General features: G+C 39.4%; 1 protein-coding gene across 1 annotated transcript; it reads right to left on the bottom strand.

Annotated features, from left to right (window-relative positions):
* Positions 1-40254: 40254 nt before the first annotated feature.
* Positions 40255-69733, bottom strand: GUCA1C (guanylate cyclase activator 1C). The gene is made up of 4 exons (XM_059388134.1): positions 69530-69733; positions 54556-54705; positions 49282-49369; positions 40255-40424 (listed from the first exon to the last, which is right to left on the bottom strand). The coding sequence occupies exons 1-4, from the start codon at positions 69731-69733 to the stop codon at positions 40255-40257; spliced, it is 612 nt and encodes a 203-aa protein (XP_059244117.1).
* Between the last annotated feature and the right edge of the window lie 2356 nt (positions 69734-72089).

Raw genomic sequence — 72089 nt, 5'->3', positions numbered from 1 at the left:
ATCAAAATCCTTGAGGAGAACACAGGCAGCAACCTCTTCGACCTCAGTCGCAGCAACATCTTCCTAGGAACAACGCCAAAGGAAAGGGAAGCAAGGGCAAAAATGAACTATTGGGATTTCATCAAGATCAAAAGCTTTTGCACAGCAAAGGAAACAGTTAACAAAATCAAAAGACTACTGACAGAATGGGAGAAGATATTTGCAAACGACATATCAGATAAAGGACTAGTGTCCAGAATCTATAAAGAACTTAGCAAACTCAACACCCAAAGAACAAATAATCCAATCAAGAAATGGGCAGAGGACATGAACAGACATTTCTGCAAAGAAGACATCCAGATGACCAACAGACACATGAAAAAGTGCTCCATATCACTCGGCATCAGGGAAATACAAATCAAAACCACAATGAGATATCACCTCACACCAGTCAGAATGGCTAAAATTAACCAGTCAGGAAATGACAGATGCTGGCGAGGATGCGGAGAAAGGGGAACCCTCCTACACTGTTGGTGAGAATGCAAGCTGGTGCAACCTCTCTGGAAAACAGCATGGAGGTTCCTCAAAATGTTGAAAATAGAACTGCCCTATGACCCAGCAATTGCACTATTGGGTATTTACCCTAAAGATACAAACGTAGTGATCCAAAGGGGCACGTGCACCCGAATGTTTAGAGCAGCAATGTCCACAATAGCCAAACTATGGAAAGAACCTAGATGTCCATCAACAGATGAATGGATCAAGAAGATGTGGTATATATACACAATGGAATACTATGCAGCCATCAAAAGAAATGAAATCTTGCCATTTGCGACAACATGGATGGAACTAGAGCGTATCATGCTTAGTGAAATAAGTCAAGCGGAGAAAGACAATTATCATATGATCTCCCTGATATGAGGAAGTGGTGATGCAACATGGGTGCTTAAGTGGGTAGGAGAAGAATAAATGAAACAAGATGGGATTGGGAAGGAGACAAACCATAAGTGACTCTTAATCTCACCAAACAAACTGAGGGTTGCTGTGGGGAGGGGTTTTGGGAGAAGGGGGTGGGGTTATGGACATTGGGGAGGGTATGTGCTTTGGTGAGTGCTGTGAAGTGTGTAAACCTGGTGATTCACAGACATGTGCCCCTGGGGATAAAAATATATGTTTATAAAAAATAAGAAATTAAAAAAAAAACACCTTTAACTTATCACAGTCTATATTCAAGTGATGTACTACTACTTTGGTATAGTAAAAGAACCTTAAAATGGTGCAATTCTATTCCGACTTTTGTGCTCTGGGTTTTCTTTATTTTACACATTGTTATTATTTTTCTCTTAATAAGGAATTATCCATGTTATTTCCTTTAATAAGGCCAATTCTCTTTTTTAAAGATTTAAATAAAAATAAATATTGTCCTGTTTATCCCTGTATTTAACATTTCCAGAACTCTTCAATCCTTTGTGTAGATCCAAGCTCCTATCTAGCTAGTATCATTATTCTTCAGCTTAAGGGACTTTCTTAAACATTTTTTTAGAACAAGTCTGCTGGTGATTAATTCCTCCAGGTCTTACATATCTGAAAAAGCCTCTACTTTCCTTCATTTGTGAAAGATATTTTCTCTGGGTAAAAAAAATTATGATTGAGTTGACTATATATTTCTTTCAGTATTTTAAAGATATGGCTTTACTGTTTTCTCAGTTACATTTTTCTGAAGAAAAACTCTAGTGTCATATTTGTCTTTGTCCCTCTGTTATTTATTTTCTCTGATTGTTTTAAGATTTTCCTCCTCACTGATTTTAAACAATATGCCTTGGAGTAGTTTTTGTTCATTTGTTTTTATGTCTTGTGTTAGGAGATTGTCGAGCATCTTGAATCTGTGTATTTATAGTTTTCATCAAATATGGAGAAAATTAACCAATATTTCTTTAAATATTTTTCCTGTTCCCCACCCACAACTCATTTTCAAGATCTTCAATCACTTGCAAATCTCCTGCATTCCACTGATACGTTTATTTCAATCTTTTCTCTGTGTTCCATATTGGGTAGTTTCTTTTGCTATGTCTTCAAGGTCACTAGTGTTTGCTTCTAAAATGTTTATCTGCCAGTAATCCAAGATGGATACTTTTTAATCTCAGATAATTTGTTTTTACCTCTATAAATTCAGCTCGAGTAATTTTTTCTTCATTTTTCACATCTCTATCATACATGTCTAACCTTTCTTCTTCTTGAACATATTGCGTGTAGTTTTAACAACTGTTATAATGTTTTTATTTGTTAATTCTATCATCTCTGTCATTCTTTTTTTTTTTAAGATTTTATTTATTTATTTGACAGACAGAGATCCCAAGTAGGCAGAGAGGCAGGCAGAGAGAGAGGGAGGAAGCAGGCTCCCCGCCAAGCAGAGAGCCTCATGAGATCATGAACTGATCTGAAGGCAGAGGCTTTAACCCACTGAGCCACCCAGACGCCCCCATCTCTGTCATTCTGAGTTTCAACCCAAAGACTTCCCTCATTATGGGTTATATTTTCTTACATTTTAAAATTCCTACTATTTTTTTTAAAATGGGGTACTTTATTATGTAACTTAAAAGTCTGTGTAAAAGCTACAAACAATATATCAATTGATATTATACATTTATATATGTACAATACAGAATATATATCCAATATTAAGGTAAAAATTCCTAGGCTTACAGGGCCTCCTGTGTGGCTCAGTTTGTTAAGCCACTGCCTTCAGATTCAGGTCATGATCCTAGAGTCCCAGGATCAAGTCCCACATCAGGCTCCCCACTAAGCAGGGAGTCTACTTCTCCCTCTGACCCTCTCCCTTCTCATATTCTCTCTCTCAAATAAATAAATAAAATATTCTTAAAAAAATTCCTAGGCCTACAGAAACACTTAATAAAGAGTTATAGTTGGACATTTTAATGTACTGTTTGAAAAACTTCTTGGGTCAAGTAAGCAAATAATGATCTTATAATGCAGAGGATTAAGTAATAAAATCAGCATGCTCAGTTGAATAGGTATTTTTAGAATTTTTAACATCAGAAACAAAGAACATACAACCTTTTCATATGTCTCTGGGAAGTTTACCAAATTAGTCACAGTGGAAAGTCATAAATTATAAAGAGCAGAGATTTCGCAAAAAAGATGCTCACTATAGGCCACTGAAACTAGAAATCAGTAAGATTGATCCCCAAACTCCCTCAACTATATGAAAATTATAGAACACTTACTTTTTTTTATTTAAAGATTTTAGTTATTTATGTGACACAGAGAGAGAGAGAGAGAGCACAAATAGGGGGAGTGGCAGAGGGAGAGGGAGAAGCAGGCTCCCCAATGAGCAGGGAGTCCAATATGGGGCCTGATCCCAGGACCCTGGGATCACCATCTGAGCCAAAGGCAGACAGTTAACCAACTGACTTACTCAGGCTCCCCCATTATTTTCTAACATAACTTCTAGATCAATGAGAAAATTGTAATTAGAATAACAGATTTTCTAGAAAAAAATGAAGTAAAGAATATATCTAAAAACCTATGCAGTATGGTAAAGATTTACTCAAAGGAAACATTATGACCTCAATTCTTTTTTGTTAAATATTATTATTTTTTTAAAGATTGTATTTACTTGACAGAGAGACAGGAGAGAAGGCACACAAGCAGTGGGGGTGGGAGAGGGAGAAGCAGGCTTTCCACTGAACAGAGAGCCCTACACAGGAGTCAATTCCAGAACCCCGGGATCATGACCTGAGTTGAAGGCAGAAGCTTAATGGGAGCCACCCTGGTGCCCCTAAATATTATTTTTAATTATTAAATTCAATTACTTAACATATAGTATATTATTAGTTTCAGAGGTAGAGCTCAGTGTTTTGTCAGTTTTATATCTATTTTTTATATCTTTTTTTTTTTAGGACTTATTTATTAATTAGAGAGAGAGAGCGAACTCTGGAGAGTGCGTGTGAGCAAAGAGAGTGGCAAAGGGATGGGGAGAGAACATCTCAAGCCGACTGTGCTCAGCGTGGAGCCTGACTCAGGACTTGATCTCAAGACCCTGAGATCATAACTTGAGCTGAAATCAAGAGTTGAATGCTTAACTGACTGAGCCACCCCTGTAGAATCTTGTTTTTAAACTTTGTTAGACAGATCCAGAGGAAGGGCTTGCCTCAGCAATAGGCTAAATTTAACTTAGTTTGAAAGCAGCTCTGGCCCTCATGAATTATGAGGTGTTCTACTCTGGCTGTGGAAAACAGGTACTCTGCCCAGTCTTGGGTGAGCCATGGACATTGTCTTCTCTTTTAAGGCTGGTCTTTCCCCCAAGCTTTTGGTAGCTTTCTTACATGCATGCGCTGATCAGTATTCAGCTAAATACTCGAGGGGGACTCTTTGCACATCTTCAGAGTTCTGGGCATAGTTCTCTCCCCTCCAGGACCCTACCATCTTGGCTTGACATGAAGCTTCATCTTCTCGGTTCTGGCAATCAGTGGACAATACTACAACCCCTCTACCTGCTCCAGGGTCTGAAAACTTCCTCTAGACAACAAGATATGGCAGTCGAGTTCACCTTATTTCCATTCCCATCTTTCAGAGATCATTGTCCTTCTTTGCCTGATGTTCAATGTTTTGAGTGCCATTGTCTCATATATTTTGTCTGGATTGTAGCTGTTTAAGGTGGGAGGGTATATGTATCCAAGTGAGAAGGTAAATCCAACATGTAATTTCACATCGAACAGAAGCAAAACTCCAAGTACCTCATAGCCCTTTAGAGTAATTCTACAATATATTTTTAGTATAATTTAGTGTAATTCTGTAACCAAACCTGTAGTCCTTTAAATGTTAATTAGTAAGCTATGAATTACTGATCATTATGCAACTATTAAGGGAATATATATACTTTACCTGTGGCAGTTCTCAGGGCTTATGTCCCAGAGGAGTCTCATTATAAGCTTTCACAGTTCAACTAAGAAAAAAATGTACAGACAGGAATAAAGAGAAAATCTGCGACTAGAAAACAGATGAATTCCAGACTCTCGAGATTTTCACTGAGAATGTTAAAGTTCCAAAAAGTTCAACTCAAATCTGAAGAATAAGAGCAATAACTCATTTCCCTTTGGTATTAAAGGGCTTATTTCTGGCAAAGTAGAAGTATGGTGATTAGTTTTAAAATATTCTTTAAATCTCTCTTTGAGGTTTTTCCTTCACTTGATTAACAGAATAGACAATTTATATTAAGATGCTAAAAAGAGGAAATGTCAAAATTTAGAGAAGGGAACAAGAAAGAATACATATGCAGTAGAGGTGCTCCCTTAATGCAGCTTGTCATTCCTCCAACCTGCTCTGTAGGAAAACACCCTACCCACTCACAGTTTACTACCTAAGAAGTCATGGCTGCCTGGATCAGAGGTGGACACTGGAATCATGACCGTTGTTAATTCATCTACTGAACCAATCTGTACACAGGAGATTGAACAGTCATTACTGAAGACAGAGTCCTAAGGATACCAGAAGGCAGAAATGGGGCCTTGGGAAGCAAAGCAGGATTACAAAGGACAGAAACTAAGAGTAAACACAAGATAATAGAGAGTGGGGTTCAAGATTCCATAACTAATCACTAATCAGATAACCACCATAAAAACAACAACTATTATTAAAAACCTGCTAAGTGTAAGACACTAGTCTAAGAGCTTACTTGCATACTTAATTTAAATACATAAAACCCTAAAAGATGGATGCTACTAAATCTTAATGTTACAGATGAGAAAAACAAGAGTGATGAAGATTAACTTGCCTAATATTGTACAAATAAATTGTAGGTTCAATATTTGAGCACACAGTCTAAGTCCAGAGCTGGCTCTGTAGAGCAGTGATCTTTTAGTGATCTCTCTAGTTGGTTTCAAGTGCTTTGAGTCCTATTTTTTGGATTGTCCTATGCCCTGCCTATTTGACCATAGTTAATCTCTACTTCCAATAGATTGGATTTCTGTTATTTAAATAATAAAACTTTATTTATATTTTTATATTTAATTATATTGTTTATTTTTATATTTTATATTTATATTATATAAATATAATATTTATATTTATTTATATTATTTATTTTTAATAAAAATAAGACTTTAAATAATAGAAATTTAAATAATAGTTATTTAATATTTAAATAATAGTTATTATTACTTAATAATAACTTAAATATACATTTATATTTAATATATAAATATATAACTATAATATAAATATAAAATATATATAAATATATAAATATACATTTATTTATATATTACAATCAACTTAAAAATATATTTCTTTAAAATGTTGAAAAATAATGCCTGTTTATGTTAGCTTTCACACACTAAGAGCCTCTGCAGTTTAAGTCAGATCCAAATATAAGTTCACTGACATGACAGTCTATAGCTCTCAATAAACACTAAGTCATCTACCATAAAATGTTCATATCAAAGTGCTTTTTTAGGTAAGCATTTTATCAATGCCACTTACTTTTAAATACCTTGAAAGACAGAAGTCATCATTTTGGTGATTTTGGATACAAAAGTCATGCTCATGTCCCATAACAGAGAAAACTTAAAACTAACTTACACACACACACACACACACACACACACATTTCAACACTAAAGCTAAAACCTTATTTTATGCTCAATTTTGTCCAACTTTATCTTGGGGGCAGGTTAAAGTTATTTCACTTAGAATTAGAAAAATCTTTGCTATTTAAACCAAAATGAAAAAAGAGTAAGCATTTCAATCAGTAGTGTTGTTGGCCACCTCTGATGCAATGGACAACTCTCTTTGTCATAAAACTGGACAATTAGTAGAACTTTTATTTTGTTCTGTTTTCATCCCAGTTGATTGAAGGAGTAGTTGGTAGATTATTAAAATTAAGCACTGAATAATAAAAAGTACCATAAACATTTTAACCACAAATGCATAAGTTTATCTTTATTAACCTTTAGAAATAGGACCAAGACATTTTCCTGATAACATCTATGATGGGATTTCCATGTCATATTTTTTTCTATAAATCTCACTGCCTGTAAAATACTGTTGATAGCCCCAGTCTTAGTTTCTTTAAAGTGGAATAAAACTTTAAAACATTTGTGATGAAATCTAAGTGCAGGATCTCTCCAGACTTTTGGCCTTTTTTGGTAAGACTTTTGTAAGTATTTTATAAGTATTTCTACCGTCTGAATTGGCAGCAATTTTTAAGCAAGTCGTGTTTATTGATTCTTTGCAAAGCACCAAACTGAATTATCAAAGAAAATGCTCCATCCTCACCCATATTTCATTAGGAAACATAACAATTAATTATCTTATGTAACTACACTAACAAGTATAGCTAGGACAATCAACTTCAGAAAGGAACACCACTGACTCATGGAAAGCATACCATGCTGGGACTGGAGAAAATTCAGCAGGTTATAAGAGAATATCTAGTGGTCTGAGTGTTTTTCATGCTGTGGCCAAAAGTCAGTCTGTTTATAGAAGGAAAAGAGAGTAGCTCACATACGTGGAGATCACTTAGCAAATGTCCTACTTCTCAAGTCCAAGTCAGCTTTACAGAATGAATTTTTAGAACACTGGTAGGGTCCCCCACATCCACAAAATCTTTAACACACAAGTTATAGGAGTACCTGAAAATCTACCAATAAAATTAATTACTGAATTAAACATTATTGCATTTTGTAATTTTTCTTCAAGTAACTGAGGAAAAAAGTATAAGGCAACTGGGGCAAATTGCCAGTTGTCCTCCAATTTCCATTCTCCCATTCTTTCTTAGTACAGAATCCTGATTTTTAACTGGGGGGCCATAATATTCTCCTCAGCTTGACAAACCTTAGACAGATTTCTTCCTGACTATAGGCCCCTGACCTCACTTTTCCTAGAGTATTTCCTTTAAAACAATGTAGTTGCAAATTATTCCTCTGCCTCCTTTGAAATACAAATTGCTTAAAAGCCTCTTGGCGGTTTAATGACCCTGGTACCTAGCAACCATCTGTTTTGCAATGTGAACATCAAAAGAAGATGGTGCCACTATTTCCCAGTGTCCATGGGAGGGTAGAAGCTTAACTTCAGTGGGCATTATTCTCAAAGTTGTAAAACTGTCCCCTGCCACAAAGATAGAAAAAAGTTGGGTTTTCCTTTGGGTAAGTCCAATTAGTAAACACAGGTGACCTAAGGTCACCTCCACCCAGCTTTTAAAATCTCTCCAGTTTTTTGGTTCAGCAGACTGGAGTTCAGGTTCCCTCGTTTACTGCAATAGTCTTGAATAAAGTCTTCATTGTCTGTTTAACTTTGTTCAGTGCAATGGATGCTGAATGCATCGCTGCAGGAAAAACCCTCCCCCTATAGCTGGTGCGGTCTTCTTTGGCCCTCATCTCCTCTAGCTGGGAGAAAGATATGGCGACTGAATTTAAGCAACCATATTAGATCAGAGGAAAGAAGCCATAGGCTGGGGATGGCAGAGAAACAAGATAAGAAAAGCCCAACTTCCTCCCATGTAGAACATCACACCTGCCTTGGACAAACTATCACTAGCTTTTCAATGTGAGAGAGAAGATTCTGTTTTATTTAAGCCATTGTTATTTGAGTTTTCTGTTATTTGTGGGTGGACCTAATCTAGCTAATATATCCACAAATATCTTGGTTTCAGTTTTTAGTTAATTTTTCCCCTAAAGGTAAGAAGGCTTGCTAACATGACATCATGTGGGCTGCGATGTGGGTGGCAAAATGGGGTCTACAGTGGCTTTCTTCAAGACTGAATCTACTCCACACCACTCAGAATATTCTCAGAGATGCTTAAAAACCCATCTTCAGGAAGATGAATATTAAAATTCCTCACAATTAAAATTTAGAATACTTTAGGAGTCCCTGGGTGGCTCAGTCGTTAAACATCTGAGTTAAGCATCAAGTCATGAAGTCATGATGCCAGGATCCTGGGATGGAGTCCCACATCAGGTTCCCTGCTTGGTGGGAAGCCTGCTTCTCCCACTTCCACTCTCTCTGCTTGTGTTCCCTCTCCCACTGTGTCTTCTCTGTCACTTAAATAAATAAATAAATCTTTCCAGTAAAATAAAAAAGAATAAAATTTAGAATACTTTATATATGACAATGGAAACTAAATTTGTGTAGTTATTATGTTCACTAATTCAGAGGATGTATAATCGAAAGAATAAAATTTTGCCTAAAAGAGATCCCTTAAAAGAAAATACTTGGCAAGACATTTATTTATTTTATTTATTTCATTTCATTTATTTATTTGTTTGTTTAATTTTTTAAAGATTTTATTTATTTATTTATTTGACAGACAGAGATCACAAGTAGGCAGAGAGGCAGGCAGACAGAGAGGGGGAAGCAGGTTCCCTGCTGAGCAGAGAGCCCAATGCAGGGCTCCATCCCAGAACCCTGGGATCATGACCTGAGCCGAAGGCAGAGGCTTTAACCCAGTGAGCTACTCACGCGTACCCTTTACAGGTACTTTTAATAAATATGAAACAAACTACTTTTAGAAACCAAGAATTAATCCCTTTGTTATTTATACTTCATTCGCTCTCTAAATCTTGCTATCAAATTGTTAAGGACAGTATCACTTGCTGTAGTTTCAACTATCCAGCTGATATTAGTCCGACCTAATTCAGTCAACGTAGCAGGACCTGAAAGATATGTTTCCAGCCAAGATATAAATCGAGTGGCCTGCAGAGTTCAATTCCGATCCAGGTGAGAGGAAAGGTATGGAGAAGTGGGATAGTCAGATCCCAGCCAGGAGGCAGGTCTGCAACTCCTTGCTGTAGGTCACTTGGGTGAACAAAGAAATGAGACCCTCTCACCAAGACTGCTGCAGCGTCCCCTGCTCTGTAAATTTTAAACCTTGGATTATCTTAAGAGGAAAATACCTCTGCCTGTCAATTTCATCATTCTTGTAGTCATTGCAATCAATGAGAAACAACCCATTCCTCATTTACAAAATCAGAACACGCAAGGTTACTGATAGAAGCACCTTCTTTCACTGTTAATAAGTAAAATCCTGTTCATCTTTTACTCCACCTCTGCAAATAAAAATGAGATCTTAGACCTGGTTTTGACTTCCTGGGCTAAGTAATGAAGTTAGCAGAGCCTTGCCTAAAGAAAAGTATTAGTCTTCACAATTAACAAAAAGAGTCTAAAAGAGATGAAGAGATATCCCCAATCTCCTGAAGTTACAGAGAGGGAGAGCTTTCTGCATCATAAAACACATTCAAGGAGTCTGATCTGATAAGGTATTAAATTGAGAACGTTCACAAGAATATCAATCTTATTTCCTCTATAACAAGGGGAAGACTTGTGTGAATATTCATAACAGCTACAGACTTGTACCGTTCTTCCTCTTCATATAAATTTGTCCTTGGAAGTATCAGAAAAGATTCTTCTAACACTTTGAAGACTTTAGAGACTGTTGTCATGCCTTGTAACAATACCAGAAGAAACTTACAATTCTGACTGGCTATCTTACTTGACCTGGTAATATTATCATAATTGGTGTCTCAGTGCATTTAAACAACATAAATACTTGGAAGATTCACAGATTATATCAGAAAAGAATCGCTGGCATGATGGAAAAAGTTAAAGCCTATGACAGCAACCTTCTTGTTTTAATAAGAGACACGTCTACCAACTTATCAGGGACAATATTTCACAAATATTGTTAAAATGGGGGAATTAGTCCAATTACCCACTACCTACTGGTAGTAGGTATGATACAAAATATGATGATACAAAAGTTGAAAATAAAAGGATGAAAAAATATAATAAGCAAATAACATAAAGGAAAGTTGATATAGTTACATTAATGTTAGGCAAATGGACATGAAAACAGAAAGCAATACTAGAGATAAAAGGGTTGCTGCAATTAAAGACATTAACATTAAATAGGAACATTTAAGAATTTGAATTTGCATGTATATAATACCATCTATAAAGCCAAAATTTATAGAACTACAGAGAGAAAGTATAAAATTAATAGACTTCAACACAACTTGGTCTGTAGTTAATAGATTAATACACAAAAGAATTAGTAAGGCTTTGAAAGATTTGGAAAACATAGTCAATATTGACCTAATGCAAAACTGGTAAGATGTGGTGCTCTGGCAAACCGTCATACTGTGAAAGGACTACAAGACAAACCAGACTTCACTGCCTCTGTTCTAGAGGGAGCTGACAGCGGGCTGCCCATCTACATCCTTTCAGATCTGTCTCATCCAACCCCACAACCAACCTCATCCATTTACCCCAGTGAGAAATAATCAGAAAATGTTTGTGAGGAACGGGGATAAAGGGCTTGTATAGAAGACTATATTTAGCAACTGGACATGACTTTCAAGAACACATGGAAACTTTATGAAAAGTATTGACTACTTCCTAAGCCATAAATAAGTCTCAATATGCACCAAAACATCAGAATTACACAGACGTGTTCCTTGACAATGAAACTAAGTTAGAAATCCATTTTCAATAAGTTTAAAATAAGTTTAAAAATAAGTTTAAAAGTTTAAAAAATAAAAAATATTAAAAAGTAAGAATAAGTTTAAATAAGTTTAAAATAAGTTTAAAAATAAGAATACATTTAAAAATCCATAAATTTGGAAATTATAAAAATATATCTTTAAGTAAACTGTAGATAAAAGAGGAAATAATTAAAATCAAAACTGAAAACTAAAACTGAACTATAATTCCACTTCTTGTTGTAAATGGAGAGCCTTGAGTGCTTCTGTTAGGAAAAAAAAGTAGGGTGAAAACTGAAGGGTAAAATATTAATCATAAAAATTTTGAAAGTAAACATCAGTCTAAACGGAAAAAAAAAACATACAAAGGTAAGAAGAGCCACAAAAAGGAAAAAACAATTAACAAAACCGAAGTTCATTCTGCAAGAAGGCCAGTACTGCCAATCTTCTAGGTCAATGGTCATCCACTAAGAGCAGTTTTACTCCCCCTCCCCAAACTTTCTTCCTCAGGGATCATTTGGCAAAGTGTGCAGACATTCTGTAATTGGAAATACAACCTGGGGTGGAGGGACCCTACGGGCATGGACTGAGATGCCACCAACCATCCTACAGGGCACAGGACAACCCCAAAACAGAAAGTCATCGGACCCAACATGCCAAGGTTGAGAAGCCCGTGTAGCCCGGTGAATTAAGAATAGAGAGAAGCCATGAGTAAACAATGCCAGGAACGCAAAGGACATTCTCACGTCTGCAAATACAGGACAAGATTTAATAGGATAATAAGAACAAACATATGCAAACATGGGTAGCCATTTAGACAAAAATGCAGACATTCACAGAAAAATACAAATGATCAGAAGTAACTCAAGAAAAAAAAAAAAAAAAAAAAAACAGAAAAGTAAAAGATTTTGTATCCCTGTGGAAGAAATTGACTGACTAGTTTTCCATGCCCCAGCAGACAGCCAGCACTCTCCTACAGCGTTACAGAAGAGTGTGGGGGAGGACGCGCTGGGGGACACGGGGACCACACTCACAAGAATTACAAGTGCATTTGCTCTTTGACACAGGACCCCAATTTTTAAGAATTGATTCTGTGGCTACGTTGGTATGTACATGGTGATATTTCCACCCGGCATCCACTGAGGCATTATGTGCAGTAGTGAACGTTTGGAAACAATAGGCATCTTGTTCAGGGAACCCTGGGACCGCCACCAAACGGAACACCATAAGGGCTGTAATGAGGGCTAAGGACATGCTCTGCACATTGATGTGGAAATGTTAACATTTTTAAAAAAGCATGGTGTCTAAGAGTGCATAAAGTAGGAAAAGTCCAGGTGAAGAAATAAGAATACGCATATATTTGCATTTCCTTGTATTTGCGTGAGGATGACTAATGAAAGACTCCCTCTAGGGAGGTAGAGGGGCCTCCCAACATACTCAGAATTGCATTTCATACAAAGGCATGAATCCAGAGTTAATTTGCTTTATCCAAATAAAGCAATCTACCTTTTCTTGTCCCAAAGTGTTGTAGAACAAATTCATACCTTCTCTAATGTTTTCAATAATTGGTTGATTTTGCATCATTTTATTTGAACACCAGCCCTCCTTTAGAGTATACAAAGGAAAACCTTGTGAGTGAAAGAGGTTCATATTTCATCCAAGATCATGTAGTTATTACCACCGCCTACAAAGACCCCCAGTTAGATCATCTGATCTACTCAGAAACATCAGCCCTAATGAATAGGGTTTCTCACAGAAGTGCATCACACCATGTACTTACAACTGCCCTACTTTCCAGCAGTCCAGTTCTATACTAGAGAGCTGACATAAAGTAAACCTTTCTTGATGGAGGAAAGGTGTCAAAATAGAAGACTGAGTGTTATAATATAGAATAAGAAATAGAGTTCATTCCTACAGGTATTCACTTTCGTCAACACTGAATTGTTTGCCTACAATGTGACAGGCACCATCCTAGGCACTGGGTTTATGAAGAGGTATGAATCATGCATTCTCTGCCTTCGAGAAGCTCCGTGCAACACCGTACTATCCACTCTGCATTGCAGAATTACATTGAAGCCTCGATGCTTAGTTAGCAGAAGGGGGCAGAGTTGCATTCTTTTCTCATTTGTCTACCAGGCGACTTGGTGTTTCATTTCTCAGGATTTTATAGCCTCAAGGTATTATTAGAGCCAGAGGGAAGAGGAAAAGGCAAAAATATGGAGCATGACCTCTTTCAAGGCTTTTGTTTAACGATTGCCCCAGATTCACTATCCCTCAGATGGCTCTGCCAGTCCGTGTGCTAAATATTAACAAAGCAACATAATAAAACTTTCTAAATGTTGACATTGTTGTGTCCTGATTATTTTATTTGGCTGCTGTTTATCAATATAAGCTGTACTAAAATGATACAAATTTGTCTTGAAAATTTTATTGGCCTCATTTTCTAGCAAGGATAATTAAACAAGTAAAGATAATTGGACAAATAAAGATGAGAAAAGCGTGGCAATCGCTTGTCATTCTATTCTCATCAGCAGATAATTCATCTAGCTCAGACATGCTGCTATTTAATCTCTCTCCTTTCAATTTGGGTAATGTTGCACTCTAATCAGGGGAATTAAAAACACACTCAATTATAAAAGAATGTTCCATAAGGTAGAACAGAAAAAGCTGAGCTATCTGTACGTGATTTTGGCTTAATGGCACCTGCTTATGTTTGGCAAAAGGCAAAGGGGCTCGATGAAAAGCGAATAAATGTTTAATAATCAATACCTTGTGCTCAATAAGAAAGAGGGAAAGATTCTAAAGAAAAGTGAAAACAAAAGCTTCTACTGAAATTTGAAATTAGTCCCATTTCTCCAAAATTAAATATACTCATATTAAAACATTCCACTGGTTTCCTGGGCTTTAGTAATTTTATCACAGTTTATCCATAATAGCTTTTTCCTCTCATCTCTAGATATGGGGGGAAACCCCCCCAAACCACATAATAACAAACAGCTGTTGGATGTGATAGGAATTTTCTAGGGAAGAAAATATGCTTAATATTTTTTTATCTTTTTTTTGTGTATGTTTTGAAAGCTGTTTGTCACAGAACAGTTTGTTTATAATGTGTTTATCATGTGATATGAAAAGCGCAAGATTATACAATGAGTCCATTTATGCCCTGTATGTTGGAATCAGTTTTCCCCTAAGTTGGGCCAGAAAACAGTTCCTACGAAAAATCCAAAATCCACACTGATTCCAAACTGCTGTCCCTTACCGGTCACACTAGGCAGGAGTTGGTTCTGATGTTTCTCTTTGTTTTTGCACTTTTCTAGAGAGCTCAGAAAAGCACCATAGTAAAGCCGTAATAAGTGAGATGTAGCACCCAAGAACTTGCAAGGGTTTTGGGGGGGCCCCTCCAAGATACACAGGAAAAGCGAAGGGTTTTCTCTCTTTTCTGACTCTTCATATACCTAAGAGGAAAGCTTTTCTGTTCATCTGGATTGAAAGTCAAATTCATTTCAAAAATAAAAGTTGAGTTCAATGAAGCTATTTGCTATTTCTTGCATAGATTCTTATGTTCTTCAAAGAGCTCAGTCCTCTCCTGGACAGAAAGTCAAAAAGGTCAGAGATCCCTTTGGTAAATGGTGGGTCATGATTTTGTTGCACTTTTCTAAGTTGTAGGCTGAGTAGCTCATCTACAGATATAATAGTTTAAAAAAAAAAAAGGAGGATTTTATACTTAAATCTATAAAAAATTTTTGCGAATCTGCAGAGTTGCCTAGCCTATTAGAGAAGAATATACTCCTGTCTGGGTCTCTGCCTCACCTACTTGCTGCCCTTGGGAAAACTGCCAGAGGTGATTGACCAGAAGAGGGGCCATGTGCTATATGCCTTGACCCACGGCTGACCCAAGGGTATTCTATACCTGCTGATCTACAATGTGTTCTGTTATGAGGATTTTGTCAAGGCATGAGGACAACTCACTAGACCAGTTAGATTTGATCTTGTCATGTTATTTTTTTAGAAATAGAGAAAACCATACAACTGGTAGTGAGTCTAGAATGGGAGAGGCAGAAAGATGAAGAGGGAAAAAAATATCAAAGAAATAGAGTTCATTTTTGCTTTTGTTTCCTTTGCCTTTGGAGACATATCTTGAAAGAAGTTGCTGTGGCTGATATCGAAGAGATTACTGCCTATGTTCTCCTCTAGGATTCTGATGGATTCCTGTCTCACATTGAGGTCTTTTATCCATTTTGAGTTTATCTTTGTGTACGGTGTAAAAATATGGTCCCAGTTTCATTCTTCTACATATAGCTGCCCAGTTATCCCAGCACCATTTATTGAAGAGACTGTCTTTTTTCCACTGTATATTTTTTCCTGTTTTGTTGAAGATTATTTGACCATAGAGTTGAGGATCCATATCTGGGCTATCTACTCTGTTCCACTGGTCTATGTGTCTGTTTTTATGCCAGTACCATGCTGTCTTGGTGATCACAGCTTTGGGACTTCATCAAAATCAAAAGCTTCTGCACAGCAAAGAAAACAGTCAAGAAAACAAAGAGGCAACCCATGGAATGGGAGAAGATATTTGCAAATGACAGTACAGACAAAAGGTTGATATCCAGGATCTATAAAGAACTCCTCAAACTCAACACACACCAAACAGACAATCATATCAAAAAATGGGCAGAAGATATGAACAGATACTTCTCCAATGAAGACATACAAATGGCTATTAGACACATGAAAAAATGTTCATCATCACTAGCCATCAGGGAGATTCAAATTAAAACCACATTGAGATATCACCTTATACCAGTTAGAATGGCCAAAATTAGCAAGACAGGAAACAACATGTGTTGGAGGGGATGTGGAGAAAGGGGAACCCTCCTACACTGTTGGTGGGAATGCAAGTCGGTGCAGCCTCTTTGGAGAACAGTGTGGAGATTCCTCAAGAAATTAAAAACAGAACTTCCCTATGACCCTGCAATTGCACTACTGGGTATTTACCCCAAAGTTACAGATGTAGTGAAAAGAAGGGCCATCTATACCCCAATGTTTATAGCAGCAATGGCCACGGTCGCCAAACTGTGGAAAGAACCAAGATGTCCTTCAATGGACGAATGGATAGAGAAAATGTGGTCCATATACACTATGGAGTATTATGCCTCCATCAGAAAGGATGAATATCCAACTTTTGTAGCAACATGGACGGGACTGGAAGAGATTATGCTGAGTGAAATAAGTCAAGCAGAGAGAGAGTCAATTATCATATGGTTTCACTTATTTGTGGAGCATAACAAATAGCATGGAGGACAAGGGGAGTTAGAGAGGAGAAGGGAGTTGGGAGAAATTGGAAGGGGAGGTGAACCATGAGACTATGGACTCTGAAAAACAATCTGAGGGTTTTGAAGGGGTGGGGGGGTGGGAGGTTGGGGGAACCAGGTGGTGGGTATTATAGAGGGCATGGATTGCATGGAGCACTGGGTGTGGTGCAAAAATAATGAATACTGTTATGCTGAAAATAAATAAAAAATAAATTAAAAAAAATAGAGTGACACAACACTAGAAAAGAGATCTGTGTATAAATGCATCTAAAAGAACGTCTACTAGAATTTACCTTGTGTCACCAGAGCTACAGTCGGTCAGACCATCAGAGCCATTGCTGGTCATGAAGCTGTTTCTGCCTCAATAAAGCCTGGATATGCAGGTAATTTCTTCATTCAACAGATATTCATTGAGCGGTTAGTACATGCCAGGCAGTGTTCATGATGTAGAAAACAGCAGTGGAAGCACGAAACGTGACACCATGTCCCTTGTGGGGTCTACATTTCAATAAAGAGAAACAGAACATAAACAAAATAAATAACTAAATTATATGGCAGAACAGAAGGGAAATTGCTATGGAGAAAATAAAGCAAGGGAGGAGGACATGTGGGGTGGAGGAAGTGATGGACAGCTGCAGTTTCATTCTCTTTCTTGAGTATAGATAACATGCAATGTTACGTTAATTTTTTAGGTGTGAAGCTTAGTGATTTGACAAGTTTACACAATAGGCTATGTTCACAAGTGCAGCTGCCATCTATCCCATTACATCACTACTATCCTGTCATTCACTGTATTCCTTATGTAGTGACTTTTATTCCCATGACTTATTAACTGCATAATTAGAAGTCTGTACCTTCTACTCACCTTGAGCCATTTTGCCCCTCCCCAACCTCTCCCATCTGACAACCCTCTGTTTGCTCTCTGTATTTATAGGTCTGATTCTGCTTTTTGTTTGTTAATACATCTGGTTTTTCATTGTTGTTGTTGAAGATTCCATTTATGAATGGGATCATATGATAGTTGACTTTCACCATCTGACTTATTTCACTTAGCATAATACCCTCTAGTTCCAACCATGTTGTCTCATCTGGCACAATCTCGTCTTTTTTATGGCTGTATGATATTTGATATACACACAGCACATCTTCCTTATCTCGACCATTATAAATAATGCTGCAATAAACATAGAAGTACATATATCCATTTGAGTAAGTGTTTTCATCTTCTTTGGGTAAACAGTCTATAGGGGAATTATTGGATCATATGGCATTTCTATTTTTTAATTTTTTGAGGAACCTCCATCTGTTCTCCACCATGGTTGCACAAATTTACATTCCCACCAGCAGTGCACAAAGGCTTCTTTTTTCTCAGCATCCTCACCAACACTTGTTATTTCTTGGCATTTTGATTTTAGCCATTCTAACTGATGTAAGGTGATCTTTCATTGTGGTTTTGATTTCCATTTCCTTGTTGATAAGTGATGTTGAGCATCTTTTCATGTGCCTATGGGACACCTGGATGTCTTCTTTGGAAAAATGGCTACTTGGGCCCTTGACCCATTTTTTAATTAGATATTTTTTGGTATTGAGTTGTGTAAGTTCTTTATATATTTTAGATATTAACTCTTTATTGGATATGTCATTTCCAAATATTTCCCCCCATTCAGTAGGTTGCCTTTCTGTTTTGTTGATGGATTCCCCTGCTGTACAAAAGGTTTTTATTTTGATGTAGCCCCAATAGATTACTTTTGCTTTTGTTCCCTTTGCCTCAGGAGCCATATCTAGAGAAGTGTTGCTATGGTCGATGTCAGAAAAGTTACTGCCTTTGCTCTCTTCCAGGATTTTTATGATTTCAGGTCTCACATTTAGGTCTTTAATCCATTTTGAGTTTATTTTTGCATATGGTGTTAGGAAGTGGTCCAGTTTCATTCTTTTACAGTTTTCCTGGCACCGTTTATTAAAGAAACTGTCTTTTCCCCATAGTTGCAGTTTTAAACATGGTAGTCAGGGAAGACCTGAGGAGGTAACATTTGTGAAAAGATTTACAGAAGGTGTAAAGCTATCCATGAAGATATCTGGGGCAAGAATGTTCCAGATGAAGTAAATAGCAACAACATGTGAGAACAGCACAGAGGCCACCATGGCTGCATCAGAGTGAGGGGAGAATAGGAGGAAATGAGTCAAAAGAGGTAAAGGAGGTGCAGAATGTGTAGGGCTTGAGAGGGCCAGGCTATGGATTTTGGCTCTAGTGATACAGAGCCTTTGGGAGATTTTAAGCAGAGTGATCAAACTACAGTTTAATAGAGCCTCTCTAGCTACTTAGTGAATATAAAAAAATAGGGACCAAGGGACGAAACAATCATAAGATTACTGCAATAATTCATATGGGAGACATTGAGTCATTGGTAGCAGTGATGAAGATGAAAAGTATTTGGATTCTGGGTATATATTTTGAGCATGCCCATGTTCTTTTCTGAGTTATTTAGACTCTTATTTACTGAAATCAAGAAGAGAGAATTTGAATAAAAATACATTAATCAAAAAAATTTATTGATTTCTGCTTCTAGGAAGATGGAATAGACATACTTTTCCCTGTTTCTCCACTAAGTACAGGTAACCTCTAGGCATTATACATAAGACAAACATAAGAAGATCTGAAAGGTGGAGAGAAGGAACAGGCCAGCTAGGGATCGAGGGTCCCAAGAAACAACCAAGTAGTAAGTTCCCTGGGTTTCCTTTTTACCTCATATATCCCATACTTGGAACAGAAGAAGCCGGCAACCTGTAAATGCCAGCAAACACAAATGAATGAATGAATGAATGAATGAGGAAGGAAGGAAGTAAAGTCTACTTTCTTTAGCCAAAAGACCAGGGAAGGGTCACCCTTGGGGCACAGAAAACTTAGACAATAACTGCTCAAGTCCAATCTAATTCCATAAAGAAAACTGTGGCCCATCTTCAATCATGCAGTCAAAAGCTGAGTGAGAAGTCTAGATTTCTGTACTCATGAGAACTCAAAACAGTGTCAATAAAAGCCAAGTAAAGAGCTAAGATTTTGTCTCCCTACCACCCCAGCTGGTGATGTGGTCCATATCCCTGTGCCATGGTGTCAGTGAAGATCACATGGGGAACCTGGACTTCCACCTCTTACCCGGCCCTAATCAGGCATTCCTACCCCTCACCACTTGGGAGAAGGTAGGTGTCTGAGGAGGCCTGACAGAGACTCAAGACATTTAGCATCATCCAGCAGTAATGAAACCAAACTCACCCTAGTATCAGTGGAGACCCCAAGGGGAGCCAGAACTCTCACCTAACCCAGCAGTGACAAGGTCTCTCCACCCACCCTAAGGTGTCAATGGAGGCGAAGTAGAGAACCTAGACTTCTACCTCCACCTAGTGGTAACCAGACAATGCACCCCTCCCCCAACACTTGCCCTAGCAGAGAAAGAGAAAACCAATTAAACAGAAGGTTGAAATAAGATCCAGAGTTTCATACCATGATACAAAAATATCCAGGTTTCATTAAAAATTCATCATACCAAGAGCAAGGATAATTTCAATTGAATGAAGTAAGACAAGCAATAGATGTCATCGCTGAGATCACAGTTTCTGAAGAACTTGCAATACTGTTTTCTAAAGTAGTTATACCAGGTTACAGCTCAATGAATCTCTAGAGGATTTTGCTGAGTTTAAAAAGCCAGTCCAAAGAGTTACATGTTGTATGATTCAATTTATATAACATTCTTATAACAGCAAAATTATGGGAATGGAGAACAGGTTAGTGGTTGTCAAGGGTTAAGGAAATGTAGCAGTAGGTGAGTGAGCAGAGCTATAATCGGGCAAGATGTGAGATCCTATGGTAGCGTAAGCATTCTGTAGCATGACTGTATCAATGTTAGTGTCCTGGCTGTGATATTGGATTACAGTTTTGCAAGATGTTGTCATTGCGGAAACCCACTAAAGGGTTTCCTTTATATATATATAACACCTTTCCTTTATATATATATATACATATATATATATAAAGAAAACATAATTTCCTTTATATATATATATAACACTAAAGGGTTTCCTTTAAATTTTCCTTATAATTTCTTCCAACTCCATGTGAATCTACCATGATCTCAAAATAAAACTGTTTAATAAAAAACAAGTACTATGTGAATATCAATATGAAAAGAGAAATGAAGTGACGGATGGTACTCAATGTGATTCCAAGTTTTGAGAAGTTACATTGTGCCTGACATAAGTAAATATAATCAATTAAATATTAAAATTCAAATATTTTCTTTCCCCCAATTTTTATTTTACTCCAGACAGTAGCAAATTTATATAGTTCCACTTCCTTGTGTTTTGTACCAATTCAATCTCACAGCCTTCACAGAAACAAGGACAGTGACATATACCCTTTCCAAGATCTCAAAATATATGCTGAAAGTGGCCCATATTCTCCATGGGCACCAAGCAAGTAATGGAATTACCATTGTATAAAATCCTGAGCTGAGCTGACCTTCCTCTCTTTCACTTCTTTGTTGGAAGTCGCAATTTTATACTCATAATATAATTTATTTGGTCAACAGTAGGCTTGTAATCCCCAAGAGGGCATGCTCTCTCTCTCTCTTACTAACTTTGCCTCTTTAGTGTCTATCTCAGAGTCTGACAGATAATAGGTCTACCACTGATACTTAATGAATTAAAAAATAAATTAATGAATGAGCCTGCGTCTGCCCACTTCACCAATTCTCTTTTTCTAATAGCGCAGAGCCTCATGGACTCACCTGTCCTCCTAGAGCATTCCCTGGGCAGTAGTCTCCATGCAGGCTATGGTTAGAGAGAGCTCACTTCTTTTCAGTTCAGTTAAATGTAAGGGGTATCAGGCCACCCCTGGGGTGACAGATGCTGCCACTGCCTCCTATTCTAGTTATTAGTGGTTTTTAAAAAAATGAAACAAAGGGGAAAAAATTTAACATCTACTCAGTGGGAAATACTGCAATTGTGCAAAATAACTCCGTGCCCCAGTTTATGTGATTTCAATTTGGTCAGAGATTTCCTTTTCTTTGAGGCTGCAAGGCCGTTAGTCTGGTTTTCCTGAGGACTTCTTTAGTCAAAAGGTCAGCCTAACAAATCACAGAGAAAATAATTGATCTTCTACTCTAGTACCTGCATCTTAATGACTCGTGATCCCAAACAAGTCACACATTCCATTTTTCTCACTTGATAGGGCCTTAGCACTTTAAATTGCTATTCAGTCAGGGTACAAGGTACTCTAGCTATGACCACACTTAGCTTTGTTGAAACGTATTTCTGCCTTAAAAAAATGTAGCTGGAAATACTAAATAATTTTCAAAAATAGAAGTCAAGCAGAGAGTGTGTGTTTTAATGGGCAATCTTGACCTATCTAGAAAAAATGATACATTTCCTAACTTTATTCAGAACAGGGGGCGATGTACAGAGATACCTAATGTCATTTATATACACACCAATTATTTTACAAAGAGGTCATTGAACTATCCAAAATATGTTAATTATGTTGGGCATTCACTGCTAAGGCACAAATTTCACATTTTTTTAAAGATCTAATTTATTTATTTGACAGAGAGAGAGATCACAAGTAGGCAGAGAGGCAGACAGAGAGAGAGAGGGGGAAGCAGTCTCCCTGCTGAGCAGAGAGCCCGATTTGGGGCTCGATCCCAGGACCCTGAGACCATGAACTGAGCCAAAGGCAGAGAATTAACCCATTGAGCCACTGAGGTGCCCCTCACACTGTTTTTTTTTTTTTTTTCCCCAAAACAGGGAATGCGGGAGCAAACAACAGGGAGAAACTACAATTTCATTTTTAATGTAGGAATTACATTTCTTACTCAACTACCTTGATTGTCATTGTCCTCTCCCATCTTTCCACTGTCCCCACCTCCAAAAGCCCACTCTCCTATTTCTGGTCTTCACCTTGATCATCTGTTCTAACTCACCTCATAATGAAATGGAGGACAGATTTTTTTTTTTTTTTTTAAGGGACGCAGTTCATTTTGGCCCTCAGAATTCATGATTAGATCACAAACTACCTTCACAGATTACTTCAAGAGAAACCCAAGTAATAGGAACAATATTTCAAAGTCAAACTGTTTTGCTTTCAACAGTATCCTTCTCAGATCAGCACCTAACAAAATCACTGAGCAAATTGCCATTGCTTCTCTCTGTTTCTTCCTTCCTTCCTTTCTTTATTTTTGCTTAACAAAAATAGAAACCTTCAAACTGGACTTTCCTTTGAATAAACAGTATTGGAAAAAGATTAAAGTATTTAACCAACCCTTCAGATGGTGATTTTATGCCTTTTCAATTTGTTTTGTGCAATTGAATTATTTTCAGTGTTCCATTCCCGTACTTGTATGTGGATTCTTATTCACATAAATTGTGTTATCATAAAATGCTTGTACCGTAAATCTCTGCCTCATTTATTCTTTTGTTCGGTTTCAAATAAACTTGTTTTTAAAACTTGAAGTCATCTTCCTATAAATGTTTCTTACTTCTTACCTTTACCATATTTAATTATAGCAAACTGTTCATATCCAAATTGCCATCATTTTTCAAGCTTAAATTTGTTTTCTTTTGTTTCACTTTTCTTTGACCAATATAACAAGATTAGCATTTAAAATTGTGCCAAGTGGATGTCTAATCATACCTTCCTAAAGAGGCAACTGATCAGAATAAATATTTCCTGAATATTAGTTCTTGGTAAGGTTTCTAAATGTGTTGGGGGAAAAAATTATACTGGAAAAATACCACCACTTATAAAAATATAATCAAGAACTGGTTTAAGCCTGCCTTCGATGTTCAAATTGCCATATCTGATTTCCATGAAAAATAAAGATATATTTCAGCAATGTTTTATGTAACTTCGTGGGGCACATCTGAAGGGAAGTTGTAAATTATGGGATCTGTAACATCTAATATGAAATATGCTACATTTTAGATAGAGAATATGAACAAGAACAGAGTTAGTTATGATAAACTTCTAAAAAAAATTTATTTATTTGAGAGAAAGAGCATGAGAGTGAGAGCACAAAGAGGCAGTGGAAAGAGGGGCAGAGGGAGAGAAAGAAGCAGGCTCCCCACTAAGCAAGGAGCCCAACATGGGGCTCAATCACAGGACCCCAGGATCATGACCTGAGCATAAGACAGAAGTTTAACCTACTGAGCCACACAGGCACCCTTGTTATTATAAACTTTTTGAGAACATTTTCTCCATTAATTGGTGGAATGAATGACAAGATATATTATAAATATTATAAAACAATATAAATGAATTTTGGGAAAAAATTGTCACTGGATTTCTTTCATTCCCACCCCACCCATGTTTTTTTCTGCAACCCCTCTGCGGCACTCACTCACTCGAACACTGGGAAATAGTATTTCCCTGCAGATTCCCGTTGCTTATTACACAAGGTCTGGCTGACTCCATGGAATAATCATGACCACAGCCTGTAATTGGCTTAACAGATTTAACCATGTATTTGATTCTGTTGCTTGCTAGAAGCAGGCACTGCAATTAAAGAGGAAAAGGAAACATGTGGAGATTAAAAAGAGGCGGAAGAGAGGAGAGAAAGACCTGCTAAATAAGTGGATCCGTACATATAGGTATGGACTTTTCATTCATTCATTCAGAAACTGTGTGTGCCTGAAACACATAATATACTGAATGTTAACTAAATTGAATTTAAATAAAAAATTGTAAACAACGATTTGCGCAGTGCCTACCATATGCCAGCTGGATGACAAACCATAAGGAAAGAATATGGGAAATTAATAATCATACAAAGAAGTGTAAATCAGTGACCTTAAAATTAAAAACAAAAAACAAGGGTTTTCATTAAGGAACTTGGGAAAGCTTCCCAAGGATAGATTATCTGAGCTAAAATCTGAAGGAGGGTAATACCGGGTAAAGAGGAGAAGAAAAATCTTTTCTTGGAGTGGGTACAGCGGTGCAAAGGCCTAGGTCACAAGGAAGCCTGGTAAGTGAAGAGAAATCAAAAATATAAAGTGTCCAGGATGGTGAAAGCACAGGGAGAACGCAGCGTGAATGAGGCTTGAGCTGCAGACAAAGCTGGACCAGGTCTGGCTCACAGAGCCCCATGTTAATGACCTGTGGAGAGTTTCCAATTCCAATGACCAACGTATTACCTCTTGCCAACCTGTGCCACTGGGCTTGGAATCCTTTTACGGGCAGACAAAGCATACTGATCAAAAGCTGGTTGCCCAGACTGCTAATCAGGAATTTCAGCAGGAATTTGGATGGCAGAAGAGCTACAGAAAATACTGTGGTTCTCAAGAGTCAACTTCTATGTACCACACGGTCCCACCTTCAGGTGACTGAGGGGGTGAACAAAACAGACTATCTGGAGTGCTAACACAGGAGTAACTGGTTGTTTTCTTTCCTCTTCATCTTAATATTCTCAGGAAAGTTATACAGAGACAGATTTCAGACCATTATAGCAAAGAATTTCCTTAGAGTGTGGCCCAAAGCTGGTGGGCTCTCGAGAAGGAAAACTGTCCTGTACTTGAGATGTCCGTGTATAGACCTGACAGAACACAAGCAGGGCTGGGGGGTGTGTGTGGCAGGCAGAGGGAGAGAGAGAAGCAGGCTCCCACTGTGGGGCTCAATCACAGGACCCTGAGATTATGACTTGTGAAGGCAGATGCCCAATGGGCTGAGCCACTCGGGCGCCCTAAACCCAACTTAAACTTTGATAAAAAAGGGAAAATAAAGAGCTGTGTAGCCCTCTGAAATCAATTCCCCTCCCTCATCCAGTTCTTGAGTAGAACCTAGGATGATGCAAGGCCCATAATTTCCCCCATGTGCTCAGGAGCAATAGAGAAGGCATAGTTTCCATAGCCCAAAGTGGGATGAAAGTAATATATTTAATGCTCCTGGGATGCACTTGGATGTGGCACAGAAACTTGAAGAGGCTTTTCTATGGGGACAAAAGGCCGTAGCTGTAGTTTGGATAAAACAACAGTTGAAGACCAGAAGGGCAAGGTCATTGGTATGTGCTGCTCACTTGTAATAATTAACTACTGTATTATTTTGAATCCTTGTGTCTGTACCATTTTTATTTTTAGATATTTTTAATATATTTTGATGATTATCCCTGATCACTACAGAAGTCCACTTGATATGTGACAATACACACCTGATTCCATTCTCCTATACCTTGGCACTCAATAAGTTTTCTAGACACGTGAAAGAGAGAATGGAATAGAGCTCATAAATTGAGTTTGCATTTCCATTACCAGAAGAATGGCCAACCCAAATGGAATTTAAGTTCAGTTACAGAAAAATAATGTTGTACTCCCTACACTCTTCATGGTGTGGACTGAGTCATTATATGCATGAATATCTTATATACATGTGTATACACACACACACACACACACACACACACTCCCAGCAGTCTGTACAACATGTAGTAATGGCCGTCCCTGTGGATTTACTTCTTGTGACACCTGTCAATATGGGACAGGAAGTGCTAAATCAGAACTTTCTCATCTAAAACAACAATCTCTTTCCCTTTGGAGAGGAAGTATTACTTAACTGAAAGCAAAATAAATTCAAAAAATAGAGAGAAGTGACAACAAAAAAACATGAGGCCAATCAATTTAAGAATTCTCCTGATAAATATCTTCTAGGTGTCAGGATCAACAAGGATGCTGTTGGTTTTATACAATGTTTCCATCAAGTCACAGCCCAATTCTCACAGGCATCTCAAGCCTAATGAACTGCTCACTAGAGCAGAACAGCCTAAATGCAATCCTTTAAAAAAATCCACTGGAGTCCCTTCAAGTCACTGAACGTTGGCAAGTTGTGTCCTGCCTCAGAGCCTAGCTGTCAGAACTGTTTCAAATAAAACACATCACCAAAGCAGGTACCCACATGCCCTTGTCCACATCTGATTGGCCTCTGATGCATACTTCTACTGTATTTCATATTTATTCTCTTACAGTTAAGTGCTAGGGAAAGAAGTGGGAGAAGCTGTGAAAATTAAAACAGGAGGCCATTTGGTAAAGTTGGTATTTCAGGAGTACGGGGCTGGTAGGTAGTAAGGGGCCACAGAAAGTTGCATTCATCACTCTTGCTAATTTCATATTCCTTATTGACTTTGCCCCTTGAGGCCACATTGTAGGGGGCAGGACTAGGAATAAAACCCAAGTCTTTTTACTTCAAATGAGGGTAATTGCAACCGCACGAAAATGCCTTTTATCACATTGTGCAATGTGGGATGCTGGAGCTATTTTGGGAAGCCAAATAAAATGGAACCCTCACTCTGGTACACCGTTTTTCAGCAAATGAACTGAGAACACAGGACAGTAAGATTAACTCAGTGGATGGCAGATCAATAAAATTACAAATTAACTAAATGGACAGAGAAGAGCAATTCTAATTATAGAGATTAGCGTCCAAGAGGGGCAGGAACTTGAAAAAAAATCATGTTAGAAGTATCATTCCAAGTTTGGACTAAAGTATCATTTATTCTTATACTTCGTTTCCCTTTTCCTCAGTATCCTTCCTTCATATAGATACATTTTAAAATTCAGTGAATTTTTTTTTTCTTTTTAGAGAGAGAGAGAGAGAGAGATCACAAGCAGGCAGAGAGGCAGGCAGAGAGAAGGGGAAGCAGGCTCACTGCTGAGCAGAGAGCCCGATGCGGGGCTCGATCCCAGGACCCCGAGATCATGACCTAAGCCGAAGGCAGAGGCTTAACCACTGAGCCACCCAAGTGCCCCAATTCAGTGAATTTTTGATCAAGCTGGAGAAAACATCAGATTCCACAGGTTAAGGGCTCAGTCCTACAAGGCCATCCTCACCCCCATTCAGATCCCAGTTGCAAACCCCAAGCTGTTACCTGACTGCCTCCACATGGGCGATTTCAACAGCCATTCCTTAGGTTCAGTTAATTTGCTAGAGCAGCTTCCAGAACTCAGGAAATATTTGCTTACAATTATCAGTTTCAACTGCCAGATGAAGAGAGGCCTAGAGCAAGTATTCCACAAAGGTGTTCTGTCCTCATGCAGCTTGGGGCCCGGCTTGGTGGTGCTCAGGAGTGTTCTGGTTCCTCAAGCATGAGGCTCTCCATAAAAGGCCAGGAACATTGTATTCTTCGGTTCTTATGGAGGGTCTGTAAAATTGTCATGATTGAGTCACTGGCCATTGGCTGATTCAATCTCCAGCCCCCACTCCCCCCTGCCAGATTTGAGCATAGGTGGGGAGGACTGAAAGTTCCAACAGTTTCCTCATGTAGTTAGTCCTCCTGGCAACCAGCACCCTGTCCCCCTTGGGTGGGAACCAAAACTTGCCTCTGTTAATAAATAGCAAGACATCTGTTTCACCTTTGTGGCTCTGAAGCATTTTCAGGAACTGTGAATGAAGACCACATATGTCTGTGAAATATATTTGAGTCATCCGCATGGTCAAATATATATTTATAAATCATTCTACTGCAAATCATAATAAAACCTTTTTCACTTAGCTTCTATGATGATCAAGTAGATGACAAGTGAAAAGGTTCTTTTTTTAATTGGAATGTCCTATACAAATGCTGTTACTTGTTGCTGAATTAAATTGAATCAATTCCCTTTCAATGTATTTTTGCCTTCATGGAGAAGAGAAGCACTGAGATCAATGTGTGCCCCTTTTGTGGCCCTTTGACAGTCACGGGAAGTCTTGTTAAAGGTGTAAGATACATCTTTATCTGTGAGTATATATGCATCAACATATCTCTATAGCTATATGGAACCTAGGATCTCTATGACCTATTCCGACAGTCACTCAAGTAATATTTTCATGCAGGGGAAAAGGTTAGGATAATAAATACCTTGTCAACTTGTTAACAAGTTATTAACGCCTTTTTATTGCAAGGCCTTTATCCCAATGGGGCACCCAATTTTAATGAATTAAGCTATCTGATATAACTTATTTTTTCCCATGTTATAAGGAGGCTTAGCACCTAGAAGTGGTTGTAAATTCAAATGCCCAGAAAGGCTAGGCAGATGGTTTTGATTAGTGAAACTGTCTGCACTTATTAAGAAAGTGGTGAAAACCAGGAAAAACCAAAAAGCACATTCTTGTAGAGCACATCTGCTACTCAACAGTGGCTGATTGATTTCTGCTCAATATTTACCCAATCTTCCAACTTTTCAGGAGAAGATACAAATCTGGGTTTTTAGGATTTTTTTTTTTTTAATTTTTAAAATACACCATGAATACCGTAAGTAATTCAGTCTAGCCCATGAACTTCTTTGGGATTCATGGCCTACTACCAACTCAGGCAGAGTTCTCTTATCTATTTTCTGTAAAGACATAATTAGATCTTAGTTCTTTGTGTTTTAAGACACCATGGGGAAGAAAGTCCTGTTTAGAAGGAGTCAACATGTGGGCTGTCCATCTACTAAATCAGTGGTACCAATCTTATCTACCTTTTGGAATCACCTGAAGCCTGAGTCCCAATCCCAGAGATTTGAATTCAGGTTACAATTCAGGGCATGGGAATTTTAAACAGCTTCCCAGGAGATTCTAATATGTAGCCTGGTTGTGGTCACCAAAGTGATGAAGGGAAATTGAGGATTTGCCTAATGCCCAGAGCAGTGGTTTTCTGTCACCTGCTAGGAGTACATTCTTCAGTCTGCAGCGGGAAAGTGCTGATGTCTTATGGGAATCACATCAGCAATGGAAATAGTCCTGAGCACTCACAGGTTAAAATCCTAAATAGAAAAGGATTTCTACAGTGTTTTTAGACTATAAATTTGTCTTATTTTTCAGACAGGGCTTGAGATTTGCACAGATTCTGCAAACTTTTGTTTCTATAATTCTTAATAAAAGGTGTTTTACCTTACCTTGTCATACACTTAGCTCTCTAAAGGAGAGGCCATTGGACACTGCCACATGTGTATGAAGTAAGACCCAGTACTCTTGTAACTTCAGGGACATATGCTATTCTCAGCTACCCAGCTTTTCTTCCCTTCTGTAAACAGAGCTATTGTCTGCTGAAGAGAACCCACTCTCTCTCTTTTCTTTAATTCCAGAACAATTAACATAGGGTTATATTAGTTTCAGGTGTACAATATAGTGATTTAACCGTTCCATACAGTACTCAGTGCTCATCATGATAAGTGCACTCTTAATCCCTTTCACCTATGCACCCCTCCCCCACTTGCCTCCTCTCTGGGAACCATCTGCTTGTTCTCTATAGTTAAAATCTGTTTCCTGGTTTGTCTCTCTCTCTCTCTTTTTTTACTTTGTTCATTTATTTTGTTTCTTAAATTCCACATATGAGTGAAATCACATAGTATTTGTCTTTCTGTCACTGACTTATTTTGCTTAGCATTATACTCTCTAGATCCTTCCATGTTATCCTGCAAATGGTAATATTTCGTTCTTTTTTATGGCTGAATAATAACCCATTGTACATATCCACCATATCTTCTTTAGCTATCATCTATCAATGGACACTTGGGGTGCTTCCGTAATTCGTCTTTTGTAAATAATCTTGCAATAAACATAGATGTGCATATATCCCTTCAAATTAGTGTTTTCATATTCTTTGAGTAAATACTCCATCAATAGACATATGAAAAGATGTTCAACATCACTCATCATCAGGGAAATGCAAACCAAAACTACAATGAGATATTCCCTTATACCTGTCAAAATGGCTAAAAGCGACAACTCAAGAAACAAGTGTTAGTGAGAATCTGGAGGAAAAGGAACCCTTGTGCAGTGTTGGTGGGAATGCAAACTGGTGCAGCCACTGCGGAACATGGAATAAAGGTTCCTTATAAAATTGAAAATAGAATTATCCTACAATCCAGCAACCACACTGTAGGGAACCATTCTTAAGATTCAGATGAGGCTGGTGATGGTCCCTCTCCCAACCTCACACTACCTGCCCTACATACCAATTCAGAAAGTGTTAGTCAAGTCCTCCATCTCCCTGTCCACAGTGACTGAGGCAGGAAATGGCCCAAGCAGGAAAGTCAGTCTTCCCGCAGATTTGATATATGGGTGCTTAAGGGAGAAGGGAGGGAGATAAAGAAAGGAGAGAGAGAGAGAGAGAGAGAGAGAGACCGACCCTCTTCCTCTGGAATGGAGAATTACAAGAATAATTTAGGTTAGATTCATTCATGACCAGCCTCTAGGAAATACACGGAATGTACAGAGACGTGCAGAGGGAAGAGATCCAGAATGCTGATAACATCCTTTGTATTTAGCCGCCTGCATTTCTGTGAGGAGTAAATTCCCTTTTTGACTTCAGCTATTTTGAGCTAAGTTTCTGCTGTTGATACTACATTGGAATTAATCCTCATCCTCCATTCCTAAACTGGTATAAGCAGAGTCATCAATTTAAACCATGATACGCACACAAGCTAAAATAGAACTTGGTTTAGAAGACAGAAAGACAAGCTTTATTTGCCACACTGGATTAAAATTTTATCAGAAGAGAATACTCCAAGTGGAAAAATAGGTTGTACACCCATCAGACAAGACAGTAAATCTGGAGGGATCCAAGCTCTGGTCAGGCCCAGCTTTACCTGATATACAGGACCTGAGAAAGGAGCTCAGGGAGCCAAAACAGAGGCAGATATACACACAATACGTTGGTACAGCCCCGACCTTGTACGGTTAATTCTCCCCATACTGACCTATAATGGAATATAGGATCAAAAATTAAAGGCAAATGATAAGTTGAGTTTATTTGTACAAGTGTGACAAAGATCTAAAATCTAAAAGTTCAGACGAATTTATAAGAAAAACACCCAGACTCCAAAGATGGGGAAGTTACCGGGATCCCAACAGTGATTTTTGCAGAAATTTGCAAGCGGTTGTTACATTTGTATGGGAATACAAGGGTCAAGCATAGTGAGACAACTACGAAGAAGGCAGATACCAGATATCAAGACTATCTCGATACTATAGTAATTAAGGAGAATGGAATCAATGTGGGACTAGAGCAATGAAACACAACAGAGCATCCATTTTTATTGTTGTAGTTCTTTTTGAACTAATTTGAAATGTACAGGAAACTTACAAAAATAAAAGAATTCTTTTGTATCTGTTATCCCATTTCTCCTACTATTACCATCTTATGATTGAGGTTTTTTTTTTAAGATTTTATTTCTTTATTTGACAGACAGAGGTCACAAGTAAGCAGAGAGGCAGGCAGAGAGAGAGAGGGGTGTGGGAGGCCGCGATAAGGCTTGAGACGAGGACCAAACCAGGCCCTGCCTTGTGCCTCCTTTAAAGTCCAAATAACCTAACAAAAGGTTTAGGACGGGAAAAGTCGAGTAGCACTGAGAAAGGGTCTGTGCTATGTATTGTGTGCTCACCTACGTGACTTCCCACACGTTTGCTAAGCAAATGAGAACAATTTGGTTGGGGTCAAAAGTTCGTGGCTGGTCCTTGCTGCCCTAGTACAGTCCATAGACTACTTTCAGGTTTGCTGTATTTGTACTGGCATCAGCCATTTGGCGTCACGAGGAACTCGTGGTTGTTTAACTAGACACAGATGTAATATCACTATATATATGGCCTTAATGCTTTGAATAAACTTAGCACTGTTGGACATCCTCCTCAGTGCTCCTCCTGCCCCCATCTCTTTGTCTCTTAGTTTCTTTTCACCATCCTCTTACCCTCACGTTTCTGATCGATTTGTCATGCTGGCCGCGACAGAGGGGGAAGCAGGCTCCCTGCTGAGCAGAGAGCCCAATGCGGGGCTCAATCCCAGGACCCTGAGATCATGAGCTGAGCTGAAGGCAGAGGCTTTAATCCACTGAGTCACCCAGGCGCCTCTATGATTGAGTTTTAAAAGAAAATTTAAATTTGATATAATATGTGGAACTGTTTCTAAGTTTTGTTTTAATTTGTGGTGGGGCTTTTTCCCCCCAGTTAGTTGTGACTTTGGAAACTCTTTTCTGTGTTTGTTGTAGTAATCTGTTGTACTTGTGTCTTTGCAAATTTTCTATGCCGATAACTTCCCTATCTTTGGAGTCTGGGTGTTTTTCTTATAAATTCGTCTGAAATTTTATATTTTAGATCTTTGTCACACTTGTACAAATAAACTCAACTTATCATTTACCTTTAAGTTTTGATCCAATAGGTTAGGTGGTTTGTTTTTTTGTTTGTTTAGATTTTTAGGCATTTAAGAATCTATTCATATTTTAAGAAGCATTTTGCTCTCAGTGATGGCATATCATTCTACTCTTTGAGAATATATTTTAAATTCTGAGAAGAGCCAGAAATCATTTGTAGTCAAGTCCAGTAGCCAGAGTGTAGATAAACAAATATTATTTAGGTTACAAAAATGGACAAGCCACAAAACAAAACCATCAGCCAGCTGTGATGATAATATGATGATAACATAATGATTTTCTTGTGTGATCAAGAAACTGCTTAAAAGCCAATTTCAAAAGCATTTTTTAAAATGGCAGCATCAGTTGGATTATATGAGTTCCCATGGAAACAAATTTAAGGATAATAAAATTTTTTTTTTCCATTATGACCTTTAGGACACAATGAAGGGACACATGAGTTGGGAAAGACAGCAAAGGGAAGAAAGAGAGTTCTGTTGTCTCCGTCATGACTGAGATGCACAATCATTGGCAAGTGTCATAGTTCCTCTATTTGTTCAAGAAATAGTTGTTGAGTGCTTGCTGTGTGCCAGGCTCCATCTTCAGTGTTGTATGTTAATAAACCAAGCAGCCAAAAATCTCTGCTGTGTGGAATTTGTGTTCTAATGGGGAGAGGCAAAGGATAAACAAAATAAGCAACAATAGAACAGGTTGGAAGATGATAGGACTCTGGGATAAATTTAAGCAGAAAAGGGGCCTTGGGAGTGTGGGAATGCATGGGGAGGTACATTTGCGATGTTAGAAAGGTTGGGGGGTGGGGAGACTTCACTGAGAAGGTGACAATGGAGCATAGCTTAACGGAGGTGAGAGAAATAGCCATGTGGACATCTGGGGCAAAGACTCCCAGGCAGATGGAAGAGCAAGAAAGAAGTGTCGCTGCCGTCCCCCCCCCCCCCCCCCGCCCCAGGAGGGCTGGTGACTGGTGTATTTTAGGAAGAGGAAGGGGGACATTATGGCTGAAATGGTGTGAATGAGGGAAGAGAAGCAGCAGATGAGGTGAAAAAGAGGAGGAGAGGAGGGGAGAGGACCAGAGGGGAGGGGAGAGGAGGGGAGCCAATGAGGTAACGATCTGAAGGCCACGCCCACTGGGGGTTTGGAATGACAGGATCTGCCCTTATGCATTCGTTGGATCCCTCTGGCTGCTCTACTGACAGAAGATTGTGGAGAGACAAGCATGGAAGCAAGGAGACTAGTTAGGAGGTTGCTGTAAAAATCCAGGTAAGAGACAATGGCAGCAGAGAGCAGGCGGCTAGTGTGGGGGATGACAGTTTGGTAGAGAAAGAAGTTAAGTTCTAGATGTATTTTTACTTAATATTCTCATATATGTTGTTCTAAATAATACAGATTAAATGATCATAACATGTACGTTATATTAATGAGTTACTAGCTTTTGTATTATCTGTACTATAGTATAGTTTTTTATATTATATTTCCTAAAATGCTCATTAACGTATACATTTTCTAGAAATGTAAAGTTTCTGAGCAAAAAAACGAACATATGCGCTGGTGGAGAGACCAAGTGTGCAGTCTCATTCGATTTTTTTTGCCTGAAAATGAATGAGGGCATGTTGTCATGTTAGCATGAGGAAAATCTTAAAGTCTGTATAACTGACAGCTTGAGGGGCCATTCCCTGTGGGCACTTTAAAGATTTTTCCCATTCAGAGGTAATAGTTTATAGATAATTGTTTTCTCAGACCTCATTAGAAGAACCTATTAAACGTGACTTGAGAACAGAGAGATTAAAGTGTCTGGGACAAGAATGAAGCCTCCCTCTAGGTCAGAATGGAAACTAATCCCTAAGAAATAACCTTAACTCCATGTATCTAAGCTTTGAAAAGTGCAAAAAGCTAGAGGAACAAACATGCACTAAGTATGTAGTAAGTATGTTACATTTCTTAAGTAACATACTTACTACATACACACTGTGCTAGGTGCTTACCTATGTTATCTCATGTCGTGTCAGATGGACACTGGCCTTTACAGGGTGACCATAGAGAAGGGTATCTCACAGAGGACATGTGAATGACTGTGGTTTTCATACCTGGCCATGCATTAGAATCACCAGGGAAGGGGCGCCTGCTTGGCTCAGACAGTTGAGTATTTGCCTTTGGCTTGGATCATGATTCTGGGGTCCTAGGATTGAGTCCTGCATCAGGATCCTTGCTTGGTGAAGTGTTTGCTTCTCCTTCTGCCCCTCTCCCCCAGCTTATGCTCTCTCTCTCTCTCAAATAAAAAATAAAAATTAAAAAAAAAAAAAAGAATTGCCAGGGATATTAATTTTTTTTTAATTCTGAAAAAGACTTTCAGGTGACTTGTAGGTAGGAAGTCTATCACTAACCCACTGTTCTATACATGCTGAAGAGCCACTCAGAATGAGGGGTATGGACAAAAAGTAACAACTGGAGACAACCGAGAGCCTACAGGTGGCAACCTGAAACTCACTGACCATCAGTAAAAAAAAAAAAAAAAAAAAAAAAAAATCTGGGCTTCATGCAAGTTATATCAGACACAATTTGTTCCATAAATTTTGTTTTTAGGTAACTAATAATCTTTTTGAGGTACTGAGATGTCATTCCCTACATTATTAAGGTTTGATTCAATTTAAGAAAATGGAGGTGGAAGGGACCTCAGAGATTCGTCGTCTCTCTGGAAAGCTGAGGATCCGAGACCCAGAAGGGCAGATGGCCTGCTGGAGGTCCCAGGAATCCACATGTGGTCTTGGTCCTGCGCTGACTCCATCAAGCAATTCTGCCTCCCTAAATATCTTTCTCAGTGTTGTCAGTTATCCCATGGATAAAGCTTGGTATTCTCTGGCTTTTATTTGAATGTCCAATTTTGCTTACCTACAGCTGTCCCCAGAAAGAAACTCCAAGTATTAAAAAAGCTATTCCCTGTCCACACAGTTTTAATGATTTAGATTTCTTTAGCAAGCATAAGACCCTAGCTTGGTTTTAAATGTCAGGACTTTTCTGTATTTCATTTTCATGTTTAAAGGTTATTCTAATATAAGTGGGGGGTGGAGGGTAGGCAGAGCAGCGGGCTGTCTCCAGCCGTCATATTGTTTCTTCAATGTGCTAGTCCTTCCTTTAGGTCCCTTCACTTCCCCTTTTGGTCATATATTTAATTTTAAACAAACCACTTTTCTCATTTAATTCCACATTACATTTGTGCCAACACCTTTTGGAAATAAAAAAAGGAAATATTTGCCCCAATTAAACCATTGTCCTGCCCCCACAGCCTATCCTTGTGATCTAAACCCCTGTTCTGTATCAGCAGGTGTTTCTCTAGGTGAAATGTTCCATGTCCCTGCCAGAAAGAACCAAGGCTTAATTGAAGGAGCAGCTGGTCATCAGCTACTGACATGAGGAGAAAGAAGAGAAATCATATTAGAGCTTGTTCTTATCCTGGACCAGCTGCCACTCATCTCTTTTCCTCTTTTATCATCCTTTCTTTCTCAAGACTTGGGACCAAAGACGCAGGCCATCTTCCGGTGCATCTTCAAATCCATAGAGAGATGTGATATGATTTTAATCTCTTGGAGGGGGTGTCACTTTTATAAGATTAAGATGATCAAATATTTTAATACCTTATCTTTTTTTAAAATAGTGTCTTTCCTTCAGAACATCTAGCCATTGTAGAAACAGAGAGAAGAATGTGTTGGAGGATGCTGATTCTCATTAGATGGTTATAATGCTGGTTGGAACACTGCCTTTTGGTAAACAGAAGTGATAGTCTCCTTTTGGTAAACGGAAGTGATAGTCTAGACATTAACCTAAGGTTGTTGAGGTTCTTCACACACTAGGCCCTACTTGTCATAAAATTACTTACTTGAAATTTTACTGTAAAATCACTGGGAGGAAACACATGGAATTCTGCTTAAATTAAAAAATTAAGGGGTGCCCGGGTGGCTCAGTGGGTTAAAGTCTGCCTTCAGCTCAGGTCATGATCCCAGAGTCCTGGGATCGAGCCCCACGTCAGGCTCTCTGCTTGGCAGGGAGCCTGCTTCCTCCTCTCTCTCTGCCTATGTGTGATCTCTCTGTCAAATAAATAAATAAATAAATAAACAAACAAACAAACAAAACAAAACCTTGCAAAAAAAAAAAGTCACTGGGCAGTAGGTTCTACTTAAAGCTCGTCATCTGAAGGAGGAAGGGATTTATTTTAAAATCCCCAGTTCATTCAAGTAACATGCCTTCATATGTAGATTAGGACTATTTCCTGGACCAGGCTCATGGCACTAAGCTACAGAGGAAAGCCTGGGGAAGGAACATGATCCTGGGGAGATAGACCTTAAGAGATAGACCTTAAGAGACTTGAGGGAGTCACCTGGGTGGCTCAGTCGGTTAAGACTCCAACTCTTGATTTGGGCTTGGGTCATGATCTCAGAGTCATGAGATCAACTTCACACTCAGGCAGAGTCTGCTCCAGATTCTCTCCCCCTCCCTCCGCCCCTCCAACTTACTCTCTCTCTCCCTCTCATATAAATAAATAAATCTTAAAAGAGAGAGAGAGATGGAGATGAGGGAAAGGATGTAGTTCTGTTTTTCTGACCTCTTTTTTTTTTCTGTCTTACCTTACCATGAATTAATCTAAATTCTTTTGTACCTGAATTTCAGACTATTCCCCTTCTTAGGACTATCCTCAGCAAAACTATGGGGCAGATAACTATTTCATGAACTGTTTTCTTATCACAAGCAGCTACTATCTTCACATTCTCTGTACCCACTAACCTTTTTCCCTAAGAAGCTAACAAAGTTGTACTATGTGGGCCTGTCTTCCCTGCTTACAGATGACACTCTTCTTTGAAAATGGAAGGGGGTACCACTCTTGCCTCTTCACCATAAGCCTTGGGGTCAACTTGGGAGGCATGAGCACCACATAAAGGGCATGGAACAGAGATTAGAAATCTCCGAGGCAGATCCAGGGAAAAACCAAAACCTAACTTGAGTGCACTAGACAAATCAGTCATGATTCCAAAGGGGGTGATGGGTGGAGGAGGATCCAGGTAAGGGGCAACAGGGTGAAGCCAGAGGAGAACTACAGGGTTGAAAGCATAAAGTATAAGATGAGGCCTGTGGTAGAGCAGACCTTGGATGCTCTAACTGTAGAAACTATGGGGGTGAGGGTGTTTCCTAAGGTGTCTACTTGGTTCACACCAACTATCCCAAATGTGATGATAGTGCAGCATTGGTGGTATAGTGGTGAGCATAGCTGCCTTCCAAATGTGCTGAAGATTAAGCTATATACACTTGGCTCCAACTTTATCCTTCCATTTTTTGCTCTGTGATGCTAGACTGGTGTCCTTCTCAGTACCTTTCTCCTTTGCTGGCTGTTTCCCTATAAAGCTCAGTCTATAGGTGGTGCTAAAGGGACACTACCAGGCAGGGACTCTAAGAAAGTGGTATCACTTCTCTGAGTCTCAGGTGCCAGACATAAAGTGGGGATAACAGCCACACCACTGGGCCATTAGGATTAAACAAGCCCACTCAGCACAGTTCCAGAGCAAATATCAAGGCATGCAAGGAAAGGAGGGGGTGGGTTACACACCTGAATGAGGACTGACCTTTCAGTCTGTTGAGGCACAGAATCAGTGAGGATCCAGTCAAGGAAACAGAAATCACACTGATTCACAGCATTAACATAAAGTATTAGTGAGAAAGACATTGGAGGAGTGAAAAAGCAAAGGGAGGACATTGAAGAAGCAACACAAAAAAGGCTGGAAGCAGCTACCCTCCTTGGCTAGAAGAACAAAGGGGAAAGGTCAGGGTTACTAGGACGTATAAGGTTGGAAGGGGACGCTGGGACCCAGTTTTCTGTGGAAAGGACATTAGGTGCCTCAAAGGAACGGGCTGATGAAATCCAATGCCACTTCCAAGATAAAGCTGTTGCTTGGATAAGACTGTCAGGATGTTTTCCTTTTCCCTTCTACTGCTAGAAAGCTCAGAGTCCAATGGATAGCCCACTGTCAGCAAATGAGTAGAACTTTGTGTCATTATGGCTGTGATGATTTTTCTTACTTATTCTACCAGCAATACTTTTTCTTCAACATACATTGTGCACCTCTTTGCGAATCTCCTCAAATTCTTTTTGAAAACCACAGAATATTTCCACACCCATCTAGACTACCTTCCTCTGCATTTTCATCTGTACCTTCATCTATAACTTCTCTACCTCCATTTATACTTCATTTCTACCACCATGCATGCCTCATCTGTATCTCTAATCCACATTTTTATCCACATCTGTAACCACAAGGGAGACAGGGCCATCCAAGTCTGTTTTTGTAGTTTCAGTTGTGTGTGTTTAGCCCAAATCTGAATATGAAAGCATAATTACAAATGTCTTAATATAAAGAGAGCTCACATCTGCTCTTCAGCCTCCACTGTGTTCCCACAAGAAAGCCTTGCATTGACAGATGCATTAATGGGCCCATGATACAGAACCCAAAACTTAAAAGTTCTAACCCATCAAGAAATCTCATTCATCATTTCATTTTTTGGAAAGGATATAAAAAATGAAATGTCAGAGCTATAATGTCAGGACCATTTAAAATGTCAAGTGCTTGTTGTTGCATAGCCTGGCTGTCTGCTGTTCTAATCAAACCCCCAACTGGCATAATAATTACAGATGATGCATCCCATTTTCATGCACAACTGGACCCAGATTTACAACAAATCAGCAGAAACATTCTCATTGCCCAGCCTGAAATTTTCTCCTTTTACTACAAAGCTTAAGACCTTTCCTTTGGAGCAGAACATTATTACTGACTCAAGACAGGATTCAGGGTAAGAATAGGAGAAAAAGGGAAGAAAAAAGTTTCTCTGTAGACCGGAACTCGGTCACTGATAGTAGAGAGATACGACAGAAGCCACGAGGCAACAAACATATTTGCTGAATGCATGTTTAAGAACAATGTTAAAGTATGGAGACACTGCCCAGATTATCCAGGTCTATTTCAAGATGCACATTAATTTAGGCATGCAAGGAAATAAACATGTGAGCACTATTTTAAAGGATGGAGATAATCCTTCAGTTTAAGCATCATGCTCTAATCTGTAGAGAAACCACTAATATAGATAGAAGAGCAACAATTATTTTGCCCAAGATCTTTATGGAAGTATTCATGGGACTTAAGTGATGTATTCATAAGCCGATACCAATTATAATAAAAACCTGAAATCAATAGCATGTACATGGGAGAATTTCATCTCTTCTCAACCGAAAGTCTTGCATCCACTGAAAGTTGGAAAAGGCATTCTCATGGCTCACAGCTGCTTCATTTCCACCTTCCCTAGATCAGCCTTCTCACGTGGCTTGAAGGAAGCCTCCCATCTGTGTCTGACTGTTTCTCATTATAGATCACTTTCAGTACATTAGAAAAGTCAAAGCTCTTGGAAACAATCTCCAGAAGATCTTCATCTTTTTCCATGCCATTGATAAATTCTTCTAACGTCAATTCTCCTAGAAAATAATAAATGAACAATTAACAAGAGCCTTGTTCATACCAATCACTTGTGTATACAGTATATTCCCTAGTACTTTTCTTGATATTCTTCTGACATCCTTTCACCTCAACCAGACTCCCAATTCTTTGAATATCCTTACAGAAAAAGGTATTCACAAAATCCTTACACAAAACCTAGATGTCCATCAACAGATGAATGGATAAAGAAGATATGGAATATATACACAATAGAATACTATGCAGCCATCAAAAGAAATGAAATCTTGCCATTTGCGACAACATGGATGGAACTAGAGCGTATCATGCTTAGCGAAATAAGTCAAGCAGAGAAAGACAACTATCATATGATCTCCCTGATATGAGGAAGTGGTGATGCAACATGGGTGCTTAAGTGGGTAGGAGAAGAATCAATGAAACAAGATGGGATTGGGAGGGAGACAAACCATAAGTGACTCTTAATCTCACAAAACAAACTGAGGGTTGCTGGGGGGAGGGGGGTTGGGAGAAGGGGGGGTGGGGTTATGGACATTGGGGAGGGTATGTGCTTTGGTGAGTGCTATGAAGTGTGTAAACCTGGCAATTCACAGACCTGTACCCCTGGGGATAAAAATACATGTTTATAAAAAAATTAAAAAATTAATAAAAAAAATCCTTACACAAAAAGGCATTCAATGGTAGGGTTGCCAGAGAAAATATCGATGACAAATACAATCTAATTTTTAAGGGGCGGGGGAGGGGCAGATGGAGAAAGAGAGAGAGAATATCAAGCAGGCTCCATGGCCAGTGCAGAGCCTGATGCAGGGCTCAAGCTCATGACCCTGAGATCATGACCTGAGCTAAAATCAAGAGTCCAAAGCTTAACCAACTGAACAACCCAGGAGCCCCAACTACAATCTGTTTTTGAGTGGAGAACATTAACAATGCACTTGTGTTCACATACACAGTCATGTCTCTACACAGTATCGATTATTTGACATTTAATCTTGAAGACATGAGCAAGTGATAGGAACATGAATATTGCTGATTTCTAAGATCAGGAGGAAATGACAATGTTTAAGGTTGTTTTCAACCTTCTTCTCTAAGGAAATAATTCCAGGGACTATCCAAAGCTGTGAGGAAGGTTAAACATTTTTTTTTTTAAGATCTTATTTATTTGAGACAGAGAGAGAGACACACACAGAGAGAGCATGTGCAAGGGGAAGGAGAAGAACAAGCAGACTCCACACTGAGCGTGGAGCTCAATGTGGGGCTCAAGCTCAGGACCCTGAGCCAAACCGAGAGTCAGATGCTTAACCAACTGAGCCCCCCAGCTTCCCCTAAAAAAGTTAAACATTAATTCATTCCACATATAATTAGTGGTAGGCCGTCTTCTGTGTTTTTTTTTTGTTTTTTTTTTTTTTTAAAGTAGGCTTCATGCCCAGCATGGAGCCCAGTGTGGAGCTTGAACTTACAACCCTGAGATCAAGACCTGAGCTGTGATCAAGAGTTGGACACTCAACCACCTGAGCCACTCCTGCCCCCCTCTCATTTTTGATTCATAATTTCATCAGTTTGATTTAAGCCGTGGACCCACCCTGGCGAGTCCCAGGCTATAAAACCATTGCCTTATACCCGTGTACCATGGTTGCTATGTTTTGCCACAAGCCTCATCCCACAAGACAACTTTTCAACATTTTGGAAGGATGGGGGTTCTCTGTTGACTCATTTGTTTGTAATTATGAGCTTTATGGTACATGCTGGATAGCTCGTTTGTGTAAGCACCTCCAAATGCCCTTGTTAATCACTGTCTTGAAAATGTAGAAATCCTGTCCTCTCTCTATAGTCCCATCAGGCAGAATGTGCTGTAGAATGCATTGTTTAGTGTTCAAGTGATCAGGAGCCCTGGGGTTGGCCAACCTGGAGTATCTCCCTTAAAAAAAGTGTCCAGGTGGCAGACCTTGGTTTCCTTGGAAGCTCTCTCCATGCAAGGAAGGGAAGGGCCACTAATAGTTGCTAGGTTAAATTACTAGGATATAAAACTTGATGCACAGAGATGTCTGCAGCAGTTGTTCCAGCCAGGAGGCCACTCCTGGCTTCCCTATATGTAAATTCTCCCAATAAACCTCTGTCTTGTCCCACATCAGGCTCCCTGCTCAACAGGTAGTCTGCTTCTCTCTCTCCTCCTCCCTCTGCCCACTTTCTCTCTTTCTCTCAAATAAATAATAAAATCTTTAAAAATAAAAACAAAAGCAAGCAAGCAAACAAACAAATAACCCTATGTCTTGATTGCTGTCTCCAGGTCTTTTCTTTGGCCTCACTGGATCACTACCTGCCCTGGGCTTAGAGTCTGCTGGGATGTGGTTGCACATGAATGTCTTCAAGTCAAGGGGTATAGATGTAGTTCTGATCTCAGAGTGATTGTACAAAATAGGTTTTGTGGCTATGTGGAAGGGCAGCCAAAGACAAACCAAGAACATTCAGTAACTAGAGAATGAACATCTGAGGCAAATAGTCAGCAGGACCTGAGATATTCTTTAGTGGATAAAATCAAATATCCAAACACCACGATAGTGATTCAAATATAAATAAGCATGGATCATCACATTCTCATAAGATACCTTCCTCTTGGTTTCAGTAGCAAAATTCTAAAACATGTTTTTTAAATGGAAATTGAATCTTTTTGTTCCTTATGTTTTCCTTATGCCAAAGAAGTTTGTGCAAGATGCACAGGGTAAGCATGAAGTCATCTATGTCTCACAGGGGATGTATAACCATGGAATGGAATGAACCAAAGTTAAAGAGAAAAAACAAAATGAGGAGTAGTAAGTGTGGGGCTGGGGACAGCCTTGGTGTGGCATGTTGGGTCATGGGAACCATAAACAACAGCAACAAAACAATCTTATCAATTTTGGCAAAGGGAAATCATAGCTGCTAAATTCCCCAAGCAAAAGCTTTTCAAATTTCTAGGGGCTTCGCATAACCAAAAGAGAAGTGAGAGTGGAGACAGGGTAACTGAAGTGGGTTTCGATCACTCAGTTATACACTTGTCCACTGTCACCAGTGCTAGAGGAAAGAGCTGTGTCTGAGGGTGTGGAGGGTATAGTCACCATGTCAAGTAAAAAGCAACATAGGCTACTGGTATGGCAAAGAGAGAAAAGATGGAATTTCTTTTAAAAATATTTTTTTTAAAAAAATTGAGATATAACACTGTTTCAGTTTAAGGTATACAATGTAACGATTTGATGCATGCACATATTGCAAAATCCACCACTGCACAGAAGTTACACTTTACACTTTTTTTTTCTTGTGATGAGAACTTTTAAGTCCTACTCCCTTAGCAAATTACAGGATGGAAGTCTTTGCTGTTGTTTTTCCTCTTTTCTCAAAACATGTGTGAACTCTGCATATTTATTTTTTTCCTGTTACCTAACCACTTCCCATAAAAATTTTTTTTTGAAATTAAGCCAACTTCTACCTATACCAACTGACAACACTTACTATTTCTGTTTAAAGTACTTACTTTGGAATTTTCCTCTTTTCCCTCTAGCACTTAGCATTCATTCACTTACTCATCAAACACTTAGTAAGTCCCAGCTACAAGTGCCATTTCCTCCGATGTTACCGTTCTGGAATGTGACAGGTGCTCAGAAAACATGCTGACAAACTGCTTTCTTTTATCTGATGCTCTTAAACATTGCTTCCTAATCCCTTTAAATTTGCCTGCAGATTTATGCCCAAACAAATTAAAAGGATGATATCTGAATCTGTCTAAAAAGTATTGCCTATGCAGGTCCAGAAGCTTCCTTCAAAAAAAAAAAAAAACCTACCAGCATAGAGTCAAAGCCAGTTAAGAGGTGACTGAGCTGGAGATCACAGAGCTCAGAAGGATCTTAAACAATTGTTTGAGTTTGTATTATTTTGCTGTATGTTTCAAGACATATTTCAGTATTTGTAAGGCATAATTCAAAAGGACACAATTTTATTTTTACATGTTGAAATATACATATACACATCACTTATAGCTACATGATTTAGTGTTGTTTGTTGTGTTTGTGGATACATTCTCTCCTCCTGGGGACCCTGAAGGTCAATGCTCTTCCATCACCCACTATCGATTTCAGCAGCTTCATTGATGATATAGTGAATTGATGAAATATCACTGATGAAAATGTGAATTGATGAAATATGTGAATATTTTCTTTAGCCTCTTTTTGCAATCTGTTCATCTTGTTGATATTCCTGGGTCCTGTATTTCTTCCCATTAACCTCCTATATTATCTTTCATAACAAAACAAAAAAAGGTCTCCTACCCGCTCCCCTCAAAAGAAAAGCCAAGATTTCCTATACAAGCCCACATTATCATTTTTGCTCTAAAGAAGTCAACCTGGTTTTAAAAGAAACCAGCCTGTGTAAAGGACTTTTTATCAATTCTTTCTAATGCTTTTAAATTAGAAGTTGGTGAACAGTATAGTGGGGCTGGGAAATTAGCAGAAATGGGAACAGGGTGGGGGGGGAGCAGGGGGGAAGGTTGGTGGCAGGGTCTCAGGAGATGAGAACGACCAGATTTTCAAGTGCCAGGGAACCAGTGAAGATTTTACAGGACACAGTTTTGTAGTCACTAGCAAGGTGGCGCTAGCGGCATTTAGCAGCATTCTACAGCCCAGTTTTTAAGTGCAGCAGTTTCTTCTCTTGTATGAGAAAACCCGATGCCCTCTTCTCCCTGGTAGTTCTGCTTCCCAGTTTGAGTCGCTGTGACTTTTGTGGCTTTCTACAATCAATGTTCTGACTGACGACAGTGGTCCTTCTGGGTAACTGCTCAATAAAATGTCTTCATGTCCTGTCCCTGTTTTCTTTTACCCAAGATATCCACCCAATAATTACCTCTTTCATTTCATCTTGGGCCTTGTTCTGTCTCTTTTCACTTTCATGGTATAGTATTATGAGCCACTGACGTCTCCGCTGCCCCTATCCTGTTTGGCGCCAGGTTAAACTTCTGGACGCTTTCTGCACTTACACTGTGAACAGCAACCATAAATCTTCCTAAATCATGTCAAGAATGACTCCTAGGCAGTGGATGGTAGAACACGCTTGCTATTCTTCCTGCAGGAAAGGCTGCAGAATTCCATGCTTAATCATTTATCCTGACTTGTCTTGCTGTCCTGCCTGTTTTCATTCCTCAATAACATTGAATATTGAACTTCAATCTTCTGTCTTTGTCATTCTCTTCAAGTTTTCCTTCCTGATGCTTTTGTTCATAATATAAGAATAAAAAAATTTCTTGTTGAATTATTACAATAATACATGCTCATGATACAAAACTTAAGCACTACAAAAAGGTGTAATGAAATGAAAGAATCCCCCCATCATCTCTTTCTGTCCCTGCAGTTTCACTTTCCAGGAGTAATTAACTCCTGCTAATCAATTGCACTTAAATTTTGTGAATTGAGCATACACACATGTATGTTAATTTCCAAAGTAGTCTAGACAGATAACATTGCAGATGTTATCTTTCTTCCTACAGATAACATTGCATGTTGTGGAGGGCCTATATGGTTCAGTCAGCTAAGCTTCTGATTCTTGAATTCAGCTTGGGTCTTGATCTCAGGGTTCTAGAATGGAGCCCTGTTTTGGCTTTCCTACTCAGTGAGGAGTCTGCTTGTCCCTCTCTCCCTCTGCCCCTTCCCCCACTAGTGTGTGCATGTGCTCTCTTTCTCATTCTCTTGCTCTCTCTCCAATAAAGAAATAAATCTTTTTAAAAAAATTGCATATTGTGCTTGTTTCTTTTTTATTTCTTCCTTCACTTTTCATGACATCTTCTTACCACTCATTCATCTAAGAACTATTCAAAAAGCTACTAGTACATGTCAGGAAGTGTGAGCATGTAAGAAATACCAAAGGACATAAAACAGAAATAGTTCTTGCCCTCATGGAGTTTGTAGAATCGCATCTTTTTGTTTTCTTAACATTTATCCTATCCCTCTCTTTTGATTTGTCTTCCAACTTTGATTTGCTAACTACTATGATGATCACGTATAGAATACTTCACAGCTGTTGTGTATTTTTTTATCTCAACAAATTTGATGTTGGTCATTCTGTTGTAAACAATTGCAGTCAAATTGCGATGTTTGTCTATGTTCCTAAAGTTGTATCCTGCTGTATTGTGATCTTCTTTATCTTCGGTTTCAACATTTACTGGATTATCAGATACCAATAGTATGCTTGCTTTTCATTTTGAAAAATTAAAAAATACATTGGCACACAGTCAACACTATTCTGGTAAACTTGACTAATATTTCTATTTCTCCCAACACTAATGTTTTGATAACAATAATAATCAACAATTTAAAAAGTCTTATTCAAGGTATATACACTTAGATCTGTTCAAAGATAAATAGACATTTTCCCCAGTGGTGCTTACTCTCATATGGGAGTGAAACACTTTATTTTCCTATGTCAAATACTGGGAAAATCTTTTTATACTTCTGCAAATATCAACCCTCTATGTCTTCATTACTTTCTTTTCCTTGCCTTCTGGTGCTCCAGTCTGTCTTTGTCCAAATGTACAATTTCAGCATCCTTTTCTTGATATAGAGAATGATCCAGCTGTCTCTTGATGAGATGATACAACAACCTCCAATAATTTGCATATAAAAGCAAATTCTTTCAGTTTCAGTTGTGTATATGCATTTGCCAAGAAACAGTGGTTCACTGTTGTTCCAAAATGCAACTAGTTTATTTGATATCTTCATTGTAAAGACAATGATACACATCTTTTTTTCTTAAATACACATTTCCATCAGAGGGAATGATTTGCATGATTAGTTCTCTAAGCCATTCCAGAAACCATAATATATTCTCTTTCTTTTGACATATTCTTTTCAGACCAAAGAGCCCGTTTCCTGGGCTGCAGATATCCTTAGTTATTGCCCAAGAAAACACCTTCATTCTTCTAGATTTGCATCCTTTTGCAACCCTCTCTTTCTTTTTCTAGGCCCTTCCACTCACATTCTCCCATTTTACTGGTTCCTTACACTTTGTTTGTAAGGAAACTGTTTAGATAATAAATAGAGAGTCCTGCATCATTTTCTTGTTTTCTGGAACACATGATCTGTTCCTTCACACTAAAAGAAATCAAGCCCCTTCTCAAGGAGAACACAATCCTCAAAGTTCTCCAGGAGAGGTCACTTTTCCTTTCCTCCCACTTCCATCCCTAGATGCAGGATCCAGAGATATTTTCAAGCATTCTTGACCTGCCCTTTTGACCTTTATTGTATTACTAAATCTGAAACATTCACAATATCCCATCAATTTCCACAATACTTGTTCTTTGGTCAATGATTTCAGCCCCAGCCTGAAATGTTTTATCATTTCTACTCCAATCCCTGCCATACTCTAGCACCTCTAAGATTAAAAACTAAAACAGAAGAAAACCTACAGTATTTGTCCTGTTTGGTGATTAGAATTTTCAGTTGCATATTTTAAATGAAATTGTCATTACCTCCTAAGATCTTCCACTCTCCATTTCTCTGGTCCTTGTCTACCCTCACTTAGTTTCCTTGTCAATTCTGGGTAGTCGGAATCTGTGTTTTGCAAGTGTTCACATGAACTGACTTATTTTACCCTCAATCTAGATAGACCCAAAGATAAGTGATTACAACCAAATGGCTCTGATCTTGGCCATTTAGAAAATGAGCATGCTAACTTGAAATTAAAGTGAAGCAAACTAGGACTAGGTCCTAAGAGGGAGATTAATGCTATTGATGTATTTCTAAAGTGTTATTCTGAGATTTATACTCTTGTCCAGTTGTTTGGCTCATTCATAGTGGCGGTTTCATATGAACTCCCTCCCAGCCCCCTCACCATCCCATCCACAGTAGACGTGTGCCAACTGCCACACTCAACATGGGTGTCTACTGCCCTCTAGTGCCCATTAAAAGAAGTGACCTATGGCGGTCATGTTGGTTCTTTGGAAAAAATTACCTTGGATTGATGGCAACCATGGCTGGAGTCCCAATACCTCATATCCATCCCTTTTCCCCACTTAAATCACTTACTAACTGCATATTTTCCACAATGTCAAACTTTCTGTTTTCAAGGAACATTCCTAGATAGGCTTCCTCAATCCCCAACCAATATGCTCCCCTATCAGTTTACTGAGATCAAAGTCTTTCCGTGTAAGCATTTCCCCTTCTCCCAGAATGTCTGCATCTTCCCTTTCACTCAGTTTCTGAACAAGAAGTTTGCCTTCTCTGAGCTAAAGAGGAAGCCAGATTTGAGGGTAGCAATAGCAGATGGAAAAATGAGCAGAAAGAGTAGAAATGTAGAAAAGGTACGAAGAACAGAAATGAAGGCAAATGCAATAACTCTGCCCAGAAGTGTGTATTCAAAGGGAAGGGGAAAATATGAGAGTAGAATTAAATTACACAATTGAAGAAATGATTTTTATACTATGGAAAACTTGCGTTTATTGGCAAGTTGATGCGACACCTGCAGTAGAAAGTAATAATTACTAGAACATACCCCAAAGCAAACAAGAGAGTCCTTCAAATCATATTTTCCTACTTTTCTTTCCTTGTACCTCCCTTTACTTTGTTCATATATCCCAAAGTATCAAGCATCACGAACTGAAAATATGTGTGTGTATGTATGTGTGTGTATGCGTGTGTGTGTGTGTATTTTTTCAATAAATATTTACTCAATTTAATTGTACTGACTGGAGAACATTGAATTGGCCAAATTATGAAGCCCAAGTGATATCAAAACTACGATTTTCTTGAAAGGTTCATGCTTTTGCCTAATGGCATTCCCTCACCACCATCTACTACTTTGTAGATTTTTTTTAAAAAGTAAGCCCAAGGAGAGTAATTGCCTTACCATCATTGTTTATATCGATCTTATGAAAAACCAAGTCAGTAAATTCTTCAGGACTCAGAGTTTGCTGGCCGTTGAGGGCCTGAACAGCCTGCAAAGAGAAATTAAATCAGAAAGTTCAACTTTGCTGGAAGCAAATACATTTCTGTGACATTTCTACCCACAATGTGACAGAATTTGAGGATGTGTTCATGTCATTTTGGCTGTCCAACCTGTTCTAGTTGTTAAAAATAAATAAAAAAATTATATGTCAGTTCAGGGTAATGAGGCTTAGAAATTTAATTAACTGAATACAATCTGAATTTGATATTATAGAGCAGAAAAGGGATCCATTCAACACATTAGGTCACAAAAGATACTAAAAGTCTACTGGAGAAAAAAACTGTAGCAGCCACTGTCGTAAGAATTCTGGACCTAGAAAATAGACAATGCTCTCAACTTCAGACCAATTATCATTGATTTTATGGAGAAACACGAAAGGATATTCTGTAAGCATCTAAGGCTTCCCCTCTAGCTTCTGACATTGGCACCTCTGGTCCTTTTTGCCCTTTTGTGGAATGATCGACTGGGAAGACAGATATATACGCCTTGGAAGGACACGGTATTTCTCTCACTGCCAGCACCTTCATCATTACAGCTGTCAGGGGGCCCAGGGAAAATGACATTTCCAGCTTTCCTGGAGGGAAAATTTAACCATTCTCGACTTCTCCTCCATCTCCAGGTGATTAAATTAAGTGACCAATATTTGATGTAGAAATGCATCACGAAATGAAAGAGAGATGGAGAGAGAATGAGTAGTCATCTGGGAATCCGAACAGAACTATCTTGATTGAACATGAAGGGAAGGGATCTTTAGAAAAACCGCTGGCAACATATTTTAATTGAGGGCACAGTCTGCAATAGGACTATCTCTTCTGCTTCTCAAGCATTACGGAAGCTGAATCCAGGATTAGCCAGAGCATACAGTGGTAATGCGCAACTCCTGGCCTTAGCAAGTCAAGGTCTCGCAGTCAAATATACAGTGATACTTAGAATAATGGTTACAGGGGCACCTGGGTGGCTCAGTGGGTTAAAGCCTCTGCCTACGGCTCAGGTCATGATCCCAGGGTCCTGGGATGGAGCCCCACATCGGGCTCTCTGCTCGGCAGGGAGCTTGCTTCCCTTCCCCTCTTTCTGTCTGCCTCTCTGCCTACTTGTGATCTCTGTCAAATAAATAAATAAATAAAATCTTTAAAAAAAAAAAAGAATAATGGTTACATACATGTAGTACCTTATTGGACATTTTTAGTGTTTCTCAGTCTCTTGAAAGAGGTCTCAGAAGCTTAGAAAATTTGGCTAGGCATCTTCAGGTTAAGCCGGAAGGGATGCTAGACCGTATGTATACGTCATAATAAAAGATTATGCAATTTCTAGGATTTGTCTGTCACCCATCTCTGGGCAATATAAGTGAGACTGAAGGATTGACTGGAAGGTTGATAGACCTGAAGGGATTTTTTCAGAGGGAGCTGTCAGTGTTGCCTGTCTTTTCCCTCTTCTTACAGGAGAAACATGGTTAGGGGACAGGCAAGGATGCACGGCTTGTTTTCTTCTCTTCTCCCTCATTTAGCATATCTGAACTTTTTTTAATTATATATTTTTTTTCATTTCTTTTCAGTACACCAGAATTCATTGTTTATGCACCACACCCAATGCTCCATGTGCCCTCCATAATACCCACCACCAGGCTCACCCAACTTCCCACCCCCCTGCCCCTTCAAAACCCTCAGATTGTTTTTCAGAGTCCATTGTCTCTCATGGTTCTCTCACTTTCTCCTGCATTTAAAGCTAAGCCCTTCTCTGAGAACTCTGAGTGGGAGCAGGAGGAGGTAAGAGAGAAGGGAGAGCAGGATACTTCTGACTTGGCAGGCACTGTCATTGCTACTGAGTGTCAGAACTCTCCGTCCGAATGGCAGATGTTGGAAATCCCCTCCTTATCTGAGACCATGCCTCCCCTTCATTACTGAGACTCTCTCCTGCAATTCCCCAGACATGCGTCAGGCATTTTGATTCCAGCTGACCCCTCAAGGCTCTTTCTACAAGTCCTAGGTCTGAGTTTCTCAGTATGTGCACAATTGATATTTCAGACTAGACAATTCTTTCTTGTTCAGGATTGTCCTATGCATTGGAGAAAGTTTAACATCCACCCCTGGTTTCTAAACAATAGAGAGCAGCTGCACCACGCCCTCCCCCACTCACTGCCCTGCTGACCACCAGAATGTCTCCCAACATTGCCATGTGTCCCCTGGGGGAGAAGGGGGGCAACCTCGTTCATGGTTGGGAACCACTCTCTGGTTCTACCTCTAGCTCCCTCTTCTTCTGAGGTGGCTTCATTTCTCTAAGGGGCTCAGCTGGGCAAGATCCAAGACAATTCTATATCAGCTTCCCCACCCCCCATATCTGAGCCATGAAAAAGCCTCCGTCCCAACTAATTCTGGGCGTGCGACACTTCCTAAACCATATCCCTCGACTCTGTCATATGGATTTCTCAGATTCAAACAATGGAACACAGTGTCGCCCGAAACTCCATGGTCTCCTTAAATCCGCGTGCTACTGACTTGAGTGCTCTTACCCAAGAAATCCTCTCTAATAATCCTGCTCAAAATCCTCCTGACCATTTTATGCCTTTGAAGTGAAACTACTTCCTTTGTAAATTTTGCCTATAATCTAGTACTTCCTTTGGATCCTTTTGGTGGTTGAGCTGTATTTTATTTTAACATCCTATTATTATGTATTGGAAGAACTTCTATGCAACATGGAGGGCTAAGGGGGTAGGAGAAGAATAAATGAAACAAGATGGGATTGGGAGGGAGACAAATCATAAGTGTCTCGTAATCTCACAAAATAAACTGAGGGTTGCTGGGGGGAGGAGGGTTGGGAGAGGGGGGTGGGGTTATGGACATTGGGGAGGGTATGTGCTAAAGTAAGTGCTGTGAAGTGTGTAAACCTGGTGATTCACAGACCTGTACCCCTGGGGATAAAAATGTATTGCATATTTATAAAAAAAATTTTTAAATAAATTAATTAAATTAAATTTAAAAAAATGTTAAATAGGAAAAAAAAAAAAGCTCTCTGTTTGACAATGTGCTTTTCCCCCAGATAAAAAAACTGAGCCATTAAAAAAAAAAAAGAAAGAACTTCTATTAAACAGCATGTATTATTCCTGACCCTATTTTTTTTTTAATATTTTATTTATTTGACAGAGAGAGATCACAAGTAGGAGAGGCAGGCAGAGAGAGGGGGGAAGCAGGCTCCCTGCCAAGCAGAAAGCCCGATGTGGGGCTCGATCCCAGGACCCTGAGATCATGACCTGAGCCGAAGGCAGAGGCTTAATCCACTGAGCCACCCAGGTGCCCCCCTGACCCTATTTTTTTTTCACTTGCCACCAAAGAGAAAACATGTTTGTGGACCACTCATTTTTGGTAAGTACGTATTCCATTATGTTAATTTATTTAAAACTTTTCCTCTCTTAAGTCACTTATTTTTTAGTATTTTAAGTGACTCTGTGATGTAAGTCATAGAACTTTTATCTTTGATGTTAATGATTGCTTTTCCTGACCAAAAATGTTGACTCTAAAATGAAGATAAACTTTTAACCTCTTGATGCAGATTACCAAATTTCCAGGAATATTCCATCCATTTATACTTCCTCCACAGTGTGTAAGGGTGCACTTCTTACAGTGCCCTTGCGAGAATTACATCTTATTCTTGTTAATTTTTATTAATTTCACTGGAGACAAATAGTATCAATTATTAATTTCTGCTCTGTGTTTTTATTGTTTCCTTATTTCTTTTTGTTCTCTTTCTAAACGCTTTAAGGAAAAATTCAATTAGCTACTTAATATTTCTCTTTCCTTTTCTCACTAACATAAGTTATACATTTTAACTAATGAAAATCTGTGCAAAAATTTCCATAAGATTTAGACAAAATCATTTTTATCCTTTTGTTCTTCCTAATTCTTTTAAGAATTTGATGACCCTCTCCCTCCCCCCAGAAATGGATAACATATACAGGAAAAAAAAATCTGCCCTCAATTTCATGTCCTTCAAGGATTCCCAAAGACCACAGATCCACAGATCCCAAGATAAGAACGCTTGGTTTTTGTACTGCTTTGGAGGCATCCCCCAATATCTGTATGCTTTATTACATATTTTATATTTTTTAAAAATAAATTCAAGAATATTTATTTAAGAGGACATTCTAAAATTACATGAGGTTGGGTACTCTCTAGAGAATATTTTAGATTCCTAATTTTGTGTTGCAATATGTAATATATATACAGAATTTCTGAATTTTAATGTTTACAAAATTCAATTATGAAGTGCATCTTAGTATTTTTTTGTGAATTACCTGTGTGAGATCAAAGTGGAAGCAATATTGGTATTAACACACTCTTGAATTCTTTGCATATGTTGGTGAACTCTACATTTGTTAAACAGTTTACATTTTAACAGCTTTGTCCATTTATCGAGGTGTTTAATGATAATGGTAGTTCTATCCATTTACTTTTCTTTGCATTTTGCTAAAATTATACTATGTATTAGTTTGTAACTCAGATCCTTCATCTGTAAATGGAAGAATTTGGACCAGATCATTTCTAAGACTTCTGATTCTAATTCTGACTCTGTGTTACAAATTCACTATATCACATTCCTACTGTTTATTTTACTTCACAACCTCACTTAGGTACAATGTCTCATTTAACCATCTTTTACTCTAGGACCCATTTCATCTCATACCGTGATAATAACTATTCCCACTTCCATGATGGAGGGGGACGAGATTCATAAAGGGACTCATTGATCTTTAGAGCTGGAAAGGACCTGAGATCCTTGAGCTACCTATTAAAAATACTTTAGTCCAGCCCCCAGAAAGATTAGTCCTCAGCTACCTTTGTTCTTAGTTCATGGCTCTTGTTATATAAATCACCTAGTATCTTAGCTGTTCCTCCCAAAACTTTCTTCACGGATGCAGACAAAAGGTAAATTGCTTTAGAACATGTTTATTTCATTTTTCATCTCCGTACTCTGCTACATCTGTGAATTTGAACATCAACAAGAAAATGCTGGTTTGCAAGTGCACACTCAGTAACCAATAGCACAGTAACATTTACATTGTTCCAGCGGTTCCAAATGTATATCCCAAGAGTCACCAACCACATAGCTCTCGCCAGCTCCACAAGGAGGAAAATGACATTAACTCTACAATGTCCTACAAAGTTGCTTCACTGCTTCACTTACCATGAAGATGTTCAGTAGCTCCTTTTTGTCAATAGAACCATTTCCATCAGCATCATACAGCTTAAAATACCATTTTAATTTTTGCTCCATTTTTCCTCGTATAACTAGATTTATAGCAGCAATAAACTCTAAAAAGTCAATAAATCCATCCTATGAAAAGCAAGGTGGAAAGGGAAATCAATATCTAAGAAAAACAATTGTTTTTATTTGAGAAGTCATGGTTAGCACAAATTAATATAACTCACAAGATTAAAGCATAGAAAACTTCCCAGCATTTTGTTAAACAAACAAACAAAAACATGGGTACAGTGTATAGAAACAAGCGACTTTAAATATATAGGTAAGTTCCTTTTTTTTTTTTAGAGAAAATATCTACTCCTTATGCCCCCCAAAAAAGGGAAAAGTTCTGAAATCCTAGGAGAGAAGGCTGTATCCTCACCACCACACATCCCACAGTGACCGTCTTCTCCTGAATATCTTCAGGTTTTGTCCTCCACTCAGGAAAAGACAAGGTACCAGTTTCTAGTAGAAAGGAATTACCAGGAGCTAAATTCTATACTCCTCTTTAGAGCGCCCCATTGATATTTTTGGAATGCTAAACTCCACGATTCCTTTTAAGTATGTCGTTTTCAGTATGAATCAAAATTTATGAGCCTCTTTTCTATAAAGATTTTGCCATATTAGTCAATCTTAGAAAAGACTGTTTAAAGCTCTCAAGCTTTAGGCAGTTCCCCTCCTCTTGTTTTACTTTCATTTGAAACAGAAATAGTAGGTATCATTCTTAAGACTCACACCGTACAAACCTTGCTCAACTATCTTAAGAAAGGTAACTGGCTCTAGGGAGCATGGGATCTATTCTCTGCTGTGTTCCCACAGGGATTCAAATACCAAATGGTAGCATATTCAGCCCAAGAAAGCACTCTGTCAGCTGCATTCCCCTTGGAACTTTGGAATGTAGAGTCCTATTTACAAAACAGGAAGTAACATAAAGTACCCCTTTCCCTTGGACGTAAAGGGCTTGAAACGTATTGGCCTGTAAAATGGCACGCTTTTGCTTTGAGCCTCAAGGTTTTGTGTCTAGTCTATTAGAAAAGCAAATGAAAAATCACTAGTAGTTCTGGTTGTGAAGCAGATCTTGTTTGCTGGTTAACAGCTTTTTGTGTGTCTGTTTGTGTGTGTGTGTGTGTGTTTTGTTTGTTTGTTTTGTTTTGCTTGTTTTGTATTGTAGACTACTACAATATCTTGGATAATGAAAGCCAATGTGCTAATCACTATAGCCTGGTCTTCAAAATGTATTGTTTTTAAAATTTTTCTACAATATATAATAAAAATACCGTAAGAAAATATTTTAAAATTTTACTACATGTATTAGGTTTTTACATTTTACAGCTTAGATATCTTTATCCCATCAATAATTTTAATATTTCTTGTAAGTGATAGGACTTCTGCTAACAGTTTGGAGTCTGGTTGAATAGGCCTCCTGAAGGATATTTGCTCAAGTCTACAAAACATAGCTGGTTTTACCTTTTCTCCATCTGCCTTTCCTACTGCTCGTCACCACTTCACTGTGTGAATCACTAGCCTTGCTATGGCTGAGACAAGGGAGATAAGTTATCACAGAGTGGAAATTGAAGGTGACATCAAGATATCTTCTGATTTGGTGGGACATGACTATTATTTTTCAGTGATGAGACCAGCAGGTGCAGAGAACAGAAGTTGAATGGACAATGGGGACATTGGCTCTCAGGTCTTCCTCTTGTGTCTTAGGGCACGCAATCAATACAATCATTTCCTGGGCAGTTTTTATGCCTGTTTGCCCAAAGCTTACAGAAGCATCCTCCCTGAGAAGTCTTAGCTGGCTTGTTATAAAGTTTCCATAAAAACCTTCTATTTTGTGATGGTTTGTTTCTCTTTTTGAGTCCTGCTTCAGTGATCACAGTTTTCGGTGTCACCTATATAATGAATGGCAACAGGCTAGACTGAACCTTGTTGACGTTAGAACATTTGGTATTTTATGATTAGGCACAGTGGGCCGGTGGCCCTAACTCCTTCCAAACCAGGTTCTGGAAGCTCTGAGCAAACTGTATCAAGAGAGGAGCATAAATATTTTCATTGTATGGCTTTAAAATGGACAATCCAGTTAATCTACAACCAAAGTTGATGGTGGATAAGAAAGAAAGTCTTTTTTCCTTAGACAACTGCAGCCTTTGGCAAAATCTCCTGCAAGCAAAACATTTTCTGTTTTCATTTCAGCATTCCATTATGTAATTAGACAAATTCTTAACAATCCACAGCCAATTCTTCTTTCCAGTTATCTTTCTGGTAAGATTTTGTGAAAATTTGCATCAGTGAGACAATTCTGGTGAATGTGATTTAATGGCTTGTGTTAGTGTTGGAGAGAGTTTTAGGTAATGCTTACTCTGTAAATCAGAAGATAAAGTAATCGCTGCCTTCAGTTAACCTATAGTTTTCAAGCTCAGGGTGGGGAGGTGGATAAGAATCACAGAGAAGGGGCGCCTGGGTGGCTCGGTGGGTTAAGCCTCTGCCTTCGGCTCAGGTCATGGTCTCAGGGTCCTGGGATCGAGCCCCACATCGGGCTCTCTGCTCAGCAGGGAGCCTGCTTCCCCCTCTCTCTCTGCCTGCTTCTCTGCCTACTTGTGATTTCTGTCAAATAAATAAATAAAATCTTAAAAAAAAAAAAAAGAATCACAGAGAAGGTGAGATGTTCCGGCAAATGTGACTAGGAAGAATGCAACAGAGAATGTCCAAAGACTTTTCTTTAAGGCTATCCAAGGAAAATCCTTTTAAGTTTATATTTCTGTATTTGAGCCCCCAGACTCCTTGTGGTGCAGAGAACTTCCTGAAGATGTCTGATACCAAATGGCCTTGTGCCAGCGTAGGGTTCCCCAACCCCTTGGCTGGATACAAACAGGTCCATTGGATGACCAGCCTCAAAATACCATAGGCCTTAGCTGACCAATGGGTTACTTATACCAGGACACAGCTATAAAAAAGGAAGATTCCATTTCTTCCCATAGTTCCTCACCTTCCCCCTTTAACTACAGCCCCTGTCACTGCCACATGGCAGACAGTCTCTCCCTTGCCGTCCTGTCCCCTGCTCCTTGGCAGTGTATTCAATAGACTTCCACCTCCTTCAAAAATAGCTGTCTTTGCCATTATGATTATTATGATTGTTATTTTTTACTATTATTTGCAAAATGAAGGACTCTTTCTAAAACTGAAATTCTACCATTTGAATCTGTGAAATGAAGCCAAGTTCCCCTAAGGACATGACCCAGATTATAAATTTGTGGCTCCATCCCAGGGACTAAACTCCAAAGCCGATGTCTCTGGAATATATTGAGATGACATTTCGGTATCTGTTTCTCCAGGTCTCTCAGGTATATAGAGTGTGATGGCAGGACCACATTGGCATATCAGATGTTATCTTCAGTGACATCTTACCTGGCATTTTACTAAGTGGGGAGAATGGTGGGGTTAGTCAAGGCTGCAATGCAGGTGTGAGGTCCTGAAGAGGGGGAAGTGCTGAGCCAAAGCAAGGACCCCTTGCCCAGCAAAGGGACACTACAGAGTCCTAGCCAAGCACCCTGAGTGGTATATACCAATAAGTGTCCTGGGGTCTAGTGACACCAAGACCATAGAAACAGGATTGTTATTACAACAACTAGGGATCAGACCCTGTATGTTCTAGTGTACCCTCTCATTCAGGAAAACAAATAATCTAAATCCAACAAAAATCCTCCGAACTATTCCCCAGATTAAAACTCTCCCTTCTCACAGCGCTAATGTTCTGCCACTTTTCACAGAATCACTCTCTGTGAAAAATTCATGAATTGTCACAGACCCTAACCTGAAGACATTTTCATTCTTTTACATGTGACACTTTCCAATGGCATTTTACCAGCTGTGGTAAGTCAGCAGCAACATAGGAATTGAAATGTCTGCCTGGAAATGGTTGCTCAGATGGTAACTCAGAGAATTAGTATAAGTATATTATATGACTGATCAATAATCATCAGTGATATTTAATTTGCTTTTTAGGAGCTACCAAAAAATAGGTAATATAAGGACATCCCAATTTTGTCAAACACATACGAGTACTTTTTAAAATACCTTTGTGAATTTTTGAAATCTATAAAAGTTATGTTCAGCATTTATGACCTAGCCCCATTTTCATAGATAGACACTTAACACTAATAGCAAACATAGTCTCCATCAGCCATGGAATTGCTGGAATGCCCTGAAAAGAGACTCGGCTCTTTAAGATGAGAAATATACTGCTGGCTTGGTAGGTCGGTTCTATAATGTGATCTTTATGCAGATCAAACACAGTTGTTCTTGACCATGACTATACAAAATTCAAGAGTCCTGGGACAACGCGTGTCTCGCAGTATGTGTCAAATAAGCTCACAATTCTGAATAGGTTTCTTGGATATCAATCAAGAAGCCCTGAGCATCTGCCTCCAGCATGTCTCCAGCTCAGTATTGTCTGGACCAGTGTGAATCAGAAGCCAGTCTCAGGTGCTCTGGGGGAGGGCAACACAATTGTCTGAATGGGCTACCTACGGAAGACCCACCAGCGATCACAGCAATGGCAGCCTTTTGCAAGGAACATCCTTAGGGAGCCAATGTGTCTCCCTACGTAATATCACAGACAAAATAAAATCCAGGCTTGCCCTAATCCAGACAGTTTGCTGTCTCCTAAGAGTATTATTTCCCATGGAAGAGCCTGGATTCTTGTCTTTCCCGAACGGAAGAGGTAAACAGAGATGAACAGACGGTGGGAAGTATAGAGCTGTATTATATGCTTCAAGGCTGTGTGTGTCTCCACTACGATTTGGACCCAGAGTCCCTTTTTAAAATGTACCCCAATGCTACAAAGCTTTTCGGTAGCAGAAATGGGCATAGGGCCCAGCTTTCTAGCACTTCCACGGTGGTCCTTCTGGCTTAACTGTGGCGCTCCTGTCTGGACGCACAGTCAAACCACCTGGAAGTTCACAACAAAATAAACATTGTTTGGATTCGGTGGGGGCTCAGGTGGAGACCTAGCCGGTAGTCATTTTCATCATACCCCAGGTGCTTCTCAGATGGAGCCAGATTTGAGAACGACAATTCCAACAGGTTTTGTTCAAATACGTGAGTGACAACAGCTTAAGTTGAAATGTACGTCAGCAGGTACAGCGGATGGCTTTAGCAGGTGAAATTCTGTGAGAAGCTCCACCAGCATGTTGATAATTGATGTACATGCGAAAATGCTTCGTAAATTACAAAGTGCTAACCAAATATGAGGTGTTTTATTATCACCAACACATGCTTCCTGAGAGCTTCCAAGTCAGTCCTTCTGAAGCACTAAGCTCAGTCTTTCCCCTTAAGAGATGGATGGCAGCCTTGTTTGTGGTCTCTAGGAGATGGTCATTTGTTTGCAGTAAACCTGTCTTACTGGGGAGCAGCAGGAATTGCGGTCGCCCTGCAGGCAAGACAACCTGATACAGTGTTAGAAGCTGGGGGTTAATGAACAACAGCAATTACAACAAAAGTTAAAAGCCAGGTTGCCTGCTCCAATTTTAAAGGGTTCTCACACAGAGAGAGGCTAAGGAGCCAACTAACCAGAGGTCACTTGTGCATTTCAAGTAGAGCTAGCACTTCCGTGTAGCTGTTCTGGGTTGAAAAGACTTGAAACTCTAAGATGATTCCCATTTAATTCATCTCATTCTGTGACTGGGAATCATTTGAAGGGGCTAATGTGTCCCCAAACCACACAAAGGACTCTCTACAGCACTGGGGTTGGTTAAAGAAGAGAAATGGTGGGCACACCACCTCTGCACCTGGAGGTGCACCCTTTCATTCGGAAAGCGAATCTGAGCTTGATAAACTTAATCTTCCTGTTATCAGACCCTTAGGGCTGAGGTCGGAGTTACCTGCATTTTACAGATAAACGCACCACCCCTTGGTGGGTCTTCGGACACATTTTCCCAAAGTTTTCTCCTATGTTATGTCACATGCGCTGAGCGATAGTGTGGGCAGGAGAAGTCTTGTCTCAGTTTTAGAACTGATGTCACTGACACGGAGAGGTTAGGAGCCTTGTCCAAGATTACACACGGTGATAAGGGTCAGAGCAGGGACAGGAGCCCAGCAGCCTCCCTCTCCTGCAGGGCCTCCCCCTCCTCCCCGGGTGGCCTGGGCTTCATAGTACAGAGAGTCACAGAAAGGCTCATTAAAAAGAGCAAGGACTCCTGACATTGAAGCCAAGATTTGATCTTTGAACATATGTATAGGAAAACTAGCAGATACTGTAGTAATCATCTATTAGATCCCCCGCTTGCTCTTTCTGTAACAGTTATCACCCGTGTTTCTAAGGAATCATTCACATTCCCTCTTTGATTCCCAGGGTTTTCCGAGGAATTTAGATACCCTGAAAACTTCCCCACTGTTTCATTTTCTCCTAGCATTTTAAGGTATCCTAGTGCTGTCAATAGATCTTCTGGCTTGAACCATCACTCCATTTATGGTTTGAGTTCCAAACCTGTAAGTTCAGAGAAACCATTTTCTCTTGCCGGTAGACCTCGGAGTCTTAGGAGGGGCAGAGCACTTTTGATCTCAGAGCTCCCAATGACACTCTGTTTGGATAAAGCCCAGTTGCCCGTATTGGCCCAGAGTGCTATCCATTCACCTTGATGCCTATCACCTAGTAAGAATGTCACCAGGAGCCAGAGGGGCCGAGGGCTCACTTTCTGCTCTGAGAGTCTCCAGGCAAGTCACTACCGGTATCACCGGGCTCAGCGGGCCTCACTGCTCAGCTGTGACGTAAGAACACACTCATTGGCAACAATGCGGTGTCGGGATGTGGCAGAGACACAGGTGAGGCACCCAATGTGTGCGACCGTCAGGGATCCTCTCACAGGGACCCCCTGCTGCAGTGAGGTCCCCGCGTACCCTCCTCTCTCCTACCTGGTATTTTTAGTGGAGCTGTTCTCTTCGTTGAAATTCTCAACTCCTCACTTAAAAGAGGAATACCATAGCAGTTTGGGATGCAGCCCTTGGAGTCCGCTGGCCAGCATTCCAATTCTGCTGTGTCATTTCAGGCAAGTGACTAAACCTCTCTGTGCCTGTCTCCTCACTGGGAAAACGGGAATGTGAAAAACTGTAGCTACGTAGACATTATTGCTGGGAGGAATCTACTAACTGAAGAGCTTAAAACAGTGACTGTACAGAAGCATTCAGTACGTGTTACCATTTATTAGTAATGATTCAAGTTCTTTCTTTCTCCCAACATCCCAGAGTGCCTCAGCTTCTCCAAAAATCCTTGCCTGACTCTATGTTTTAGCTTTTGTCCCATCCTCGGATCCCAGTCAATACCGCAGTCCTGCTACTGTTTGTTATGCTGCTTTATTTTATCTATGCTTTGGGCATTTAGTCACCACATAACTTTCATCCTCAACTAGATCGTAAACTCTCTGCAGGTATAAAAAGTCACATCTCCTACCTGCCTACCTACTCACCCCCATTCCCCCACACTCCATAAAATGTGAGTATGGTTTTTCTACTGTTGCCTGTCCTTCAGGGATGCCACTGGAGAGTTCCCCGGCCCCTCCATCCAGCCTGCCTGTCTCTGGAGAGGCTGGCTCATCAGTCAAATCCCTGGGCAGGGTTTAAAACCAGCCCTATAGTACCTGAGACCATCTAGAACCTTGCAACTAAACAGTATGCTTTGCCCTCTCTCAGTCTTTGATTCTCTACTACCTTCTATTACTGGAAGATGCATTTGCCATCCCACGAGATCCTCAACTCCTTTGAGGACAGGGAACGACTCCTCTGCATCTTTGTGCCTACATTCCTTCCACCATGCTGCTCAGTAAATATTTGCAAATCCAGCGGGATAATAACGTGCTGTGTTAAGGATGTGACTCCGCTCCTGCTAATCCCTTCTATCATGCAGCCCTCCCTAGTCAGTGAAGGTTTTCATTGCCTAAGAGCTAAGTCACTGTAGCAGAAAAGCAGAAATCAAGTTCATGCTTAGCTCTTGACTTTCAATAGTTTAAGCCATTTAGGATTCAGAGCATAAAATTTATGCCATAAACAAAAGATGTGAAAGAATATATGATTAGAGCCGGTTTTCTCTAGTTTCTCTTTAGTCCTTCCAAACTAGACCGAGATTCTATAGGCTGGATTTGGGAAAGGAAGAGAGATTGCAGGACTCTGGGGACTAGGACGGGGGAGAGGGCAGTGCTCTATGAGGGCCAAGAATGGCTGGAGGTCTGGGTGACAGGAACACTGGGCAGGTTGGGCAGAGAGAAGAACACAAGCACTTGTGGTTCTCTCACTGGGCTTGGGAGGAAGGGCTGGAGGAAGGGCTGGTCACACAGTCCTGAGCCAGTCTAAGAGGCTTCTGTGACTAGGAGTATGAGGAAGCTCAGAGGGACCCTGAGCCAGGGGGAGGCCCACCGTGCAGACAGCGGCCTTGAGCTTGGGGCAGGAGGTGAGGAGAGATGTGGTCTCGGCGAATACCAGTGTGGACAGCTGCCCCTCTGCCCCGTGTTCATGCAGATATTAGCGCAGCCATGGGCTTTATGTGCAACAATGGGAAGCGGAGGGGGAACACTCCTTGGTAAAATGGGGACTCAAAATATAAACTAACTCCATCATGGAAAAGTAAAGTCACATTTCCTGAATGCTTGAGTGTGTGAGCTGAAATGCTTCCAAGCTAGAAAAGGGTAAAAAATAAACTTTAAAATTTCCCTTGAGATAATCACTCTAATCGGGAGTGAGGTTAGATTTTGGAAGACACAGTGGCCTTCCTTGGTATAAATATGGGGGAAAATGGGGGGGGGGAAGGAGAGAGAGAAATGGAAAGGGGAAATAAGTGCAAATAGAAAAGGGAGGACACTCCGTTTGTCACTATTTTGTTTACTCACTCGGTAAATATTTGTTCAACATCTACTCTATGCCGCTATGGTATGTTCCTGGTCTGGGAAAGCATTCGGGATCTGAAAGGGATGATTAATGTGTTTTCACGTTCGTGTTTCTGCACTGTTTTTTTCACAAGGATGAATTCACGTACCACTTGTACTTAAAAAGAGAGAGGAGGGGCGCCTGGGTGGCTCAGTGGGTTAAGCCTCTGCCTTCGGCTCAGGCCATAGTCTCAGGGTCCTGGGATCAAGCCCCGCATTGGGCTCTCTGCTCAGCAGGGAGCCTGTTTCCCTTCTTCTCTCTCCCTCTGCCTGCCTCTCTGCCTACTTGTGATCTCTGTCTGTCAAATAAATAAATAAAATCTTTAAAAAAAAAAAAAAAGAGAGAGAGAGAGAGGAGAAGTGAAGAGCAAATTGCAGATCACGTGTTAAGAAAGCAGGATGGCTGGAGCACAAAGGTCCAGGACGCCTAGTGGCCCTGGGCACTTCTCTCGTTGCTGGATCTCAGCAAATGGTAAGTTTGATTTGATTCTCTGCTTTGGAATCCGTAGGATTTCTATCATGCAATGGATAATTCAGAGTTGCAGAAAGTAAGGAATCCAGGCTGTCCCTTGCACAGAGACAGACCTTAATTTTGAGGAGTACGGTTTCTATCGCTCACCTCACCTACAAAGACGGGCTAATATGTTTTGTGCTGTCTTTTAAAATTTACTTTTTGTTATCATCAGACATTTTTCAATCAGTTTTTATTATTGCACGGTTGAAATTAAATGAAAAGGCTTATCATTTAAAACTTTGAACTTACAGGTTATTTTCCCTAGCCTTTATTTACATGTTTGCAATGACGGTTATTCTACGATGTTTAGATAGATCAATTCTAGACATTATCTGTTTGTATCTTATTATAGCAAATGATGGGTATTTAGTTCTATGACCCTCACATATATCCAAGCAACGTCCTGGAGCCTATTCTATCTGCTGGGGCGAGCTGATTGTTAAATTTTCAGGAATTTTGCAGACCAACTATTAAATGGTTGGTATCCTGAAATTGGCCATGGTGGGAGTATTTACACCATGGAGATCAGCATAGGTTACCAGGGCTTCCCCCACCAACCCTAGAGAATCAGTTATTAAACATTTCCCGGCACACCACAGTTCTTCCTCCCTACTCACACAATTGTAGGTTAATTTAAAAGTCAAGAGTTTAATTTTAATAACTAGTAAATTTTGTTCTCTGTATATAGCCTATTGGTATACCAAAATTATGGACTTCCTTATTTTACATGGAGTTAATAATTGCCTCATCATTATCAGGCTGACATCTCTGAACCTATCAGACAATCTGAGAAAAGTGTGACAACCAAGAATTATGTGCTTACAAAGTATTTTTGCCGAGCAAATGAATCTGAATCTATTTAAATTTCTACAGCTAAATACCAGTTTATGCATAATTTGAAGAATAGACAGCTCGATAGCACTAGAAAGTTAGATATGCAATCAACTAAATCCAGAATGCAGAGCATTCTACAGAACCAGTGACTCTCTTTCCTCAGCAAATCAATGGCATATGTGGGGGGGGGGGGCGGTGGATGAGGGAACAGAGGTGATTAGGGGACTATTACAGAAAAATACAAACTTAAGAGTCATAGCCACCAATTTCCACCTATGGACCTTGTTTGGATGCAAACTCAAATCAAGAACAATAAAAAAGTATGCTTAAGGGAAAAATGCATCTCTATGTTTATAACAGCATTATTTACAACAGCCAAGATATGGAAACAACAGTGTCCATTGATGAACGGATAAAGAAGATGTGATATATATATATATATATATATATATATATATATATATATTCATTCTTAGGTTTTTAGGATCTTATTTTTAATCCCTGTTTAAAAAATTTCTCCTATTTATTGTGTTGGGCCCTTGTGAAACATGTGTCTAACAGGTCTGGGAAATTTTTTTGGTTTTATTATAATTTTACATTTTCTCTGGGCTCTGTTCCTGTGGTTGTATTCATTGGATATTAGACATATTAATCCTAATTTAAGGAACATATTTGGAGAAATGTTATTTGGAATAAAACAGGAAGGAAGTTGGGAAACGCTAAATGGGCTAATCTGACCCACCTAAAGAAGGGTGTAAAAGAAGTTTGGATGGAAGTGTCCTAGACATTCCTGAAACCAATGGTTTGACAAAGCCACCAGGAAATCCATGAGTCAAAGCCTGATGACAAAGGAATCCTGTGTCTTAGGAATGGGTTGGCCTTATTATTTCTGCTGCGCTCTATCATTGTTGGTCATCTAAAACCAAGCATGGACTCGGTGCGTGTGGTGAAACATTTCAAAGCAATGCACCTGGGGTTCTGGTCAATTACCTTCCAGTTAGGTCTGAGGTGCCAATGTCATGGCCATTACTGTAAAGTGGGTTCTATTATCACTGTGATGTTGAATGCGTTAGTCTATGTACTGTCCCTAAAACAGTGTGTCTAACACATTTAACTATGGTTAATTAACTACTATTAAGGAGTGACAAGGAGATGCCTGCCTGCAAGGGTGTGTGATAAGCCCAAGGAATTGTTCTAAACTCAACGCTCTAAACTTTAGGATCTATTTATTTCTACTTTAAGCACAATTCCAACAAGTTTAGTTAACTAGAGTACATGCCAAAGCCAGGTTGGAAATGACAGTGTAAGAAGAGATTGGAAGCTTGTTATTATCAGAACAATCAGAAAGCTGGAAAAGGGGTGCCTGGGTTGCTCAGTGGGTTAAGCCTCTGCCTTTGGCTCAGATCATGATCCCAGGGTCCTGGGATCAAGCCCCACATTGGCTCTCTACTCAGCAGGGGGTCTGCTTCCCCCACCCCCTGCTTCTCTGCCTACTTGTGATTTCTCTCTCTTTCTGTCAAATAAATAAATAAAAGAAAGCCGGGAAAGGTGTATCTGGCAGCAGGGAAAGAGAAAAACAACAAAAAGCAAACAAACAAAAGCATATATTTTCATGATTTTCAACATTAGGAAACTTAACCCCAGCAACTTCAGCAGGTATGGGTGCTTCATGGTATTTCAAATATGTAACAACCCATGTTCATAATAATGACTGATATCAAAAAGCTTTTTACTGGGACTCTGAGGAGGAGGAAAAGTAAGACATGCATTTTAGAATGATTTCCATCCAGAAGAGTTAAAACCACAGAGGAGCTGCTCCACAGAAATAGTAAATCCTCCAGGAGTCTGGACAGCTGAGAGTTTTATTGATCTAATTAAATATATGGTTTTTTCTGTTTTCCTGTGCATAATTGCATATCATTTCTCACTATCACTTGATAACGAGCAATCCTTACTCTTCTCATTTTACAACCTGATTTTATATCAAGATCCCCACACCTTGTGTGGCATCTGTCATCCCTGCCTAGGTTCTCTTGCTTGCTAAGCAAACGTAAAATGTTGACGATAAAGCACGAATACCAGCAGAACTCGTGAGTCATTTAATTAAGCTTCTGAGGTGGGCTTGGCCATCCTATGGCTGTCACGGAGAAGACACTCCGATCGCACAGACTGCCTGGCTGAACGCCATCTGGCCCTCGACAGCGGGCGTCATTGTTTCCACCCAGCACTTCAGTTCCCGTGTTCCTCTTCTTACCCAGGAACCAGACACGCATAGCTTCCACAAACACTGGGTGGACAGCAAAATCTCTGGCATGGTGTAGGTCACCAGCTACTTGGAAGATGAACTGAAAAACCTGACAATAGTTCATCTTCTAACCTCCCAGGAGGACTGTCAGAGTCTGAGAAGCTGCAATCTAGAGCCATGGGAGGCAGCTTCCAGCAGGCGCAGTGGGACAGCCGCTGCCACACAAAAACCAAAACATCTAGAATGGTGGAGAGAAGGAGCTGAGGGAAACACACATAGGCAGGGACACACAGACCACATGCCAACATGCACACAGGTCCCTGTCTCAGTCACTTCAGGCTGTTGTAACAGAAAAACCATGGACTGGGTGGTTGAAAACACTTGGAAATTTATTTCTCATAGTTCTTTGAGGGAGGAAATCCAAGATCAAGGCTCAGGCCGATTCACTGTCTTGGTCAGAGCCCACTTACTGGTTCACAGACAGCCAGTCTTCTCACTGTCCTCACATGCAGGAACACACTCTCTGGGGTCTCTTTATGAGGGCTCTAACCCCATTCATGAAGGTTCTGCCCTCCTGATCTAATATCTCCCAAGGACCCCACCTCCAAATACTATCATAATGGCGCTGCCAGAGTTAGATTTCAGCATATGAATTTGAGCAAGTGACAAAAAAAGAAAGCTCGTTTAGAATGGAGTCAGGAGGCCAGCAGGGGGAGCTCTCATGCCCCACCACTCCTCGTCCACTGCACACCCAACCAGAAGAAACTTTCTTGTCTGTGGCTACTGCTTTTTTTTTTTTTTTTTTGCAAGTGCCCCACCCTCACCCCACAATAGGTCAGCCAGGAGATACCACCACAATTCAGATAGTGAAAAGCCACTATACTTCAAACTCCCAGTTTACTCCAATCGACTTTTTGTTTATAAAAGCCTTCCCAATCTCGCCCTTTCCTCCACACAAGAGATCCTCTCATCTGTTCGGCAGACAGGCCTATGGTTCGGCCATAGCTTGCTTGTCCAAGATTGCAATTCTCTCCTATTTCCAAATAATCCCATTTCTGCTGGTAAAACTGATAGTTTTATTTTTAAGGTTAACAGGGGGACACAAACATTCAGCTTCTAACCTATCTAGAATATATTCCAGCATTAAGAACAAAAGCAGAATCTGCCTCATTTTCCCACTGATTTGTAAGCTCCTTGAGGGCAGAATTGTTGTTTGTTTGCATCTACACTAAGAAAAATTTACGAGGCGGGAGACCCTGCCACGCTAAGCAGGCAGTGCCTCATTCATGCTTGATAACAAAGAACATGTCCTAAAAGAAGTGTGTTCCCTACATTATTATCAGAATTAAAATAGTTGTTAATATTACACAGGTTTAATTTTCCCTAGTTTCTCGCTGGTACCTCTTTTTAAGTCATCTGCTGTTTGGTTTGTTATTTTGTTTTGGTTTGTTATTTTGTTTTTTGTTTTGATTTGAAAAAGGTCTCAAAGGGCTGTGCTAGACTCCACACATCTCAATGGATAGGCCATCGTTTTAATTGTGTTGATTTATGACTTCTTTCTCATCTATTCTCACACACAGCCTTCTAAAGTCATCTATCATTCAATGAGTAATATTTCCCCTTTCCCTTTCATTCTAGATGGCATCAGCCCATTTTGAAATGTACCGGTGAAAAATAACTGAAATGCACAAGGAAAATTAGGCAAGAAGAATTTCACCCTGCTAGGTGAGATTGTTACTTTTTTGGCTTATTTTTTTCTATTCCCTATTTTTCCCTCCCTCATCTTTGTATCTTTAGAAGTCTTGAAAATTCAACGTGCTGCAATTCCTCAGGAATGAGTAAATTCAAGACAATAGTTGAGTCACAATCTTTAGAAACTAAAATTTATCTGAATTTAAAACTAAATTGTTTTTTTTCCCCCAACTAAAATGGTTATATATGAAAAAGTATTCCAGCATTCCAGCTTCTGAGTACAAACAACATGTTGGCGAATTTGTATTGATTTTACCTGCCAATCTAGATGCAATCACACTTTTTAAAGCAGATTCCTGTAATTTGCTTTTCTATAAAATGTCACCAACGCATTAAATACTTTGAAAACAGTCTTTGTAAATCAATCTGCACTTATTAGATTTGTTTAAACGATAGCATTAGAATTCCATGCCGAGATTTAATTTGGTTTTAAAATAACTCCCTACATGCAGAACATTTCCAAGGGCGGAGAGGCTAGTTCCCAATTACTTTCATGCCGTCAGTAGCTAAATGTGTTTAATGACTCACTTACCTACAAGCTGTGGGATCTCTGAAGAGTTCCTAATTCAGTGAGATGCACATGTTTTACCTCAGGCTATTTCAAATTTTCAAAAAGGGGAGAATACAGAACCACAGCCAAATAAAAAGTAAAGGTCTTACCTTGTTCATGTCAAAGGTATTATAGACTTGATCAACATGTTGATTGGCCTTTGGATTCAGACCCTGCAGACCCAAGAGTGTTTTAAATTCATGCAGTGTTTGCAGGCCGGATGGATATTCCCTCATAAATTTTCTGTACCACACATAGGTCTCTTTAGCAGAAACTGCTGTCTGACCACGAGCTTCGGATTCGCTATTTCCCATCGTGATTCACAGTCTGCAGCTTCTTCTCAGGTTGTTTTCATGTAAGGTCCCTACCAATTTGGTTCCTCACTCTTCACTAAAACTGGAGGCTAACATATGCCTTTAGAGAGCGACTTTAAACCTCTTATAGCTATAGGCTAAATAAGAATAGAAAGCCAGTGAGATTAACTCATCTGTACAGTTTTAAGACTAGGTCATTTATTGTGACTGATGGGATTGCATTTACTGCCACTCAGAGATACAGTTTTCTGTGAAGGGCAGAGGCAATATTTTAGAAAGAGTAATCTTTGCCATATTGTCAGCCATAAATTATGCTTACAACGCGGAGTGGGGTCTGATGGAAGGAACTCTGAGTTGCGATGAGGAAGCCCGGGCTCGAGGCTTTGTTTGCACTTACTGCCCTGAAATATTAGAGGCTCAGAGTTCCTATCTGTAAAACAGTAACAAGAATACTTGTCTTTTCATACCTAAATATTGTGAAGATAAATTTAGGCGAAAAAAATTTTAAACCACAGAAAATTTACACATTCTGAGTACTGTTAAAATGTAAAGGAGGTCTATATACAGAAGAGGGAAATGGGGAAAGATAACCATATTAGTAGTAGTAAAATCGTTGAAGTAGTAAGCAGAAAAGTGCGGTCTATAGATAAAGGGACATATCAAGTTGTGTCTTCTTCATTGTTCTTACCTTTTTTTCCTTTTTTTTTTTTTTTTTTTTTTTGCTGTTCCTTGTCTTTTCTGTCTCTTAAGTACACTTCTACCCATATCTTCTGCCTGCCAGTTTTATCCCACTCCAGTTCCCAAGCTAATCTTGTCTGAGAGTCAAGCCCCAATCACAAAGGACTTCAAAACGGAGTGAATGAACCTGGAAACTATATCCATGGTCCAGAAGTGGAAATGAATTGCCCTGTGTGGTCCTCAAGCCATCTTGCTGCCAACCATATGTAGGAGTTAACAGAATTCCCTTATTTTTGATCTGGGGTCATCTGGTCCCAAGCATGGTTCTCCTCTCCTAACCTTACTCCATTTTTTCTCCAATTCTCGTATTGACTCAGTTCCTAAGTCTGGTTTCTGTCTTAGTCCCTATTCCTTAGTCCTACCTGATTACCTATTTAAAACCCCAGGTTCCCTAAGAACAGGAGCCCTTGGAGCCTAAATGAAGCACCTTGACAGGAGGTGGGGGTGGTTAGGGGATACAGGATTAATTATGTTTCAAACATACCAATGTAGAATTCAAATAGAAGAATTTTGAATCCATAATTACAGTTAAATAACGGTGTCCAATAAGATTATAGAAATGTGGAACTCATTCATTTGGAAGTATCACTTGAAACCATTAGAGTAGATGAGATTCCTTATGTGGAGGATGAAGAAAGATGATGAGCTGGGGCACCTGGGTGGCTCAGCTGGTTAAGCAACTGCCTTCGGCTTGGGTCATGATCCTGGCGTCCCAGGATCAAGTCCCACATCAGGCCCTCCGCTCATCAGCGAGCCAGCTTCTCCCCCTGCCCCTCGCCCCTTTCATGCTCACTCTCTCTCTCTCAAATAAATAAAATCTTTAAGAAAAAAGAAGAAAGAAAGATGATGAGCTAATGGGGAATCAGTCCTGGTAGGAATATGAGAACTACCCCGTTAGGATCTTCAAAGACCATTCTCTGGGGAAGTCCCTCTGTAGACTCCTTTGAAATGTCTGCCAGAAGGATGCTCAGAGGCACTGACTTCTTTTCACCATTAACATTTATTAATCACCAATTTTTAAATTAAGAAAAGAATGGCTGGTGATGATGGAAGAGAAAAGTAATGGAAGTTTTCAAAGGGCCAAGGAGATCCCTTATGGAAGGAAGATTTTTGGATAAATCAAGAATACAAGGACCTGAGATCCAGAAACTGTTTCTTCATGTAAACGATCCTTTAAAAAAAAAAAAAAAATCTGCAAAATGATTACTTGCTGATACAGAAAAATATTTAAAACTATTACAAATAGTGAAAGGATTCTTATATTGGATACAGTATTGATATCCCCAACTCAGGAATCCTGCTATATAAAACAGTAACCTGCTATAAGATAATGGGGAAAAGACTTCATTTCTAAAAGGTCAAAGGATAAATCTAAATTACAATAAATTTAACTAGAATGTGCTGGATGGATCTGAAGAAATATTTTAAATGCTAATACAGGGCACCTATAAAGACTACAGAAAACCATATTTTGGTCTTGGGTAGAAAGACTTGGTAATTAAAAAAAGGCAATTCTACCTTAATCTATTATACCACCACACACCAAACAAAATGCAAATAAAGTTTGAGGGGTAAGTATTGACTGAAACAGATAATTCTAAGTCTGGATAAGAATTAA

Source organism: Mustela nigripes, chromosome 2 (genome assembly GCF_022355385.1).
Source record: "Mustela nigripes isolate SB6536 chromosome 2, MUSNIG.SB6536, whole genome shotgun sequence".
NCBI classification, from domain to species: domain Eukaryota; kingdom Metazoa; phylum Chordata; class Mammalia; order Carnivora; family Mustelidae; genus Mustela; species Mustela nigripes.
This window is presented reverse-complemented; position numbering and strand designations above follow the sequence as displayed.

What these genes read in the sequence shown, in the direction of transcription:
- GUCA1C (XM_059388134.1), bottom strand. Translation starts at nt 69,733, where the DNA reads ATGGGAAATAGCGAATCCGAAGCTCGTGGTCAGACAGCAGTTTCTGCT. An exon ending in ATACCTTTGACATGAACAAG is followed by an intron (nt 54,706 to 69,529) that starts GTAAGACCTTTA and finishes TGCTTTTCATAG; the next exon opens with GATGGATTTATTGACTTTTT. An exon ending in AGCTACTGAACATCTTCATG is followed by an intron (nt 49,370 to 54,555) that starts GTAAGTGAAGCA and finishes TTCTCTTTGCAG; the next exon opens with GCTGTTCAGGCCCTCAACGG.